At 37.1% G+C, this 72,089-nt stretch overlaps 3 protein-coding genes across 6 annotated transcripts in view; 2 read left to right on the top strand and 1 right to left on the bottom strand.

Moving 5' to 3' along the window:
- Positions 1 to 6,129: 6,129 nt before the first annotated feature.
- Positions 6,130 to 29,438, bottom strand: FRA1 (P-loop containing nucleoside triphosphate hydrolases superfamily protein). Of its 3 annotated transcripts, none has more exons than XM_088945234.1 (26): positions 28,593 to 29,438; positions 25,448 to 25,594; positions 25,198 to 25,347; positions 22,959 to 23,212; positions 19,991 to 20,178; positions 19,777 to 19,901; positions 19,225 to 19,261; positions 18,033 to 18,124; positions 17,166 to 17,279; positions 16,949 to 17,062; positions 16,131 to 16,224; positions 15,841 to 15,956; positions 14,840 to 14,938; positions 14,627 to 14,740; positions 14,422 to 14,538; positions 14,247 to 14,327; positions 11,114 to 11,185; positions 10,145 to 10,238; positions 10,040 to 10,071; positions 9,843 to 9,940; positions 9,646 to 9,744; positions 9,229 to 9,450; positions 8,598 to 8,760; positions 7,936 to 8,091; positions 7,528 to 7,841; positions 6,130 to 6,596 (listed from the first exon to the last, which is right to left on the bottom strand). In XM_088945234.1, the coding sequence occupies exons 1-25, from the start codon at positions 28,707 to 28,709 to the stop codon at positions 7,629 to 7,631; spliced, it is 3,108 nt and encodes a 1,035-aa protein (XP_088801360.1). In that variant the 5' UTR covers positions 28,710 to 29,438; the 3' UTR covers positions 6,130 to 6,596; positions 7,528 to 7,628. The 3 variants fall into 3 exon arrangements, with proteins under 3 accessions (XP_088801360.1, XP_088801359.1, XP_088801362.1); XM_088945233.1 differs by having other exon boundaries at positions 15,841 to 15,959; XM_088945236.1 differs by lacking the exon at positions 28,593 to 29,438 and adding an exon at positions 28,086 to 28,177 and having other exon boundaries at positions 15,841 to 15,959.
- Positions 29,439 to 50,957: 21,519 nt separating this feature from the next.
- LOC148850284 (SUMO-conjugating enzyme SCE1) lies at positions 50,958 to 62,865 on the top strand. Its single transcript, XM_088944677.1, has 5 exons — positions 50,958 to 51,260; positions 51,406 to 51,489; positions 62,004 to 62,156; positions 62,254 to 62,367; positions 62,472 to 62,865. The coding sequence occupies exons 1-5, from the start codon at positions 51,192 to 51,194 to the stop codon at positions 62,532 to 62,534; spliced, it is 483 nt and encodes a 160-aa protein (XP_088800803.1). The 5' UTR covers positions 50,958 to 51,191; the 3' UTR covers positions 62,535 to 62,865.
- A 5,683-nt stretch (positions 62,866 to 68,548) lies between these two features.
- The window catches only part of LOC148850285 (RNA-binding (RRM/RBD/RNP motifs) family protein), a 20,413-nt gene continuing 16,872 nt past the window's right edge, over positions 68,549 to 72,089 (top strand). Inside the window, exons 1-4 of one of the 2 annotated variants that reach the window (XM_088944678.1) lie at positions 68,549 to 69,250; positions 69,373 to 69,435; positions 71,678 to 71,762; positions 71,868 to 71,942. In XM_088944678.1, coding sequence (XP_088800804.1) covers positions 68,906 to 69,250; positions 69,373 to 69,435; positions 71,678 to 71,762; positions 71,868 to 71,942 — 568 coding nt within the window. In that variant the 5' untranslated portion in view covers positions 68,549 to 68,905. The remainder of the gene's footprint in view (positions 69,251 to 69,372; positions 69,436 to 71,677; positions 71,763 to 71,867; positions 71,943 to 72,089) is intronic. The other variant, XR_016099238.1, reaches the window with a different exon arrangement.

Raw genomic sequence — 72,089 nt, forward strand, 5'->3', positions numbered from 1 at the left:
ACGGAAAAATAAACTCACAGCATTGAGAATATTTCCTGCATACTGCATGTGAGGCGTTTTTGGGACGCGTTATGTGAAGGGCAGATATTAACTCAATAAAAAATAAACCCTCGTTTATTTCTGTGATATTAGTTGAGATAAATAAAGATTCAAAAGAATCTTTGATGATCTCATAATAAAGACAAGAGTGCTTGTAAATGGATTGCTTAGGGTGCTCTTTGTAGACTAGACATTTGGAGGTCTTGATTTTAGAAAGGCAGGTGAGGACCCTTAAGTAAATGATACGGGATATGTTCCCAACGATGCATGCTGAAATGTGCATGTGAGGCACATATGTGAACTCTAAAAATGTTGAAGTTGAATATTAATCTAATGATCAGAAATTCCAAAGAAAGATTTGTTTGTGTGCTATTTCCTCTTTGGAAATCTTTAGCTAGATATTCAATTAGTATGATAGGTGATTTAGCTTGTATTCTCTCTCGAAATTCTGATTTAGATGTCTATAGAGTTTAAATTGGATCAGGCATCAATCTGGGTTCTCGTTTGAGGGATCAAATTAATTTGAAAAATAAAAAGTTGTTGCTTCAGCATGCTATGTCTTGGGATAGACAAATTTTACGAATAAAATTTTGGTAATATAGCTGAAAATTTTTGTCAAACTCATTTGTTTTTTTATGGCAAGGAAAGGGACAAAACTGTTATAATTTAGTCTGCCTTGGAATTCTATTTGTCTGAGATCAGTCACATAGAGAGAGGTAGAAAGGTGGAAGAAAGAGAGAGAGAGAGAGAGAGAGAAAAGGAGAAAATGAGAAAGTCTGGTTCAAACTAGAAGTCAAAAAACCTAACTCCCATTTGGCCAAACATGTGCTTTTATTATTAAATTAATGGAAAAGACATATGTGCCCTTATTTAAGTAAGGAGCATTGGTTTTAACATAATATTACAAATCAGCAACCTTAATATAAGTATAAAGATAGAAATACCCCTACACTAGCACTCCCCCTCAAGCTGGTGATTATATATCATATAATCTCAACTTGTTACATATGTAGTCCACTCTTCCCCGACTCAAGCCTTTTGTAAATAAGTGTGCTCACCGGTTTCCTGTATTAACATATGTAGTGTCTAGCTCTTCATTCAGCACATTCTCCCTCACAAAGTGACAGTCAACCTCAATGTGCTTAGTTCTTTCCTGAAACACCGGATTAGAAGAAATATGAACTACAACCTTATTATCACAATAGAGCATCATTGGAGTATTGATGTTGTACCCTACTTCCTGTAGAAAGTTCCATAGCCACACTAATTCACAAGTAGACCTCCTCGAGTAAGTCACCATGCAAAAAGGCGTTCTTAATATCAAGTTGATATAGCAGCCAATCATACATAGCTGCAAGAGAGATCATAACACGAACTAACCCTATCTTAGCAACTGGTGAGAAGGTCTCTGTGTAGTCAATACCATAGGTTTGGGAGTACCCTTTTGCAATCAATCGCAACTTCAGGCATTCAACACTACCATCAGGCAAATACTTAACTGTATAAACACATTTACAACCAACAGCTTGCTTCCCAAGAGGAAGAACGGTGAGGTCCCAAGTATGATTATGATGAAAGACTGAAAGTTCTTCTTCCATTGCACGGCGCCACCCTAGAGAGGCAAGGGCTTCCTAGACATCCTTAGGGACAACAACTGATGATAACAAGGTGACAAACTGGCGATGGGAGGCGGAAAGGTGAGTAAGTGAAACATAATTAGAAATAAGATTAAGGGTGCAAGTGCGTTTACCTTTTCACAGGGCAATGGGGAGATCAAGCTCAGATGTTGAGTTTGGGTCTGGAGCCAGATCTGTCGACGGTGATGTAGCCGGAGGAGTAGTAGCTGATACGCGTAGGCGATGTGTATACACTTGACGAATAGGTGGGCAATCAACAGGTGGTGGCACCGAAGGCAAGGATTTGGTCATGACTAGAACAAGGGGAAGATGGTCGGCAACGGGAAGTGGAAGAGGAGGAGGTGACGAGGAGGAAGAAGCATCACCAGACCCCAAAAAGAACGGAGTAGACTCAAAGAAGGTGACATCAGCACACACAAAGGACCGTCAAGAACTAGGATGGTAGCACTTATACCCTTTCTGGGTCCGAGAATAGCCAAGGAAGATGCACTTGATAGAACGTGCATCAAACTTGTCATTCCCAGGACCCAGATTATGGACAAAGCAGACACACCCACATACCCTAGGCGTAAGAGGAAACAGAGACAAGGTGGGAAACAAGATCGTAAATGGAGAATGACCATCATGGATGAACATTGGCATCCGATTAATCAGAAAGCAAGAGGTAAGCACTGCATCACTCCAAAAGGGTTTGGGAACGTTCATGCGATGCATGAGGGATCATGTTGTTTCCAAGAGATGGCGATTCTTTCTCTCAGCCACCCCGTTTTGTTGTGGGCTGTAGGTACATGAGGTCTGATGTATAATGTCGTATTGGTCCAGGTATTCTTGAAATGATGAGGATAAATATTTACGGCCATTATCAGAACGGAAAACTTTAATGTGAATACCTAATTGATTACGAATCTCAGCATAAAATTTATGAAAAATGATAAACAATTCACTTCTTTCTTTCATTGGATAAAGCCACGTCATCCTTGAAAAGTCATCTACAAAAATGACAAAATATCTATATCCATTATATGACATTACTTTATAAGGACCCCAAACATCGGAGTGAATCAAAGAAAAATGACTCGACACACGGTTATCAACCTTAAAACTAAAGGGAACATGATGGTGTTTCCCAAACTAACACGACTCACAATCCAAAATAGAAAGTTAACTCAAAGACGAAACCAAAGACTTTAAAACTTTTAGCGACGGATGACCAAATCAGCAGTGCCACTAGAGAGGAGAAAGGGATGACTGGAGAGCTGTCAAAGTTCTTCCACCACTGTCAAGGTAACATAGTCCACCAGCTTCATGCCCTCCACCAATCTTCATCCCTGTCTTGAGATCCTGAAAAACACACATAGAATGATAAAAAGTAATGGAGCAGTTAAGTGATTTGGCCAGCTTACTAGCAGACATAAGATTAAAAGGAAATTTAGGAATATACAAAACTAAGGAGAGGGATACAGGGTCTAGGTCAACATTACCAACACCACAAATTGAGGATGTGGAATCATTAGCAAGGGTGACAGATTGTGATGTTGAGCAATGAGATAGGGAAGAAAACACACCTGGAGTTCCAGTCATGTGATCAGAGGCTCCAGAGTCAATGATCAAGTGATTGGGTGTGGATGCCAAACAAGCCATACCTAAGTGAGCAAAAGTCATCGTGTTCTGCTGTGATGTGGATTGGATAAACCTCTCATATTCATCATTGGGAACACTCACCATCTCCTTCATGGGACCATCTGTGGATGTAGGAGGTATCTGATCAGATGAACAATTCTCATGTCTAAAGTTGGAACTGGTGTCACTAGTCACGGCATGATTGGCCCAGGTTGAGGGTGGACCATGTAGATCATAACAATAATTAATGGTATGTCCATCCATACCACAATGAGTGCACCTCCTCCGGCCTGAGCCATGTCCTCTACCACAGGCTCCCCCTAAATCTTTGCCCCCAGTATGACCACCACCACGATTATAAGTAGGCCCACCATTGCCACTTCGGCCATACACCGGACCACTACTATCACCACGGCCAGACTGAGCTCCCCGAGCTCCACCTCTAGCACCACGGCCTCTCGACACAGCAAAGGTAGATCTATCTGAGATATTAGAGTTCTCAGTAGATCCAATAGAAGTCCTTCGGAGTCGAGCAAATACCTCTTCTAAAGAAGGGAGAGCTGATCCTCCTAGTATCTGAGCCCGTACTGGTTCATGTTCAAATTTCAGTCCCACCAAAAATTGAGTCACATCAAGTTGTTCTCTCTGTTGTTGCCGAATTTTGACATCAGAAGTGAGAGGGTGATAGACATTTAACTCATTACGTATGTTTCTCATACTGGCATAGTACTCCTCAAGACTCCGATTGCCCTGTTGTATATTAAAGTACTCATGATACAGCTGATACACTCTAGTTGTATTGTCCTGACCCGAATACAATTTCTTCGCATGGTCCCACACATCTTTGGCAGTGTCAAGAAAAATGAAGTTTACACTAATCCTGGGTTCCATACTATTCCATAACCATGTGATGATCTGAGCATCCTCTTGCTCCCAGTCATCATACTCATGAGAGTCAATGGATGGTTTCTCCTCTCTTATGTGTTTTACCTTCTTCTTTGCCTTCAGAAAGATTTCGACAGATTTAGCCCAAGGCACATAATTCTCTCCATCTAGTTTAATGGAAGTCATCTAAACATTCAGGTAGTCTGTAGGCACCATCACATTAGGTTTACAATCACTGTTATCTCCCATTCTGTTATCATCAATTCTGCACACTTGCTGAATTCTATTATCACTGAATTTTGCACACTGCACACGACTAGATCACACTCATCACACTGATTTCAACACTTATTATTGCTGAAAATTTTACTCTTTACACCACAAACCCTACTCCTATGGCTACCTGAAATCTCACCACTGTATGATCACAACTCTTCCTTCGAAATACACAAAAACAGCATAAACCCTAGCACGCTACTGTCTGAAACCCCAGCATATGATCTAAAACATACTTCTTATTTGATCCATAACAGAAATCATGCATAGAAATCTCTTACCTTATCACTGAAGGAACAACCACACGAGCAGAAAATCAGTCCACACAAGACAGCCATTGCACCACACAGATCGGCCCTCTTCTCTTCATCAATTAGGGGAGGGCAATCTTAGAAACCACAGCAACAGACCACAAAAGACACAACTTGAGGCATAGAAACCTCCAAGGGGAGAGGGCGATCACTCCTTTTCAGCCCTTTCCCTTATCTCCAGTTGAATGCAGGAAAATCAAGAAAAACCCTAGATTGGGTGCACAGAGAATAGAAATCTAGGCAGACAAAAATCTAGACAGATTCGAGTAGCTTTGATACCATGTTATGATTCGGTCTGCCTTGGAGTTCTATTTGTTTGAGATCAGTCACGTAGAGAGAGGTAGAAAGGTGGAAGAAAGAGAGAGAGAGAGAGAGAGAGAGAGAGAGAGAGAGAGAGAGAGAGAGAAGAAGGAGAAAGTTTGGTTCGAATTGAAAGTCAAAAAACCTAACTCCCATTCGGCCAGACATGTGCTTTTATTATTAAATTAATGGAAAAGACATATGTGACCTTATTTAAATAAGGAGCACTGGTTGTAACATAATATTACATATCAGCAACCTTAATATAAGTATAAAGATAGAAATACCCCTACGCTAACAAAAACCATTTGGGTAAAAGCCAAGGCTAACAAACTTTCCGTCAAGGAATTTTGTTTTAAGGAAGCCATGAATCGCATACATCGTATTTGTGATCAGCAACTCAAGTGGATTAAAATATCTTAGAAACTAAAGGTTCTTCCTAGATTTAGGTTGTTGTGGAGGATTGCTCGTGGTTTTGTGGATATTTGGGATACTTTGGTTCAAAAAGGTATTGTTTAAGATACTAATTATGTTTTTTTTGTAGGGTTCTAAATGAGTTCCTTTTTTTTCATATTTTTGGCGAATGTGTAAATCAGGGACTAGGGTGTTAACATAAGCCATAGAGTGGATTGTGGTTATGTTGTTTGTAGGGGTGATGGTGGAATGGTTGATAATAAAGTGGGATTTTTTTTTTTTGGCTGCGTTCTGATTTAGGTTGATTTTTTGCGACTATATGGTCAACATTTAAGCTCTGTTATGGTGTGGAGGAATCTGAGCAGTGGATTTTTAAAAGGCATTCCAGTCTTCATTTCAAAATATAACGTTTACCACCGGTTTTGCACTGTTTCTTGCTATCAGTAGTAGTTTGATTCTGTCCCAGGGCAGCCCCTATAATTTAGTACAAGCTTTCAAGATTTGCCCTCACGGATGTTACAGTTACATACACACGCTTAGTTAATTACTAAAAAATTCCTATTTACTCATAAAACCGCATTCATAAACTTTGTTTTTATGTTAAACGAAGAGCTAATCTGTTTACCTTCAAATCTACAAAGGAAATGACAAATGTAAAAGAATTTCCCTTCACTATAAATGAAATGTTACTGAATACAAACCTCTTCAAACAAAATCAGTATTGTGTTTATCCACAATAAACATGTAACAAGTTTTGCCATGCTAAAAAATGACAGAAAAATTACAAAGAACTTTTGATACACAATGCTGCAACACACAAGAATTTCCTCTCTTTCCTTGTAGTTGTTAAAAACAAAAAATCAAGACAATGACCTACTCCTGTACCATGCCCCCTTCCCCCAATATCATTCTTTACTTGAAACACCCTATTCTTCTGACCTCCATGACTACTTTTGTAAGCCCAACGGCAACATGAAAACCACTTTACAATATGCTTCCGGTGCAGCAAACACTGCCAAAATCCAAGATTGCAAAGAGTTTGCCCAGTTTCAGATTTGCTAATCTCAGACAAGACCTGAAAACATCCATTTCCCACCACCACTTTACAGCAATCCTGCATTCATGAAAAAATGTCATGTCAGGTTCATAGACAAATTACCTGACCATCATCTTATAGTCACCAAAGCCTTGTCCAGCTTACATGGAGATAGCTCTGAAAAACCTGTTTGGCCATTTTACTCTATCTAATTTCAGTTATTAAATCTTTCTTTAATACCTCAACCTATACCTTTTTATCCATTCCCTTGTCCTTTAAAATGAATCACTGTGATACCACTAATCTTCATATTCAAATTACCAATATCAGACTAAGTTCCACCAAAAAAGCATTCCTAATTGGCCATTCCCAGTCTTGGCACCTATCCATCCCCACATACTGGAAATATGTCTTTCAAATACAGAGACTTTAACTTCACTTGTACAGCCACAAAAGAGTTACTGATCAAACTTTGCTCCCATTTTAAATACAAAACATGTCAGAAAAAACAAATTTATCATCATTTTCAGTACAAAAATGTATCTTATCAATGCCAGAAAAACTGAACCAGAGTGCAAATTTACTTTGGTTCAGCATTTGCAATCTTACCAAATGTAGTGTAATGTTAAAAGAGTGGTTCAATCCTTTATAAACATGTATAAGAGTCATTTAGGTATATCTAGTAGGTAAGAAGAGAGCCAATTGATGTAAAAGATGGAAAAATAATGTGTGCCCAGCTATGATACCCAGTTACCTGTAAAAGGTGTTGTGCCTTGTCCTATACTTTAAATTTTTAGTGCAAAATTTGCATCTGATAGTGTACACACTGGTCTTGTCATATCTGGGTAACATAGGAGCACAGGCATTCATTTAACAATAAACTGAGCCATCTTACGTTTCCATTTGGTAATTCTTGAAATTTACTCACCTCAGGTCAGAATTAAAGAAGTTTCCAACTATGGAGACAACAAAGAAAATAAAAAAAGAACTTAAATTTCAGAAAGAATACCTCCACTTATTTCTGATTTCCCCTCCGTGCCATAATATTGCGTGGCATGTGGTGGATACAGCTGAATTTGCAGCAAAGAAAAACTGGCAATTTTAAAGATTTCACATTATATCTGCTAGAGCCTGTAGACGAGGTTTTGCCCTTACAATTGTCTCGTCACTGTGCCTGATCCACTCAGAGAGTCTCCATGGCTTTTGCCATTTCCACTTGAACTGTAACAACCATTGATGATGACTCCTCTTCCACCTCCAAAGCTTCCCAGATTGTCCTACAACTGCCAGCTTTTTCATTGACAACTGCCCAATTGGAACCATCTGCAAAAACAAGAAACAACAATTTCTTTTAAACCAAACAGAAAGTAAGAAACTAAAAATCCAATGCAAAGACGATTCGGAACAGGAGACTAACCTTTCGTGACTGATCAAGAAATGCTGCTGACTCTTTAACCGAGCCATTAGCAATACCTGGAGTATACTTGAGCTGTTTCTGTGCTGGAACTGACATAGGAGACAAAGGCACACTCGTATCATCAGCAAAGTGTTTCAATGATCCATGTGAGTTCCCCTGTTCATTTTAATCCAGAAAGTGTTAGGACAGTAACCACAATTATAGGATAAATTGATCTGAAGATTTTAAGCATGAGTTTGAAGAAACCATGATGAATTAGTCTTAAAATTTAAGCATGGTCTCAAGAGATCAAATGATTTTTCTTTTCTTTCCTTTCCTTGGTACATTTTTTTTTTGTTGAGAAACCATTCTTTTTTTTCCCAAAAAGAACGGGCATGTTTTGTTTTCTATTCTGTTGCTGATTTTGGTGAAAATAAGGCAAATTTTGTTTTGTCTAATCAAATTAGTTGTACAAGTAAAATGACAATACTTATCATATGAATGCCTTCTTTCTTAATCGTGGTTAATGCAACACACCCTATGATACATCCAGCTCAAATGTTAAGCAGTTTGAAAATTTTAATAACTGTTTATTCTATAGCCTAAGATACTAATGTATTTGTCTGTCACATGATGAAATAAAGAAAAAAAAGACAGGTCTCCATTATCAGATATAATCGCACCGAAGCTGACGTAGCCAATGCAATGGCAACAGCTTGTTCTCTCAGCTTTTGCTGCTTTTCAATTTCTTTTCTCTGTGCTTCACTCTGCCGTAGTAGGCCTACGAGTTCATTCAGTTGCTCTTTCATCTCCTTAAGTTCAATTTCCTTCTCCCACAACTGGCACCTGATGACACACAAACCAAAACATAAGAATTTGAACAGGGAGTAGGAAATTGGCATCAAACATACAGAAAAGAACTACCTTTTCACTGCTAATTTCAGTTACTGAAACTCATCTTTATTCATGCAAAATACCTAATATACATCCCATGTTCCCTTGTACCCAAAAAAGAATGCATCTTCCCCAAGTAATTAAGTCAAGAAATAATCCATTTCTTCTATTTTATTTTGTAATTTGATTTTTTTCATTTTATAATTTTGTATGATGGAATTTCCTATAAACATTATCAATTTTAATACATTTGGTAGAGTTTCTAATCATCCATCAGGTGCTGAGTGTACCTAGATCAGTATATCAGTTCCAGGTCAATTTCAATTTTGGGGACAATGGTATGACAATAATATTAAAGTCCAGAGGACCAACAAATTGAACTGAAGTAATTGAGATCAATACTAGATAAGAAATAAACACCTTGCATCTGCAGCTGCATTAAACATGTACTGAAGCAAGCTTTTTGCATCCCCCATTGTTCGCAATTGATTCCAACGTCCTCGGCTTGTAAATGCGCGCTCCCTCTCTTCTGCCTCTGAAAGTTGTGATGCCATTGCTACAAGTGTATTTGAAGAAATACCCAGCATGTTTTCAAGTGAAGAAATTCTTGCCATTCTTGCATTTGGTGACATGGAGGACACTCTGAGCAAACAGAAACAAGGAAAGACCCGTTCAAATGTACTGATAAAAAAAAAACCCATTTCAAATGAAACATTCTACTCCATTAAAGCAACTTGTCATTTTAGAAGTTCCACAGTATCTTCTCCATTAACTCCCACATAACGAAAAGAATAGATTTGAAGTAGATCTAAAAGATGATTTTCCTCGTCTGGATACCTTGAATATCCATTATTTCCTTTTGGAGGAGTGAGGCCCTTTGAAGCAAACCCATCAACTTGCTTCAATACAGCTAATTCTTCAGCTAGCGCAGCTCGCCTGGAGAGTAAATTACACAACTGAGACATTCAAAGGATGTTCAATTAAATTTACCAAATAGTGGAAATACTTAGGTAAGCTGAATTTTGAATACATACACTTGGCTCTGCTTTTCATATTCAAAACGAACTTCATGAACATTCACCATGACTTCTAGCTCATGCTCAAGCCACCGTTGTAAGGATTTTTCATTGCTCTAAGAAATGCAACTCAGGTTTACCATTGCTTATCAAGGCAAAGAATATGTAAAATATAACCAAGAAAGCTGAGAAATCCTTAAAAAAAAATGAATTACCTGCCCATTTGGCAGATTTCCATTGGCAGAACCTGGAAGGGACAGCAAATGATTAGGGAATTAGAACATAGAAGACAAAGCAAAACTCTAAGAAAAATTGTTTACCTGAACTCTCACGTCCTGAAGACTTGCGTGCTTCCAGCAATTCTTTTAGCCTCTTCGTGGCCATTGCAGCCTCTTCTGTCTTTCTTTGAAGAACCTATATGAGAGAAGAATATGGAAAACTCTGAGACACTAAATCTCTGAGAAGAAACATCTTAACGGTTGTAATATGGTATATAAAATCAAGATAAAGTGATTTTATATATCTGCACCGAAGAGTTCTGAACTGAATGAAAATTGCACGTCAATGCCATAGTCGTGGTCCCAATATACAAATATAATACCAATAACAAAGAAAAGACAACATTCTCCATTTTGTGAGGAAAAAGAAACACTAAACGAAATTCTAGACCATAAAAACATAAAAGGTCTTTAAATCCTAAAAGCATGTGCATATAAGAACACTCAGGTGTGAATGGTTGTGCATTTAAGGTTTAGGGGGATGGAGATTTGGAGAATTAGTTCAGAAATGAATGCTTAAAACAAGGATTATTGTAGCACCAGAAAAATGAACATGATGAATGATTGTCTGGACTAATACAGCAATCATGCTATCCAGTGTAAAACAACCTTATGAAAATTACAATAGCTCAATGACAACGGCGGTTCTTCGGAAATTAATATATAGATAAGAAGGCTCATTGGTTATAGGTGTATAGGCAGCCATACAAAACAAGCAGTAGGCAGGACTGAACTCTTTCGGGGGAATGTTGCGGGATGTCAATGTAATAACATGAAAACTAAGTGGATTTGTTTTGTGTGTTTCTTCTTTTCTTCTAGATGTGGGGAATCTCTCCCCCTTTGGGGATGCTTGGCATCTTGACATACCTGTCTTATTCATTAATAAAATCTTTCTGTTATTAATAAAAAACAGTTTGTCTTTATTGCTAAATTTTTTCATTATTTTATTCTCCAAGTGCTTGGAAAGAAGAACAAAGGAACAAAAACACACACACAACAGAGAAAGCGCACCATTTTCTGGCGTTGATTCAAAGCTTGCAGTTTATGCCGTTCATACTCATTTCTCCTTCCTTCTTTCCGCAACTGTTCAGAAAAATTATCATAAAAAATAAAATTAACAGAATTCTAGGAATAACATCATACATGAAATCAAGACATGCTCATGCCATGATTGCATAAGTAACATATATATTGCTAGTAAACTCATTTATAGAAGTCCAAAATGATCAGGAATCTTCAGTGTGGCAATATGATTGGAAGCCCTGCCCTAAAGCCCTCGTCATTTGTCCAATCTAAGCCTTTACCTGGGGACTAGTAAATTTATTAGTGGAATGGATTGTATTTCAATTCCAGTAACCAGTTTGTGGAAAGAAGCAAAACAAAGAAAAGACACTTAAAAGTTTTACCAGAGGCATTAGCTTAGGAACAAATCAGCTATTCAAGCCTATGCAGTAGTGCTTAGATGAGCCTGAACTAGGCAACTGTCTCATTTTTCAGGAAGCCAGCTATACAACTACACGCAGTTGGGTATCATTCAGTTAAGCAAATGCCGGATAACAGGAAACAATATTTCTCAAATGTCAAAAGAAATTGCTTTGGAACTACTACAATTTTAAAGCCCTTCCCAATGCTTTAAAGTTGTCAGGCTCTTTTCCAGATTTAAACCAAAAACTGGAGGAGTTGAAAGAAACAAAAAGGTTGAGACTAAAATATTTTGAAAGAGCATCCTTAATCTTCTATATTTTATGAAGAAAGCCTATCACCTACCAAGCATAATGTGAATCCAATTCCCACGACATTTTCCTAGTACCCCAAAGTATTCCTCTATTTATATAATCATTGGAAATGAAAGAAACCAGGTACACCTTCCTTAGGTGGGTGAATATTTCCTTTTGCCTTTTGAGCAGGTGGTGAGTTTCAAATATGACAAGTTTCCTAATATGCTCAAAGTTTTCCTCCATTAGAAGTTTACGATTTATTTTAAAATTGACGAGAATCGGACCGTTATGGGTACAACTGCATGAAGCTGGCTCTTCATCTTATGAACAGGAGCTGAGTTTTAAACATTATTACATTTCCCCAGTAACACAACATAGTTCTCTTCATCGGATACACCTCTCTTAAAGGGGGTCAAGCAATGATGAAGGTACCCTCCATCTTTGCAACAGATCATAAGTTTCAAATATCACTACTTTTAAGTAATGTTTTAAAATGCAGAGGCATGACATGAGACAACGTTCCACCATTCTAAGGCATGAGGTTTAAAACAAATGCAAGAGGCATAAGCCTCCCAAGAATGGATTTTTTTAATTAATAAATAATTAAAACAAATAAATAGATAGATAAATAAATATAGTTAATATCCCAAAAAAGGAAAAATTATGAGACAATAGAAAATTTCATATTTGCAATTCATAATGATAAAACCATTACATTTAAATGTAATGTTGAAATATCAACACATGAAGTATCACAATCCATATGAGCAACCATCAATACATAACTTACCAAATTGTAAATCTAAATTGAAGAATTAACACTTTGCATAAATTGCATAAACAAGTTTGTCATCTCATATTCAAATAAATGTATAGCATTGAAAGCAATCAAAGTAATAGTACCCACACTTCTATTTATAGTATTCTATTACAGATATAAACAAGGTTGAAGGGTTTTCCTCCCTTGTATTATGTTAATATGTAATGGGGAACATGATGAAATATCTCCCCCACTTTTAGTTATAATATTTTATTATAAATATTGGCTTAAAAGGTAAGAGCACATAAGGCATATGCCAAGTGTCTCCAGGCTAGAGGCATATGCCTCTGCTGTATGCCTCCAGGCATCTTCTTAGCTCCTTGCTTGGAGGTAATTCCTTCAGTGCCTTTTAAAACATGGATTTTGATTTTTGACCAACATCCTGAAACACTCCTCAATTTAAAGCAAGGATTTTCTACTTTAAGATTTAGAAATTGCCAGATATGTGCTCCTCATTTTTTTTTCATCATACCACTTTGGAGTTTGGTCTACGTGACATTTATTTAGAGCATAAACCTTTTAATTTCACAGAATCCACATGAAATGTGATGCTTTGTAGCATTCGATGAATTGCAGCCTTAAACATGAGGAGAAAACATCCAAGATGGGAGCCAAAGATTTATATTGACCCAGGAATTTCATTATAATGTATGCAATTTGCCTTTGAGAAACTCCACTAAGGTTGACCAAAGAAAAGCAGAAGTCCACAAGTCTTTGCATACATGATATTGGTATGGCTAAAAGCATGTTCAATGGGAGAAGACATGTTATTCTAGAATAAGAAGGCCAAAGATATCCTGTATCTCGAAAAGTAACTTCATTGGAAATGGAATTTAATTCTTATGAATTTCTGTCATTGAAAGCCCCAATTTCACACATAATTTTTCACATGAAATGTCATGGACAAAAAATTCTACATGTGGCTAGGGTCAAAAGTAGAACTACAACACTAGAAAGGCTTTTTCTTTTCTTTTCTTTTCTTTTTTTTTTTTTTGAGATAAAGCAAGGTATACTTGTACACTGGAAAGACTTTTAAATGTTCCTAAATTGCTAAAGTGCCTGGCAAAGACATGAGGTGACAACCTGGTCAAAATGGAAAATCTTGGGACAAGAGAATGACCTTTAAAGGACATGTGAAATAAAAGGAGCAATGTCAAAAGAGTGATATATGTATGCTAGACTGCTAGTGCCTGTTGGGATTGCCTTTAAGTTGTTACCATAGGAATCAATTCAACAAATACATTCATATAGGCTGTTTTACAACATAAATAACTGTATAATCTTCATCTTTTAAGTTATTGCAGAAGCAGGCCAATACTGAGGTTGACATGGACTTTTTAGAAGCATCCAAACTGTCAAAATTTAGGGACAGAGCAAAGTTTATAACTTATAAGTCATCTCCGAGCTTCCCCAAGTAGATAAGGAAACCAGTGTTTATGTGCATGATTAGACACAGCCATAACCAACACTGAGGCTCATCCAGGCATTTTGACAATATTGGCTAGTGCAAAGTTCAGTTATTCAACATCCCTAATGGTTGCTACTAATATTAATAATAATTGAGAAACATGGCTATGTAAATAGTAAAATAGTGATTTTTGAGTACCTGCAGCAGCTCCTTCTCACGAGAGGCCTTCCACTGTCGAAATTGTTCAGCCTCTTGTTTTATCTTATGTTGCAGTTGAACCTACAGTTTCAGGATCAATTAGCAGAGAATAAAATCATATGAAAAATTACACTAAATGAGAATAAGATGATTGGAGGCCAAAATAAGGGCCAACCTTCTGTGCCTTGATAAACTGTATTTCATCTTGTAGCCGCTTTGCTGCTTCATCACTTCTTTGCTTTTGCTTTAAAATCTGAACTTGACTTTCTTGTTTCTTTTTGAGATCCGAAATCTGAAGTACATAAATCATTAACTGTTTCAAATTTTTGGATGGTATCATGATAAGATTGTCAACAATCTTAGAGAAATCATACTGTGACCTGTGCCTCAAGTGCCTTCAATTTCTGTGCATGAACATCCTGCATTTTCTGTGTTTGTCCATCAGAAGTGGCAGCAAGGCTTTCGACTTCAGCTAGCAACCGGTCCCTTTCTTGCTGTGGTTGCATACAAGTAACAACAAAGCTATCATATTTTTTTATGAGAAGCAATAAGCACAGAAAACCAAGAATAGAATCCAAGCTATTATATGTAACCTGCACAGTTCTTTTCTCATCCTCAAGTTCCATGATCTTTTTACTAAAATGCTGCTTAAGTGTAGCAGTGTCAAATCCCTCAAACATTTTCATCTCGGACTGCAAAATTGAATTAAAAAAAAAAAAAAAAACTTAGAAAGATAGAAGCAGAATGCAAAGAGGAAAAAAAAAAGATTATGAATCTTGAAGGTTAAAAGTTATCAGTTTTTCTTAAAGAAAAACAGGATTGTAATTTGTAGATGCCTCTCAATCAGAAACAACACAAATTTACAGTAGCAGGACATGATAACAGAAGCATCTCATCACTTGTATCGACCAAAAAGCATCACATGACTTAAGTGTTATGGACATGCTTGAACAGATAGGCAGATAGGTAACAATGGCATGGAAACCACATGGAACTCTAAGAACCAAATAAGTCATGTAATATTGACATAAATGGAGGGATCCATATCAGAAGGACTGGTGGTATCTTAATTCAAAAATCTACAGGCTAAAACTTTTATGTCTCATATCTTCTAAAGTTGTTCACCATCAAATGTCACTCTTGTAGTTTTCTCACTCATAGATCATGGTACTGGCCTCTCAAGAAAATACCTTGTTATTGAACTAGAAAAAAAGAAGAAAAAAAAAACTCACCTAATAAAAAATAATAAAAGAAGAATGGAAATTCAAAATGTCAACAGTTAAATCAAAAAAGTAAATGAAGAATGTTTCACAGAAATTGTTTTTATGTTTCTGATATTATGCTCTTATTCATTTTTTTCCTCTTTTGCTACATAAACTTTGAATTCCCAACTACAAGATTAACTTGCCATTTTGAATTTAAGCATAAAGCATGTAACAGAAATAATAACAAGAACCTCCCTGAATCATAATATTTTTACAAGACTTAGCTATTGAGAAATGTTCCTTGAAAGATTTAGATGTATATCTACAACATTAAATTGCATGTAGCTTAGATAAAAAAATACGTATGTAGAAAAGCTTTTCAACATTACCTCCTTTTGCTCCAAGCGCTTATTTAATTCATTCAGCTCTTTGTCCATGGTATTTTGCAAAAGTGTATGCTCCCACTCTTTTGCTACTTCTTCATCAATTTCCTTGGAATTTTCACCTGCTGAAATTGGCATATAAAGGATTAAATAAACCACCAAAAATGAATGTTACAATAGACAAGACTTTAAAAGGATCAATAATAACTAAAAAAGTGCTCATTCTTCAGATTTCCAATGGATCTACATGGTTGGACCAGCTAGATTAGATTGAGATAACAGATTAAGTGGCATACATGCTGTGGTCTCAACCATTTGATAATCAGATGACTCCATATTCTGCAAACCCCTCTTTAGTCCATCGTATCTCACAAAACAGGTGTTACCATCCTGACATGTTAATACTAAATTAACATTCATGTAGAAAAACATAACTAAGTCCAAACTGATTGGAAGAAAATGGGGATATGTTAAATAAAGTTAACTTCCTAACATCACTAAAAAACTGGGAAATCAATAATGGTAACTGCTGATCAGAAAAATAAAGGGTCATTTACTAGAACATCCCTTATAGTTTCACAGATTTACTTAAACCTACCCTATAGTTTGTATTTTACTAAAACACCCCTTATATTTTGCAACATGTTTACTTAATCGGCCATTCATTAAAAACTATTTGTTTTGCCATCTGAAAATAGTATCATGATCACCTAAACTAAGTGGAAAATGTTCAAGGGCATGGACCCATGGTTGTTTATTCCAAAAATACCCCTAAACTGAGTGGAAAATGTTCAAGGGTATGGATCTATAGTTGTTTATTCCAGAAGTACCCCTGACAATTGACCAAATAGAGAAAAATAGAGTGGTTGTTTGTGTTTTATAAGGGGCAAAATTGGTATTTTTGTTTTTTGTTTCTTTTGATTAAATTGATTTGAATGGACGTTAGAGTTAAAACTGTCATTTTCCACTTTCATCTAATGGAAGGTCAATTAAGTAAATTGATTGCAAAATATAGGGGATGTTTTAGTAAAACACAAACTATAGGGTAGGTTTTAGTAAATTCATGAATAGGGGGTATTTTAGTAAATGACCCAAAAATAAACTGTTGTAATACTTGAATATCTCCTTCGCATTGCTCCACTAAAGCACATCTGCTGCGGTACTCATGAAGCTCCCTGCAAAGATCCTCGTTTGTGGACTCTAGCCAAGCAACTCTTTCCTTGAGAGCCTACACAACCAAAAATTACCAAGGAATTGCAGATTGTATTACTGTATTATAAGCATTGCCTAACAAAAGAAATACAAGTTTAATATTTATAGAGCCTAGATACCTGGACTTCATCAGATGAAGCTCCTCCCCCACGGGCACAAAGTAATTCAGCCTGCAGGTATTCAAGTTGCTGACGCATCCTTTGCATTTCACTGGAAATTGGATCTCGATTAACCTGTACAGCAAAGTAAGAAATGCCTATAAGGCATTTGGAATTTGCATAGAGCAGGCCAGATAACTCTCTATCTACATATAGAGTACTAAGAATACACACACACACAGCAGATCCAGAATTGTGCTCACTATCTACATATATATGGTAAATCTAGGTCATCTGTATGTGCTCACTTTCTCCAGTCCCCATAATTGTGTACCCACCATTTGTTGAGCCTTTTCCATGTGATATTAGTGGTTAAAAGCTCTAATCATTTTATTTGAAATTACCCCAAGAAAAGGGCTTAGTTTAGACAAATGGTAGCAAGGTTCAAAATTTCAATACAACACATCATACACCCTGTATCAGGCATATTGTATTGTATCATTAGCTGACCAAAACGCCTTTTTGAAGGCTTTTCCATAAACTTGGGTTTTTAAGTGTTAAATACCCTTAAAACCGACCCCCCCCCGTAAAAATATCAGAGTCAAAATAAATAATGTCTTAAAGTATCGAAACATCAATACTTTAAACCTTGAACGGTAGGTGCTGTTAAAACTAAAACTTGCATCTTATAGCTGGTGGAGAGGGAAGAGGGCAAAAGCCCTTTAGGGTACCAACCATTTTTTTTCTTTTTCTTTTTCTTTTTCATTTTCATTTTTTTTTATAAGTACCAAACATTTTTTTCCTCACATATAAGATACCTTGAAGACAGGTAATCCAAGAAATAGCCTGCCCATGATTTAGGAGAATACAGTCAAAAGAAAAACTTACAATAGGCTTATTCTGAATGTTGCGAGCACGGTTAGCATATTTGAGAGTGTTAAGAGTTTCCTCAGCATTAATATCAGCTGGACTGATGCAGGCTGGAAAAAGAACATATTGTAAGAATAAGACAAAAGCATGATAGATCATCTTTTTTCCCAAACCAACCTACAGCAAGCAAGTAACAATCTTTTGATGAAGAAGAGTAAACACATGGCTCTCAGAAGAACAATAAGAGAATAAAGAAAGAAACATCAAATGCAAAATGAACACCTCCCACCATAAGGGGCCACAAGTCCTTGCAGTTGATAAGTAAGATTCACAGGCAGGTGCCACAGCTGTGGCAGCTTTATCTCTAATTTCTGTCAAACTCTCCAAAGTGTTTTTAAGGAAAACTCAAAAATAGGTGGTCATGTTGCTCTAAAGAACATATGAGCCCCAATTGTCAGGTTGCATAAGGTCTATTTTATTTGAGTTTCTTTAACAGTTGGGCCATTTTTTTAAGTACATAGATGCTTTTCCTTGATGGTAGAACTTGTATAAAGTGCTCCTATTTTTATTCTAACTTGTAACAGGAAATTCATTCTATTTAGAATTAATAGCTATATCTATAAAGTCAATAAAATATATTAAATTTTCTGGTTTCTTCAAGAAATTCCTCATAATGTGGTGCCAACTCTGTAAAGACTAATTAATTCAGACTCCATAGAGGCCTTAAATTGCTTTTTTTTTATAATTAGGCCTTAAATTGCATATTGATGAGTGTATCATGTCAATTTGGAACTTGGATGTTCTTATTTGGATGGATCAAAGGATAGTAAACTGTAATTGGTTTTTTGTGGTGTGTGTGTGTGTGTGGGGGGGGGGGGGGGGGGGGGTAATGCTTCTCTTTTCTTACGGGGCATCAAACATGCAAATGTTAATTTTTTAACAGGCACATGTATATGGGGTACCAAAGTGATCCACTTTATGCCAGGGCCGGGGGGCTCAACTGTTGTTACATTTTATTGCATTGACACTGTCAGCATGGTTGTATAGTATTTTACTGTCTTCCAAGGCATCTTGGAGAGTAGTGTTCTACTCGTTATATACCTTCTCCATTAACAATTACTGTTGCTAGCACAACTAGCACATTAACATACCTTTTTTTTATCATTTAACCTACAGCACAATTTTAACAACAAAAATGGTGAGATAATACCTATCATAACAGTTCTGCTATTTCCGCCAAGTGAATCCTGCCAAAAAATGCATAACTGAAACTTAGAAATTTACCAAATAAAAAAAAAAAGTTGACAATTCAAACACTTCCTGAAGAAATAGAGGTATCTTTATCTCTATTAGTAAAGGCCAATAAATATCCTGTGCAAGTGTCAAACCTGATAAGTCAGGTTCCAAATTAATATTTTCACATTATGTGGAACCTAACAAGACCATCTCTAAGGCATACAATCTCAACATTTTGGATTACATTAGGGACAAACAGAGAGGACATAGCATACACTTTGAAGCCTTGACCCTAGTGGGTGTGATCACTAAGAGCTTCTTGAAAGGAACCTTCTTGTATATAGGGTATGCAACTTCATTTTTAAATGTCACATGAGGTGTCTGTGCATGTGTGGAAAGAGAGAAACAGGCAGAATCGGTGTAGACAACCCAAACAGTCAGGATGAGGCAGTAAGTATGTCAAAGTCAAACTATTGTCCATTGTGTGTGTAAACTGGCCATTTATAATTTTAAAACTATATTAAACCTGTAAGAGTCGAGTAAGTTTACTGTCCCTATAAGGAACATGCATGCCTTCCTTCCGTTTTTTCTCATCTCCAAGTGCACTTATAACATTGCCAAGTGCTAGAAGCCCCTTGTTAATGTGAACTCCTGTTAAAACAGAACCAAGAATATATAAGACACTTTTATGACCCAAAGAGCACGTTTAGATCTATTAAATCTTTCAAATATCCACTGACCTTCTTTAAAACGAAGACCATCAGAACCTGTCCTTTTAGCACGCTCTGATCCAGCAAGATCTACCAAATGGAGCTTTGCACATAAATACTCCTCAGCCAAATCTTCATTTGGGTTAGCATTGCCAGGTGAAGCCGGATGGACTTTGCGCATCTGCTCCAATGTGATTGTGAAGATAGCATGCGAACGACTTTTACAAAAATAGAATAGGGAAGCCAAGTAAAGTCAGAGTAGCAATTGAAGATTAAAGAGTGAGATTTCAGTCATAACATGAAATAGACATACGACATTAACATTCATCTCTTGAATTCACATCCCAAAACAAAGACCAGAAAAAAAAAAAAAGATATGCTTTAGCATCAATGGCATGATATCCAGGTAGAAAAAGGAGACCCAGTATTTCTGAACCAGACAAGGGCAGTAGTATTTCCCTGCCTCACATCACACCTAATTCCTATAGAAATATTATGAAATATGAACAGTATTTTTTATCAGCAAAATATGAACAGTATTCAATTTCATAAGCTGGGACCAACAATGGGTAGTGGCCTTTTTATTCAATTCCATAAGCTCTTTATTCTCCAAACCTAAACAATTAATTGCACTATTGCTTGGTGCAGTGGTAAAATATCAGGCTGACAAGACTGAGAATACAGGTTTGAGCTTGAGAGCAGCCACTTCATGCAAAAAATGCCAGAGGGTAGGTCCATATCCAGTCCACTGCTCCCAAGACCCCAGATTGCCAGGACAAAACACTGCATAATGGTCCTACATGACATCAAAGTGATTTGACTCTTTTATTGGAAATTGTACATCAGTTATCAGAGCCCCACATTCCAAGTAAAAGCACACTCCATCTCTGAAATTTGGCCATGTCAAACACTTTTTTTTTGAAAGGAAAGGTGTGATTGTATTGATCAAACAAAATATATACAAAAAAGGCCCTTTGTACATGGTTTCTGTACACAATGAACACAGGGCAGACTAAGTATTACAAAAAAGGTCAACAAACAGATTGGTATAGCTGAAGTCTCCAATGAACAACCTATGAGTGGAGAGCTAAGCCCTGCGTCAATCAAAAAGAGTTACTAATCACAGCTTCCACAGGGTTCTTTTTCACTTCAAAAATTCAAGAGTTTCTCTCTAGCCATATTGCCCAAAGAATGGCCAAGGAAACAGAAGACAACAGAACTTTGCCCTCTTGTTCATACCCTTGATATGCCATTCCAAGAATAGAGCAGACATCAAGCCAGAGGACACCATTGAGGTACCTGCTGGAAATGTTGCCATATTCTACTCAAGTGACTTCAGTGAAGAAAAAGGTGGCTAGAGTTCTCAGCTTCCTGCTCACAGAATGTGCAGAAAGTTATCAATGTGCCAAACACATATTGATACTCATGTATCAGACACAACTTAACAATTCCACACAGACATTTTAATTTATCAAAGCCCCGATTTCAACAATTATTTATGTACCATTGTGTGAGTATTTATGTCAATTCAATGTGTTTGACTCTTACATCTAAGTTAAACAGTAAGTAATTATTGCACCCTTGTTTACAATATATTTTTGTAAGCATGCATCAAACTGTACTGGAAGTTCAAATGGACAGGAAAAGGGATCCATTGAAGGAAAACAATAGCAACTTGAAGATAATCTAAAACCCAAATGTTATACAAGAATAAGAAACTTGGAAGCTTGGAGCATGGATAGGAGAGACAGTGATTTATCTATAAAAGGGGGCAGGTATATGCTGAGCACCTAAAATGGAAAAGCAATCAGAAAGAATGTTTGTGGAAGATGGAGCTGGACCACTCTTCCTAGGTTCTTAGGGTGGCAATTGTTGGAACCAGAGAGAGAGAAAGAGAGCTCCACCCCAACAAAGTTTAGCAACAAGTCCTTTAAGACTTGCACTCGATTGATAACTTAAAGGAAACTCAATTTATGTTTCAATGCCACTAAAGTCGTAGCTTTAAGAAAAATAAACAGAAGCAATGATCTACATGAATCCGTTAAAATTGCATATAGTCTTATCTATATTCATCAAGATTCAAAGAATGAGGCAACCTGCCTAAGGTTGGTGTTCCAAGAGTGCCCATAATTATTAAAAATTCCATCCCATGCAGTTTTGTTTCTTTCAGAATACAGTGCTTCAAAAAGCAGCAAGCATCACATAATATTTCATCCTTAGCCAGAAAGTCTTGCACATGACTAAGACTCAAAAATTTTTTAGGGCACCTTAGAACCAATCACTAGGTGAAGGTGCAACTGTGCAATGTAGTTGAACCAATCACTCAAAAATTTTATGGATTAATCCATAAAATATTGCTGACTTGAACAATATAATGCACTACAATAAATGAAATTACACAGCTTTTATGGTGAAAATTACAATTATTCAGAATTCAGATTTGTTGAATACATTTTTCAGTATCCACAGAAACTCAGGTTTCTGGTTAAAGAAGCTAGAGACTTTGGCTGAAAGCCTAAAATCTTTGTTCAGGTCTACACCTAGAACAGCTAACAGTCTAGCATGCTAGTGAAAATTTTATAAGGGGAATGCCTGGATCAGGGTTTGAATTGTAAAAACTCCCACTTCTGCTGTACTGTAATCAGCAAATTGCTGTTTTACTTTGTAGCTGTTGGCTACCCTAATTTGGATAGTTTATTGCATTTTATTTTGCTAAAAAATTTCTTGATGTTGATATATATATATATATATATAGAGAGAGAGAGAGAGAGAGTGTATATGTATCATTAATCAGACTTATCTGGTACCTGTACCACACAAGTAAGAAAGATGATTAAAAATTTATTTTCCTTGCATCAGAGTTCACTAATCAAATTCATTCCAAGAATGGGAAAACAGTCTCATCAAGGCATGTGATTTATTATTATTTAGAAGCAAAAAACAATTATAATAATTTTTTTGAGAAAAAATTACAACAAAAAAAGCAGTTTGTGTTAACCTGGACTGATTGTTCATGTTTGTACTCCCAGTTGCCCTACTCAATGATCCTTGCTCTAAGCAAGTAGCCATCTCTTTTAGTGTACTAACAGCAACTTCAGTTGACCCTGCCAGTGTAATAACTCCATTTGAATTCTCACGAATTTGTATGGGTGGTTTCCCAGGGACTGTTACTTTTGCAGCATGTCCATTAGCAGTTTCTGGTTTGCCCATAGATGTTGGATCCAGCAAGTCTCGCACTTCTTCTTTTAGAATCTTCAAATTCAAACCTTCTAGTTACTTTCTATAATAAAAGAAGACAGCATGATATAGAACAAATTCTCAAGCCAGTACAGGAATACAAGGGACATCTACATATAACTTAACATAGGTATCCTAGTGAATGAGAACATGAAGCATGATGGTAGATTTATTAAAGCAGAAATATATCAGTTTGGCAAAGAGGTTAAAGGAGCATAATAACACACACTATTATACATATAAAAGTAGAACTAGGGAACTTGTAATTAAGTCATCAAAAACATAAGAGCTCCAGACTTATTTAGCCATGTGTTGCAAGCCATCACACACAACAAGCATTAAAACAAAAATCACATGGAAGTCTCATACTTTCCATTTACAAGACAAGTGGCACAAGGGGCAGAATGAATCTAATAAAGATAATCCAATCTAAAGTTCTCATTCCAGCTTAGGTGATTTTACAAACCACATATAGTGGATTAGATTGTTTAGAGCATCTCTTCCTTTCTCGTGTCCTGAGCCAATTGGAGGACTACAAGATCTAGTAGGCACAGCATCGTAATTTATATTTGTCAGAATAGACCAATTCATATCATGCCGTGACTTGCACTTGTCTTGAACTTCATAGGATCCACATTCAATTGTTACCCAAACTGAATCCAAGTACAGCTAACCCAACACTGCCACCAAAACTTGACACAACTAATTTGGTACCAGTATGGAACGACTTGATAGGACTGCATAAGGGCAGGCTTCTTGTAACCAACAAGAGTTGTTAAGGGTCATTAGGTCTGGAAAAAAATAAATGTATATTAGATTCATAATGTGGTTACAAGTAGGAGTTATGAATCTCAGGATTTAAAATTTTCACCTCTGGCTTTTATTTTACAATCCAGGAACTTTGGGGGTGGGTGGAGTCATGAGGGACAGCAAGGGTAATATTTTTGGAGTTGAAGATTCAACAAGGGCAAAAGTATGTGTAGTGGGGAAAGGGTTAAAAGGAGCAAAGCTACTAAACTTCGGGAATTTCACCTCTGGCTTTTCTTTTGCAATCCAGGAGCTTCAGGGGTGGACAAAGTGCATTTAAAAAAAAAAAGAGGGGTGTGCAGAGTCATCAAGAACATCAAGGGTAATATTTTGGCTTTGTTTTCAGGTCCTATATGAGTTGGGGATTCAACAAGGGCAGAGGCATGTGCAGTGTGACAAGGATTAAAAAGAGAAAAGCTGCTAAACTTCAAGAACATAATCATAGAGGGGGACTCAAGTTGTAACAAGGTGGCTGCCAAAACAACCAAAAGGGATTGTCGAAGCATAGATATATGCTATGGGAAATTAAAGCTCTCGTGCAGGAATTGGGCCCAAAGGTTGAATGGGTTCACAAATCTGTAAACAGGCTAGCAGATGGCTTGGCAAAATAGTGGGTAGAGAGGGATTCCTTCAAAGCTAGCGAGCGTCCTTTCTACTTCACTTGCAATTGTACTTTTTCTCATCGTTCAATAAAATTTAATGGTCCAAGCGTCTTGATGTTATTGATTCCTTCAAAGTTTTGCTAGGTACTAGTTACTGGGTTATCTTTGTTCCATTTCAAGTCTTTGATTCTAGATTTCTTGGACAACTACCATAGTTCATATTATTTCTTTTGCACATTACGATTTCTTTCCATGGACACCTAACAATTCTTGGGGCCCATTATAGAAAAATCCTACCCATTCTATGTCACCATATGAGCTTGAAAATATATCCATCTTGATGCTTGTAAATTTATTCTTTCTGTGTTGTATAATGTATTTAAGTTATTTACCAATTATAAAAGTTACGGGCTATATCGATGCCAAAATGTGTCCTATGCTGAGAACCAAAAAAAAAAAAAATCAATAGGAGAGAATTATATAGCATTCTGCCTTGTTTATGATATGGATACTGCTACTTTGGTTGACAATAAATTTCTATCAACAAAGTTCATGAAGTCAGTAGCTGCAAAGAAAAAAGATTTCACAAACCTCAATGAAGGAGACATGTAATTGAAATTCAGCTTGATGCTTTGACATTTCTATCTTGCTGAACAGTGCATTCATAACTTGAGGGATTAATCCTGTTTGACAACCATCTCTAAAGCCAGTTCCCATAGTATATGTTTTTCCAGACCCCGTCTACAGCACATTGAAACAACAAATACTTAATGGGAAATTAAACCTCAGGCAGATTTTGTTTCATTTAATTTGTTTTCAAATGAAAAGTGGAAAGCTTTACCTGACCATAGGCAAGAACAGTGGCATTATATCCTTGGAACAAACCATCAACAAGTGGAGCAATGCACTCTTCAAACATTGCAGATGATGGAGAACCACTACTTCCATAGACATGATCAAAAGTGAATGAATGGGTGCCTATCTGGACCTGTCCCATGGTTACAATTAACAGCAAACGTTTCTTTTATCAGAATTCAGAAAACCCTCAGCATTTGCAATAAACTACTGCATTTCGAGTAAAAAAGACATCAAAACATCAGTCTTTTTGAAGGTTCATAAAACTAATATATATATATATATATATATATCCACCTATCTATTTCAAGATCACATTTTAGCCCAGATATGTAAATGTAGGGCCTTATCCAATGTTGGTCATGGCTATCCCAGGTCTTGGGAGGGGTGAACTGGATAAGATCTAATTCTAGCGTTTTTCTTGTACAAAGTTGTCATTCTCAGACTCAAACCTTATTTTACACTTGTCATCCAAAGAAGATGAAAAAAGTGGCCACTCTCATTTCCTGCATCTGAAAATTTCACATCCATGAGAAATCCACTCTCTGGGCTTCTATTTACCCATTAGGATAGAGAAATTGGCAAGGGCTAGATAGAGTGCACATGACAGTAAATCTAACCTTACATTTCAGAAGTCCTAAATTTTATTAAAGTTTTTCAGTTAGATAAACTAACTGGGTTAAGTCTAAAATCCTCTTCTGGGAAAGGAATGGCAAACTGGACCTAATTAACCACTTTTGATCACTGATGCAGGAGAAATATATCTATATGCAGCATGAAGAATAGGTGGAAAAAGTAAAGATGAAAAATTCGGTTAGAGGCACAATCAAAATTTCATGGTGAAGTATAACTGCCTCGAGGGTTTTGTGGAGATATCTTGAAGCAATTTTTTTCTGAAAAAACTAGATGGCGCTATCGGGGGAGAGCTGGAGGGGGTTGTAGAATCAATACCACTAGAAAATTCTCAGTAGAATGCTACTAAAATCTGCTGCTTCTTAAAAAAAAAAAAAAAAGAAGAAAAAAATCTAGGTACTACTGAACCAGCTCAGCTCAAGTCAAATCAGAATTAATCCCAAGACCCAATTATTTGGGAGCAGCTATAGGTATTATGGAACTAAAACAGAAAATAATTTTTTACTGGTAACACCCTCAGATTTATTGCTTAAAGAAATACGAGTCTACAATTGAACAATATGTGTCCAGCATTCCTGGTAATCTAGGCTGGTAAAATACATATAGCCCTCATTACACTATATTTATGTTTTTCAGTCTTATGGGGAAACAGCTCCCCAAAACAGAATGTTTCATTGTACTCCATATCTAAACAAAGGATCATCTAGGCAATTGATTGATCTTACTACCCATATAGAATTTCATGCCCAACATCCTTACTAGTTTCCTCACTTGACAGAAAGTATACCCAGTACTGCAAAGGTCTCATACTGCCATTTATGAACCAGCCCACTACCACCTTGGAATCTCCTTCTACCAGTTTACCACTACTATTCTATGGCTGAGAGATTTCCTTAATCTTAACCCTTGGAACAGTGCTAACAATTTTGTCCTTCTCCTATCCCAATTGGCCCTGAGAATATAGTCATTATCCATCCCCAATCATTCCTAAATACTCCTCCAATACCCTACTTACCTAGATTACCAAACTATGTCTATCAAAATTTAATTTCATGAGGTGTTGTGCCAAATGCATCCACCTAATACTGATATTATTTCTAGCAGTGGAAGAAGTTGAAATGTAAACAAAAGAAAATCAATTGCTCTTGCTTCTGTCTTCATTCACTAATTCAAACCAATACCTTTCACAACGCCCATACAACAAAGCAGCATAGAATTCTTACTTGACCAAGTGGCTAAGAAACTAATCCCCATCATCCGTCAAGATTAATTTAATTATAACACCAATAGCAATGAAATTATCCATATAGCCCACCACAATTTCTCTAATTAAATGTTTGGCAATGTTTTATAGCGATGGGGGATGAAATAGGTTTTCAGGGCTGTATGGACATCTATAATTTCAACAAGGTGGAGGCCCTAGATTCTCAACAAGGGTTCAGAACTGTTAGAGGGCTTTGATGTATTGTTTGTAAATTTGCAATGTGATAGCTAGGAACAGATAGCATGTTTGTCAAGGTTTCTAGTATGCCAAACAAGGAGGCCTGAAATTGATTCGGAAGAGAACTGCCAGAACCTACATGGAACACAAATTGTGGCTAGAAATAGCAGAAATCTGAACGCCAAAAATTCAAGCCAGGATCCACTGAAGAAGGAAAAGAAATATGAAAAGAGATACAAACAACCGGGAGGTAACAGAGTGCACTCAGATTGGAGGAGCCCTACTTATTTCCAATAGGATGCAAATGGACAATTGGACATTTCACAGAATGGAAACTATTAACTGATTAACCCAAAATATTTATAAAAAACGAAGGACAGTAACGCAACGAGTTTTGATTTTCCGATTCCTCCCCCCCCCCCCCCCCCCCCCAAAAAAAAAAAAGCACAAATACAACGTTCAAAAAGAAAAACAGAGAAGGAAATTTTATGAGTTTGCAAATTGATACATTGCGAAATTAAGAAAGAAAAAAAAAACCAGAAAACCGTACGAATTTTCAAACAGTTCCAGGCAAACATGCGCAGAGAGGAGGGAGTGGAAGGAACGAGGTTTAATTGCATCCCGCGAATCAGAGCATGCAATAACACAAGACGGGCTTAATTGGGTGTAAACATAGGATCATTGTAGCAAAGCAAGCAAGCAAGCATTCATGTACGGGGCACTAAAGCACGGGTGAGTCAAAAATTAGGACTGTCAGTTTGCTATAAGGGGAATGTAGTTTTCCAAGACAAGAAAAGAAAAAAAAAAATCAGAATTCTTAATGTCCTTATGCTTCCTCGGATCCAGATCTCCTTAAACATTGCTGATCCGCAGCGCCATGAGAAAGACACATATAAATTTCCAGAGACCAAACCATAAGCCAAGGATTTTATTATGCCTTCAATTCCTTGTGTCTTCCGAGGAATGCAACTCTCCCGATCTAACAAGGCTCCAACCGAGGGAAAGGAGAAAAGCAGAGTGTGAACACACACACACACATTCGAGCAAATGTGAGTACCTGGGGCTTGCCGGGAACGATGGTGACACAATCTTTACATCCTTGAAGCCGTTCATCACCGATGAGCGGACGGATGTGAACGGCGACCTTGACGCAGCAGTCCTCCGCAGTATCCATAGGTAGTACCACCAATGTACAACAGAGAGGGACAAGCAGAGAAAGAAAGGGAGTAGAGACTGAAACACTATAGTACTACGCCTAGAAAATAAGTCCCATTGTCCGGAAAATCAGAGATACAAGGAGAAGAAAACGATGCAGAGAGAAGTTAGGTGAGAGCGAGAGGGCGGTATGGAGCTCATCAAAAGTTAAAGTTAATGAGAGAGGAAGAAGAGGCGAGTAACTGCAACGACAACAACCACTATCATTTTCCTTGGTCTTCACTGCACACCCGTCAGCCAGCCTGACTTGGTGGCGCTGGTGGTAGTCTTCATTCTGGTGCTCAAACTTTTTCAACACTCTTTCCCAAAATGCCCTCTTACCTCTCAACTGCACTCTGCACTACCCAAGAAGCTCCTCCCTCCTCCCAATTAAAACAATTAAAAAATATTAAAGTGACCTCTGACCCTCCCATCCCCTCCCCTTCCCTCCTCCCTCCATTCCCCCATTATTACTGTAACACTGTTTTCACGCTTTTACTGCTCCCCCACCCCAACACATACCACCTTCCACTACCTCCATCCGTCTTCTCTCTCTCAATTTCTCAACTTTTACTGTAGAGATGATCAACATATACATGTGTAATTTATAGTACATAACAAAGCCTTTTTTTTATTGGCCAAAGTCCTTTTTTTAAGCACTTCCTTTCCGTTTCAAACTGGACTGGAATGCATTGTTATTGCTGTTGTCATTGTTTATGCAAAATGAAGAAAAAAAAATAGAACCTTTTAATGCAGCATTAAATAAAATAAATTAAAAAATGGGGGATGAAGTAAAAGACAAACCACATGGTTCGGAATCTAGTAACTTCCTGCCTCATTATAAGAATATAAATAAAATATGGCTTTGAATGGAAGTGTTGTACACTGTACAGGGAAGGGAGAGTGAAATGATGGTATTTGGTATATACGTACAATAGTGATGATGGTTGATGGATCATGAATTACAGAGTATGATGGCAGATTGCTGACTGCCATTTATGTACTCGTATATCGTAGTATTCTCAAGATACCGATTACGGAATGCGAATGCTTTAAACTTTAATAAAGAAGAAGAAATTAGTTACGGCAGGAGGGTGTCAATTGTGGTAAATATGTCAGATGGCAGGGATGGATTCCTAGGCATATAAACACCATGAGCTCCACTTTAAAAAGAAGACGCTCGCTAGTTGCCGGGATCCGGGGACTGGGGTTGGGATTGGGATTGGGGTGAGGGGCGGGGAGAGAGAGAGAGAGAGAGAGAGAGATGGGAGTGAGGGGAGGAGCGTCCCAGCAAGTTTGGATAGCGACGGGAGGTAGGGAAACTAGTAAAGCGAGAGGTCCGAAAAGCAAGCCCCACCCTTCGCCACAACAACAAACAGTCGGTGGGCTCCCCCCTCACATGCTCTCGTTTTTCAGTCTCTTCTTACCCAAGTGGACCCCCCCGCCCCCCCTCACATTCTCCTTCATCTTCACCACTCCCGATTCCGAGTCTTACCTCCTTCTTTGTAGCATTTCTGTGCCCCCGGAGCCCAATCCTCCACTGGGCACTGGACGCCTCCTTCAGTCTTCCTCTTCCTAGTATTTTTTTTTCTTAATTTTATAATAATCGACGGCTTTTATTATTTTTTTTCTGCAAGTGAAGTGCCACCGAGAAAAACTGAAAAAGAAAGGAGCAGTTATCCAATCTGGAGTAGCTCCTTTATTCCGTTGCTATCGCCGTGCATGTTCTATTACTTTTCATCTTTCTTTCTTTTCTTTTTTTTCGCTCTCTAAAATAAAAGGTCTCATGACTCATCACATTACCTGTCTCACATGCCTTCTGTTATTTAACTTAACCACACGGGATTGGCCTAACACACCCTCCAGCCTCGATGACCGCTGTTATCTGCCGTTAATGTGGACCATCTTTTCTCCGGCAGCAACGCCGTGAGTAACGGTTAATTTTGGGGCCTACCTAATTGAATCTGGCCATACACATGGTCCCACTCCTGGATTGCAATAATCTCTCTATGGTAGACCATCAAAAGATCACATGGTACCATCGGCCCGCCATCTTTGCTTAGGACCTCGCCTCGCGTTGGACCTGAAACTAAAAAAAAAATCAGTTGATGGCTTGATGCTTGGAAAGGAACGAATTGATCTTGGGATCTATGAGCATGAGCTTAACCAAGAGTTGGGGGTTGGGGCGTTGGGCCCATATATGATATCTTGGAAGTTTTTTCTACAAGCTGAGGCAGCTGCCACACAACAAGTCTACAACACAAAGCTCTCAGTTTTCCTTTTATCGTTTTGGTTCTTCCGCTATTATCAACTACAAAATATTTCTTTTTCCGACTTTTTATCTTTTGTCCTTTTTAATCCAGGGTAAAGACGACGCTTACTTATAAAGCTTATTTATTTTGGCAACAAGTGTGAAATATATATATATATATATATATAGATGATGGTATTCATTGATGTATGCCCCCACATGTCTCTCATGTTTCAACGTTTCCTTGTAATGCGTTAGCATGCAAGCTAAGCAAACCTCCACACCCCCACCCCGACTATTATCTCTTCCTGCTCTTCTTTATCTGGAAGGAAGAAAGTAAGAGAGAGAGAGGAGACAAAATGATATGAACCCCAATTTTCTTTTCTCCTACCAACCTCTTTCTCTTTGGGTTCTCCCAAGTCTACCGTTAGCGAGGATTCAAACCTTCTAACAATACAATTAAGATAGACCCATTTTCGAACAATTTATAGATATCGTGTGACATAGACTATAGCATTTAATTAAGGGACCAATAAGAAATGATTTAAACGCAATTATATATATCTAAACAGGATTCATGTAGCCAATCCGATATAATTAGGAAAAGAATTAAATGATGATGGTCTAATTAATTAAGAGAGCTATGTTGGTATAGACATATACAAAAACATGAAAAATCTCATATCTGTTGATCTTGCTCTTTAGTATGTTCAGGGGTCATCTGACATCTTCATCCCAACTTACCTACCAATAGAATAAAAATATTTTTCTAAGGATGATACTGCTTAATCACTTCATAGTGCGTGTTTGTTGTGTCATTTCATTGTTAGTTTGATGTCGCTTCATTTCAACATTAGACTTTTTTTCGGAAGGTCCTTTGGAAGCAAAAGAAATCTTAAACACTCAACGTGACTATGATTGGTGAAGTCTCAGAAAAGGTTATTAGAAATCACTTACAAATACATCAAGATATGTATTACAAGGTTTGTGATGAATATGCACAATACCCACTGAGATTAATTTGAGTGGGCGTTTGGAATAACCAATTTGATTTCTGAAGGAATATAATGGGTGCCACAGAAGAGCACTAATTCTAAAGAGAGGGTATATATATTGATCCTACTAGTAGGAAGGGAACACTTTCGGTTATTTACTTATTCCTTGAAAGTACTGCCTGAGTATTTTGTGGTAGCTTTATTTACAAGACTGGACGGTACGTAGAGCTCTCTCACCGATCTGAAATCTAAGATGATCATAATTGATCTACAATAATTGAAAGCAAATATAGATTGAATTGTAAAGAGAGAAAGGGAGGGAAAGGGAGAGAGAGAGACCCATGTGATGGCTGGTTGGAACAAATTTTTCATTTTTTATATATACAGAAAGCCAAATCACACCAGTATAAGTCAGCATCAGCCACAACTAACGCTAAATAAATACGACAGAAGCTGCAATTTAAAGCACCCTCAGTCGATCTAAACCGCTTTTTTGGTGCAACACCTTTGGATGAGACATGCATCCAACAAGAACGTCCCTGTAGATATATTAAACATCCAATCTTAGTAGTGGTTTTAAAACTTGGTTGACCATAGAACTCAATTGCATTGAAGGAAGCAGTAGCCCATTCATCATTTAATTTATGTGTCTGCGTAGTCTTATTTTGTTTTAACTGGTCCCTTGGAGAGGTAACCAACTGATATGATCAAAATGATTACAACTGCGGACCATAGCCATTAATATGTTTGACACGGCCGGAGCCTTCATTTAGCTAGCTACCTAGCTAGCATCTTCTAATTAATTTCAATTATATATACATAGAGGGTGGATGAACTGAACTTGTTGGCCGGCTGTGTTAGTAGCTAATGTAACCAATAATAATGCCCCATGTCCAGCGGTGGAGTTTGGCTTGGTGAGTGTAAGTCCATGTTCACACCATTGAAACAGCTTCTTGCAATTTTGTATTAGGAATATCTCTCCATTAAATATAAGTATGAAAATATTATCAATGTAAGGCTGTTCTAGCAAGCATTGCACTGACCAAAGCCGGACTCGTGGCTGAGGGGAATCATGGTTCTTTATGCCTTGAAAATTCCTACAACCCCATTGATATCCCATTTATATTTTTGCCCCCCACCCCCCCAAATTCTATGTTTATTAGAATTTAGCCTCCATACGAAAAAAATCCTGACTCACCCCTGGCCCATGTCAGCCATACATGCAAAGTGAGAGATTGAGTTGTTGTGAACCATATATATATATATAACTCTCATATTAGAGTGTTATTTATTTGTTACACCTTCCACAGCCATCAAATTCAAATTCAGCTAATCCAGACTTGGGATAATATGCTAAGCACCCTCTATTGATTTAAAGCCCCATTCTTCCTTTTAATCCATCCCCAAAGACAAAAGGTTTTCTCTCTCTTCTGTTATTCATAAAATCTCAGATGGAACAGGAAGATTGTTCTTAATTTAATTGCTTATTCCTCTACTATAGCTGGCTATGCATTGAAACCGACATGGGCGATTAATATGTATTGATCATCATTACTGGACAATCAACAAAAATAGTCCATTCATGAGAATGTAGAGCAGGAGAAGTCACATGTTGAAGATAATAATAATAAAAAAAAAAAATCATTTTCAATAGCCGGGATAAGCTTTTTTTTCAAAGAGTTCCAGGCAAGTGCTAGTTGTAATTAATTATTCCCCTCCTCCTTTCCATGAGCTTTCAACGACCCATGTGATCCCTTTATCTCACATGCATGCTCCCACCTCCTTTACATTCCATATTATTCCATCCTTCTTTTCATCCTCTTTCTGTCCCTTGTCATCCGATCATTCCACACAATTTAAGCTACTTCCTATTCCCTTCATTAAATCTATATTATAAAAGTACATATTTATAATGACTGAGTTAAAAACTCTTCATGTGGTCCAATGGAGATTGTAAGGTTTGCGCATAAACTCTTTTTTGTGATTTCATTTCATTCAGAGATTATTACAGACATGAAATGCAGTTTTCTTGATCAGTCCCCTCATTAAATAGAGGTAGCAAACATTTAAGAAAAGAGAGAATGAATGATCCCCCCTTCATACGTGGTTCAATTATCATTGTGGTCCTTTGCCATACCAAAGCAATTGAAACGCCACTTTATTTTTGTCCTCCATATGATATCATATGCGTCCTGGATAAAAACTGCACTACCTTTAGCCTTTTTCTCTTCCTTGTTTGGAGCTCAAGTATAAAGGAGAGGGGGGTAGCTAGCGGAGAAGAAAAGAAAATTAGTGGAGACATAGGCATGAGTAATACTTTAGCTGTACACCATGAAAGCATGCTCTTTGCCAAACAAAAGAGATTTCGCCTACAAAGGCTACAACCAGTCTACGGTACAATCTTCTTTGATGGTGATGAGTTGTCAATGTTGTGCTGTCTTTAAGGGTTTTGATTTTGATTCAATCTTCTTTATGTCGGATACCATCAACTGATTACGTATGATAATTTGCAAACAATTTTCATTTGGTGTAAAGGCCTAAGCTTATACAAATCTGCTTGGTGCATTGAGAGGCATCTCACTTAGCAGCTTCTGGTTTCGTGAGGTGGGCCTCACTCAGACAGCCAGCCCATAAGCAATGTTGTGTGAAAACCCCCAGAAAGCCCAAAATAACTTTCTTACAAGTTACAACCAAGATATGGCTTTCCGCTGAAGGCCTGAAGTTTCCTTTAATGGTTTCTCAAATCTCCAGCCATGCTAAATGGGCTCTCTCAAGTCTCAATAATTGGTAAAGGTTGAACCGCGCGAGGACTGGGGACCCTGGAACTATATACATGTCACAAGGCCACCTATCCTATGTTTCAAACGTCAGAGATCCAGAATCACCATCAGATAGACACCACTCATCACCTCAACCAAAATTTAAATGGGTGCTTCGGAGAAGTTTCTCCGTAAAGTCAAAAAGTAGTTTTACCATAACTTAAGTAATGCTGAATTTATTGCTGGGTAGTTGTTTTAGTAGTTCCTTTATTTTTCTCCTTTCTTGCGTGTCGATCTTTGTTGTGTCCTTTTTGTTCTTTCTTCTGTGGCTCTACTTCTAATGGATTGGAAACCCTTTTACCCAAAAAACAAGTAATGCTTACCAGTTGGTTAAGAGTCATCATTCCAAACTGTCTTGAAACATTTAGAGAGGTGGCAAGTTACAGAAGCCCCAGACGGCCAAAGGTTAATAAGGTAAGGAAACCAGCATAAAGTAAATCCAAACGGCCGGCGTAGTCACTTAAGTCATTAACCGAACCGAAGGGTGTATGACAAGCATTTTTTATACATACAAAATTTTCCCTCAACTTAATATCGGTTATAAATTTCTCATCCAAGGCTTGGGGAATGAATGTATATACAATCCAATAACAAATTCATCAATGTAAGAAGTAGAGACAAATAACATTCCAAAATCAATGTTTTACCTAACCTATAAACCAAACCTTAACCGGGCCAAAGGTTAATAAGCCTTGCTCGCTGAGTTGGCTTCCCCATCTGCATCCCTATCACAGCAATAATAAATTAATTATGAATTGAGACCCTTAAATTAAATAATATAGTAACTTTGATGGGTTATCTTAATAATCAATATAATGTTGATATTATTAGTATTAGGTTCAAAGAATTTCATGTTTTACCTCATAATCAAGGTTCAAAATATTGATACACCCAATAGGTAAGTAGAGACCTATCAGGTAATATTGATACTTTTTTTTATTATTTTTTTTTCAAATCTAGTTCAGACGGGTCAGTTTAAGGTCTGTCCATCCCTTGAACCGGTCAAGACCCCAAAACACCCCTTGTAGAAGTGTATCGAGAATTTCCTAATATGATATATATCAGTCGATACGGCCCAATATGTATCAAAATTTTGAACCTTGCTCATAATTCATTCATTGCCTATGTATGAATCCTTTAATGTCCCGTTCGCTTTTCGGTAAATTATTTACCCATGCTCTTTTATTTCCCATGTAAATAAGGCAATTACCATTTTAGCCATAAAATTCAATTATTAAAATGAGTATTTTTGTCCCATTCAAGTGTTGACAACTTTCCCCCACGTGAGAAAGTTATTTACCCACCTAGGAGATGGATATCACTTACCCGAGTAAGTGACACCCAGAAAAATATTTCTTAGTCTCCACATAAACGTGAAAAAATAACATGGATTTCTTAGTCAATGGGAATCAAAATCTCATTAACCAACTTTCCCCCCTCTCAAGATCCAAAAAAAGAACGCCCCCTAATTGTATCAATAGGTTTTGTTTGTTTACAATACAAATTTGGCACTTAGATTAACTTTTTTTTTATATTACATAGTACACATTACAAGGGACTAAGGGATTGGAGGCAGGTGGGCTGCACATGACATGCATTGGCATTACTACGAAAGAGCCTGCAATTATATAGAGATGAAATATGCCAAAGAAGTTGATTTAGAGAGAGGAAGACAAACATATAAGCTTGCTTCCATAGCCATTTGATACCATCTGAAGCTGAAGTGATTGAACTGCATAACTTATTGCTGTGCTTTTCGGTGGATGAAATAATAAACATATAAATTAAAAAATATGGGTATAATAATCTACTCGGCATGCCTCTCAATCCTTAAGGATCTCACAACCTACTTAAGATTTATTTACCAAAAGAACAAGTCAATAAGTCATATAGTTCAGCCTATTCAGCTACTTTGAAGTGGACTCTTAATCTTTTTTCTTGACTTCTTGTGTACATTTTCTTTGGTCTTCACCTAGAATATGTGTGAAACTGACCAAGCATATTCTTTTGTACTCGCAACCTTTCTCCATTTTTTATTTTTTATTTGATAGGTATAATCTAACTTCTTAAAGTGCGTTTGAAATAATAGAACAAGATATGAAATTTATATTACCCTTAGACTGTGTTTGGTTTGAAAGAAATGGTAAGGAAAGAAAGGGTACCTGATCTAAATGTATGGGATTACAAATAGACTGAGTGTAAATTCTGATTTACCCTTACTTTATATTTGATTTGTATTACTTGTTTGTGAAAAGTAAAATGGGAAGCAAAATGAAATAATTCCTGCTTAATTATATGAAAGAGAATTGAAATAGGAGGGTTATTTGTTTGGGAGTTTTGTAGCAAGCAAGATTATGTAATCCCTATTTTATATGAAAGAGAGTTGAGGTGAGAAGTGCAAATGAGATACAAAGTACAAAATTCCTTTCAAGTAGGAGTACAAGTCATAATTACAAACAAGCTGATTCAAAACTGAACTGGATACAAAATTTGTACCCAATTTAGGGCATTATAAACAAATAGAACATGATTGTGTGTGATCCGGTGCTTCCTATTGGCAAACAACTCGATTGCCAATCTGGTGAGGTCGTCTGGTCGAGGTGCAAGAAGAACAGATCAGAGTGTTTAGGTTGCCTGATCCAAGGTGGGCACTCCAATGCTTAAGTCAACGAAATTGTATTTGATTGTATGAGAACTAGAGAGCTAGAGAACTGTGAGAGCTAGATCGCACGTACCTTTTCTATGAAAGGGAATACCTTTATATGGACCATCAACAGTGAGCTTCACAAAACGCGTCCGAGATCTCCCGCCCGCCCATTTGGTTCGGAGGTGGTTTCACGCTCGGAAGTGGACTTCGTGTAAGCGGGTAGTGTCTATCTAATCGTGCCTGAAGCAGGCGGGGAGGTAATCAGCTTCTCCGACGTGGTGTCATGATCTTAGGGAAATTGGAGGCGACATCTCACTCAAAGAGGAGCTCGCCTGTCACATCATGCAAACCACTGAGTCACTACCAGGTCGGCGAAGGCAGGTCGCCTCTTATGCCGACCTGACATTGTCCGATCTAACTGCAGGTCGACCTGCCGAGGTGAGGCTGAGGAGTCTATGATAGGGGCGAGATGTCTGTCGTGCTTCCAAAGTCTATTTGCGTGGTGCTGAATTGGCGTTTGGCAATTTTATGGAGCCAAGTGTCACGATGTCACTGAAGGGCCAAATCCATCCTCATCATAACCTAAGGTTATGTTTGATTAAAAAAAAAAAGAGAGAAAGAGAGCCAAACACGTCCTAAAAATTGAAAGCATCAATACATATACGAGTGTATCACATGAAACTTATCTGTTTTTTGAACCCACCCACCGTAGGGTGGGGTTTCTGTGGAACCCTTCCTTATTTATCTAAATCCTGAAACCTTGTACTAGAATTATTAAGAGAAAAAGAGTAAGCATATAGTTGAAAACGTGCACACTATCTATAAACTTTGCATGCCTAATCATATTTTACTATTGCTAAAACAATTTCTGTTAACATTTGATAATAAAGCTTATCAGCTACTGTCATAATAAACGATACAACCATTTAAACCTTTAATGTGGAGCTTTCCCCTTTATTTCCTGTTGGAATAATTGGAGCATAACCCCTTTTATTACAAAGCGACCATACTCCTAACTGTTGGTCGATTGCAAAAAAAGCACACACTCCATCTATTGATTCTTTTCCTGTACCAAGGAACCATTTTCCACAGGATGTGACTACTTGATAAATAAAGGATATATGCCTCAAAGTGGCTTCTCTTTATTCTCCCTCCTCCTTCTTCAGAGTGTTTCCATTTCTTACTCACCCCATCCTCCATCAATGCGGTTGTTTGACAGATGATCATCTTATATAATACATTCATAATTTGTAGGTAAGAACTTTCTTCATTACCAAATTGGCTAAGACAAATCCGTTTACATAGTTCATATGTGGATGGAGATGGTTTATAAGTTATAACATAGTGGATCAATTTGCTTATTAAATAACATCCAACAGTTTCCAATTCCACATGCAAAGACTGGGATGATCTCCAGATCGAGTCAACAAAATGTGGTTGGGCTTATTAATTGTATTCAGCAGAAGATAGTTATTTATGTTCTCTTTGTAGATAAAAAATTTATTTGCAGGGAAAGTCTGAATCCTATATTCCTTTACAAATTTTGCATTGGTTCACTTTTATATTTGTTTGTTTGTATCTATGATTTGCACTGACGGTATAAAATTTGTATCTCAGAAACTAATGCAAATTTTGCATCTCCTTCCTCCCATATCAAATCTTTTTCATATAAAATTGGGAACACATCATCTTCACTCCCAAATAAAATAACTCTCTTCCTACCTCCATTCTATTTCATATAAGGTGGGAACCACATTGTTTTACTTTCTATTTCTATTTGACTTTTCACAAATAAAATCTGAAGCAAAAGTAAACCAGAATTCACACTCAGCCCATTACACCCCATGCATTTGCATCAATGCAATGCAAACAAACTAAGCCTATGACACTCTTTTAAATTTATATAGGGTTAATTACTTATATACCATTAACAGCTCACTCTTTTAAATTCAATGGGGGATGATATTTATAGGGGGAGCTAGGCATAAATACATTTAGGAAAACAATTTCCCACTAAAAATCATCCCTAACCATTTGTTATGTCACCAAACTCCTGCTTCTTTGATTCTCGTCCCCAAGTCAAACTCCTTATCTTAGTGAAACGCCAAAAGTGTCAAAATTGTTTTGAAATTTTTGGGTTATGGCGGCCAAACCAGGTACACAAATACTATAGTGGTGTTTCATATATTTCAGGATTTTTCAAACATGTGTCTATCCAATTAGTAAGTACATTTTGATTTACACAAAACATCTTCAATCTTGTAACCGGTCTGTGCATTCGGGGACTTTTTTTAGACACACATGTTATCGGCAGCTAAACCAGGTATATAGTGTATTAGTAGTGGTGTTTGCATCATTATTCTTGTCTTTTACATTTGATTTGTTAAATTTAACATTGGAAAGGTCAATAATGCACATATAAGTTGTTTTTAAAAGTTGGGGGTATATATAAGTAATTCTCAAATATATAGGGCATATATAAGTATCCCATTTATATAATACAATTTTCTTTTTGAGAAAAAAAAAAACATTTATTGTGACTTATTTATTGCAAGAACAGCATTCTATTTGCTATAAAGAACAACACTTAATTGATAAAAGATGAATAATTCTACTATCTTTTTCGGCAAGTGTTTGTATACAATTCTTCAAATGAGAAAATTTGGTTGTCCACATTATGCTATTCACATGATTCATGGAGTTCATATGAATTTAGGGCCCGTTTGGTTTATAGTCAGAATCGGAGTGGTCCATTCCCATTGTCTATTTGGTTCAAACAAGAATGGGGATGGGAATTAGAATCAGTAGGAATGAGATTTCATTTCAAAGGGAGGGGCAGAAAATGGCCATTCCCTCAAATGGGGGAATGCCATCCCAGCAAGAATGGGAATGGGATTCCAATTCCACCCAACCAAACAGTTGGAATTGGAATGACCCATTCCGATTCTGATTCCAGGCCCGTATTCCATTGAACCAAATGGGGCCTTACATGTCACACCAGGAGAGCCCTATGGACGTAGAATGCCAAACTTTTTCCCTTTCTAAATTGCTATTAAGAATGACAATTGCTATGAGTAATAATTGCTTAGGAGTCCAGACTTGCTGACCACAAAGCCTTGTGGGCAAGACCTTAGAGACACACATAGGGATGGCAATGTGGTGGGTTTGGGGAGATTTTTGTAAATTATAAACCCTCTTTGCCTCTCTAGACCTCCCAACTCTTACCCTACCTAAAATTTGTAGCAGGTTGGATTTTCATAATCCAAACCCTCACTGTACATGAACATGCAAAGCCTTCCTTGAGCCTGCTTTCCTGGCATTTGAGGGCGGGGTGAATTTGGTTCACAGGTTGGGTCCAGACCCCATATCTAATTTCCATCTTCATCACCACAAAACCTGCCAACCCTTCACATCGATGGCTCCTTTGATCCGAACACAGGTCATGCAGGATGAGGGTTCATCATCCAACATCGCCAACGCCAGCTCTCCATTGCAGAAGGCAAACCATGTTGAACCATTAACAGTTATGATGCAGAAGCTAGAGCTCTCCTAGGAGGTTTGCATGCAGCATTATCTCATGGTATAGATTATCTTTTTGGTATTTTTGGACAGTGCAGCCTTACTGGAGTTTGCAAACACAAACAACTCAACCCAATGGATAGATCAGCTCCACATATGTCATTTACGAAGACTAATATCTTCTTTTACTTTTATTCGGCTTGTACATATAAATAGGAACTACAATCAAGTGGCCCATCTTTTTGCATACATCTCATGTAAGGGCCATCTATCACTGCACTATAATATATCATGCACTTCTCATGTAAGATCATTCTAATTAATACAAGGTTGCTTATTTTTGTAAAAAAAAAATCCTATTATATATAAGCAATAAATAAATAAACTAATATGAACAAACATCAAAATTTCTAATTATTTGATTAAAACACATGAAAAACACAAATTATCAATTATCATTCATATAAAATTCAAAATATTATTATATATGAGGTTGGGGAGGACTGGGTTTAGCCTAATACCACGTTCTAATTGTACTTGTGCACATGATGTGGCTGGTATTTTGTGGTCAGCATATCCAAATTCATTGCTCAGGTTGAGATGACTTCTTCTTTATTTTAGCTGTCTCTATCAAGAATTAAAATATTTTATAAGATGGGATAGGTCTCTAGTGGTCACAACTGCAACAACTCTAGTGCAAACTTAGGTTTAAGAAATAGGCCATATTATGTAACAAGACTCAATTGTGAGGTGACTGGGACTTATACTTCATAGGTGCTAAGGTGACAGGCCACAATATGCCACTATAGGTCCTATGAAAATCTTATCTTAGAATTGCCAAGGGGGAGTGACATGGCAATTTGGCATCTAGTAGTCATAACTGTGGTGATTCTGATGTCAAACTTAGCTTTAAGAAATGTGCTAGATTATGCAACAAGACTCAATTGTGAGGTGGTGGGGACTTATACACAGGGGCTAAGGTGGCCGGCCACAATATGCCACCATAGGTCTCATGAAAATCCTATCTTGGAATTGCGAGGGAGGGAGGAGTGACCTGACAATTTGGCATCTAAAGAGGCTCATCCAAACATCTGTAGGGAGACACTTGCTGATTTATCTTTGTTGGGAGCATATAACTAGCCCTGACAATTTGGCATTTAAAGAGACTCATCCAAACATCTATAGGGAGACACACTTGCTGATTTATCTTTGTTGGGGGCATATAACTAGCCCTGACAATTTGGCATCTAAAGAGACTCATCCAAACATATATAGGGAGACAAACTTGTTGATTTCATCTTTGTTGGGACTTGGGGGCACATAACCAGATTTTTTGGTGTTTTCTTGAGTTTGTGCCATTTACAGAGATTTCTTGAGTTGTTTTTGTTCTGGTACTCTCAATTACTTGCTTTTGTCTTAACAAGTTTAGTCTGGTTTTGCAGTTGTATTTTTTACTTTCTTGTTATTGATTTTTTCTACACTGTAACATGAGCACTCATGAATGAATTTTCCTTTAGGCATAAAATAAGGTAGAAAATTAGGCAACATGGCATATTGATAGGCAGTTCACAATTGGCATTCTTGCACCTTTTTTTATGGTTTTGTAAGGAAAAGGGGAGAGGGGGCTGATATTTAGTGAAGAGACAAATAAGCTACTATTTATGGAAAAACATGGAGTGCTTTTGCATGCACTTGTTATCTTGTGATCACAGGTTTGCCCCCTCTATACAAACTGGGATGCCTCCAATTTACTCTACAAAGAAATAACTTCAAATTAAAGAAACCTTGTTTTGGAATCAACAAAATCCTGTCACATTGAAAGAAGTCCCCCTTGCACACCCCACCCCCCCCCCCCCCAAATGAAATATAAGTAGCATGAAAATTAAAAGGTCTACCATGTTAACAAAAATATGATGTTTGGAGAACAGTTAGAAGAAATTAAACAAGAAAAATAAATGAAATTATAAGCTTCATTTTTGTCTCTAAATAAAATAATAATGTAAATGAGTGAATAAGTGGATGATGTTAAGAGATTTAACAAAGGTTCTCAATAAAAGCATATCGAACTGGTCGAATTACTTCAAACCATGAAACAAATCCTTTTTTTTTACTACCAGGAGACCTTACCCACCAGCGAGTTGGCACCTAGCTAAATGAGTTAAAATTTGTATATATACACATGTAAAAAATGTTGGTTGATAGTTCGTTATAACTAATCTTGCCACGTTAAAGGCAAGTTGACAACTGGTGTGTACCACCGACATTGTAAACTTATATATGCATGTATATTCAATCGTTTTTCACAATAATATAGAGAATTATTCATTTGCTGAATTCAATTCGTCATTTGTCATGGTATCAAAGCCCATACGAGCGAAGCTTTAATCACCGCTTCTCATTGTCTTTTCATCGGAACTTGACTTTGCAAATCCTTATTTTGGTGGTTCTTGCCGATTCAGTCGCCACTGTTTGGTGGTTCTTGCCACTGCAATTTTTCTTAGCAGATTTTTCACATCCTTGCTCTATTTCTTCGTGACATTTTCTCTTTCCAATAGTTCACATCATGATAGATCATGATCAAAGCTCACCATATTTCCTTCATCCATCCGATAACCCAGGTACGATCTTGGTCTCATGTCCATTAATAGGAGAAAACTATTCCACATGGCAATGGGCTATGCAAAATGCCTTGAATGCCAAGAACAAATCTGGCTTCGTTGATGGGACATTTCCACGACCTACTCCTGCTTCAACAGAGAAACGGTCATGGTCTAAATGTAATTCTATGGTCATTTCTTGGATTTTTAATTCCCTTGCTCGAGAATTATATGAAAGTGCAGTATACGAGAGACATCTGGTGTGATTCTCAAGAATGGTTCGCTCAAAGCAACATGCCACGAATTTATGAGTTAAAATGAGATATTTCTCTCTTGCATCAAGGTAATCTCTCAATGGCTTCTTAATTCACAAGATTAAAAGGTCTTCAACTTGCAATTTTAGCATTGGTCCTTGAATGTACTTGCGGGGCTACTAAAGAAATACTCGCCGACCATGAAAGAGACAAGTTGAATCAATTCTTAATGGGGCTTCACGACAATTTCAACAATTCCAGTGTGAACCAAACTTATGCCTTAATCATCTAAGAAGAGAAGCATCAAGCGTTGCTTTTATAGAAAAGCTCTTTCACTCCAAAAGCAACTGCCTTCAAGACCTCTATTCAACGAACAATCAAAAATCAAAATACAAGTGTGACCATTGCAAGAAGTAAGGCCACACCAAAGATCGTTGCTATGAATTAATTAGCTACCTAGAAGGTTGGGAGAAGGGTAAATCAAACAAAAATAAGCTTTTGATCTCATTCACTATGACATATGGGGAGCATATCGTGTTCCTTTGATCCATGGCACCAGGTTCTTTCTTACCATTGTTGGTGATTTTAGCCATTGCACCTGGCTTTATCTCATGAAGCATAAATCAGAAACTTATCAATTACTTGTATAATTTTACAAGACGGTTCATGTCTAATTTGGCCAAAGAATCAAGGTTGTTCTGTCAGATAATAAAAAGGAATTTTTTTCTATCCCCTTACAACAATTTTTCTCTTCCAATGAAACCATTCAACAACACTCTTGTGTTGATTCCCCTCAACAAAATGGAATTTTTGAAAGGAAGCACTGTCACCATCTAGAGGTTGCTCAGGTACTTCGATTTCATGCTTCCTTACCTATTTTATTTTGGGGAGAGTGTGTACTAATTGCTGCATATATACTCAACTACCTTCCATCTAAACCCTTGAATGGCAAAACCCCTTTTGAGCCATTATTTGGTATACCAGTCACATATGACCATCAACATACATTTGGGTGTTTGTGTTATTCCCAATAACTTCTTATTTCCAGTGACAAGTTTGCCCTTAGAGCAGTCCGTTGCTTGTTTGTTGGTTACCCATATGGCCAAAAAGGATGTCGGGTATATAACTTGACTACAGAATGTCTATTTACTTCATATGATGTCACCTTTTATGAGAAGATATTTCCTTATGCCTCCCAAACAGCAAACTAGGAACCCAAACTTGGTCCTAATATTGTAGTCCCTCTTCCTCAACATGGCAATAGCCTTAATCCTTTTGTTCATGACAACAATGGGCCTGATTTCATTTCCACTCCTCATAGGGATAATGGGCTCAACCATGGGCCAGCTCAAGATGAGCCAAATTAACCTATTGAACATGAGCCTATCATTATTGAGATCGACACAATTGAGTCTAGGCCAACCACAACATCAAATCCATTAAATCACCAATCCACTTCTCTACCTAGACCTCAACGGATTCGACGCCCACCAGTTCATCTCCATGACTACATATGCCATGGACCTACTTCCATCTCTAGCCCGCAAGCCCATGTGGAACCTACCTCATATAGCTAGGCCTCTCGTGACCCAAATTGGTGTCATGCCATGTAAGAAGAAATTACTGCTTTGGAACAAAATAATACATTGTCTATTGTTGACCTCCCACCTGGCAAGCACCCAATTGGTTGTAGAAGGGTATACAAAATTAAGTATAAAGCTGATGGCACAATCAAACACTATAAGGCGTGCCTTGTAGCCAAAGGCTACACGCAAATTGGAGGCTATGATTATCATGATACTTATGCACCCGTGGAAAAACTTGTCACTCTTCGGTGCATACTATCTATAGCTATCGTACAAGGATGGGAACTACACCAACTTGATGTTCACAATGCATTTCTGCATAGAGACTTATCCGAAGAAGTTTATATGACCATTCCTCCGAGATTTCCCAAACAAGAGAAAAACAAAGTCTGCAAGCTACAAAAATCATTATATGGCCTAAAGCAGGCTTCTCGTTGCTGGTTTGAAAAGTTTGCATTTGCCCTTAAAGGAATTAGATTTGTACAGTCTATTGCTGATTTCCCTCTTTTTACATCAACTCAGGGAAACTCCTTTGTGGCCATTATTGTCTATGTTGATGACTTGGTCATTACTAGTAATGATCCTTTACTAATTCAAGCTCTCAATTCATATCTTGATGGATGTTTTTGACTTAAAGACCTAGGCCATCTTCATTATTTCCTTGGAATAGAGATCACAAGGACTTCTAGAATATGTGTTAATCAATACAAGTATGATGCTAATATCATAGTTGAAACAGGCATAATTGAATGCAAACTAGTCCCCCACCCTATGGAACAAGTCACTTCATTGATGACTCAAGCCCACCACTTGCTAATGCCACTCGATATAGAAGACTTGTTGGTCGATTTTTTTATTTGACTACCACTCGGCTTGAATTAAGCTACCCTGTTCATGTTCTCACTCGACACCTTAGTGCTCGACGTGAAGAAGATATGTAGGCCGCCAAATGAGTCATTTGATATATAAAGGGGCCCCCTCATCATGCTATATTTTTTCTATTCAAAATGATCTTACATTAAGGGCCTATTGTGATTTCGATTGGGTCTCATGCCCCACCACAAGAAGATCAACAATTGGCTATGTCACTATGCTGGATCACTCACTCATTTCATGGAAAACAAAGAAACAAGTTACTGTTGCTCGGTCTTCTGCAGAGGCAGAATACCACGCCATGGCCCTTACCACCAGTGAAGTCTTATGGTTATGGCATGTTCTTCATGACCTTTGTCTACCTTGCTCTCAACCAGTTCATCTATTCTATGACAACCAAGTAGTAACAATTCACATTGACATCAACCTGGTATTTCATGAACGCACCAAGCACATCGACATCGACTGCCATTTTGTTCGTGAGAATGTTCAATCCAAGGCTATAGAACCCTGTCATGTCCCTACCATGTCATAACCTGTTGATCTGTTAACTAAAGCCCTTGGGGCTGACCAATTCTTTTTTCTTTTGAGCAAGTTGGACATTACCCATGCTCCAACTTGAAGGGGGGTGGTGTTAGTTGATAGTTCGTTATAACTAATATTGCCATGTGGAAGGCAAGTTGACAACTGGTGTGTATTGTCGACATTGTAAAAATATATATACATGTGTATTCAACCATTTTTTGCAATAACAGAGAGAATTATTCATTTTCTAAATTCAGTTCTTCATTTGTCACAAAAAAAGGGAAAAGGAGAAGGTAATGATCAACTTGGATGAATATAAATGCATTGTACATTATTGACTATATAAACTTACTAGCGGGGGCCCATGTAATGCACAAGATTTGTTAAATTAAATATAAACAATAGAAACATGTAAGAATATACAATTATTTTATATAATAATTAATAATCATTTATATTTTATATACTACTTTTAATATTTTTTTATAATAAAAATTAATAATAATTAATTTTAGATAGGGTTGTTTGTCAAACTTAGGGATGACAATTTTCCCCATTTCCTTGATCCCCATGGGGATTTGCCCTAAATGGGGTAGGGAAGGTGATGATTTTCCTCCCATAGGGACAAAGATGGAAAATTTTTCATCCCTGTTGGTGAGGACAATGCGGGGATGAGGAGAGCACTCCCTACACCTGCGGGGACCTTGATCCCCACCCCATAGGATTCCCACTAATATAAATGTATATATACGCATATGTTTATATATGTATCTATGTATATATGTATATATGTATACATGCGTCTATATGTTAATAATTTTAAAAATATGGTTGAACATGTTCAAATTTTTCTAATAGGATTGTAAATTTTAATTATTTTGTTTTTTATTTTTAAATAAAATAAAAATAAAAACATAATGGTTGACATTATAAAGAATCACGGGGAGTGGAGATCCCCATGGAGACGGGGATGGGGAGAGGCTCCTCGTCCCTACCCCACCCCGTTGCCATTCTTAATTAAGCTAATGAAACTGACCAAGCTAACTTCTAGTATTTCTAGTCGTCTTTGATTCAACAACTTCACAACCCAATTGGGTTGGATCAGTTTCACTTTGGCCATTTGTAAACTGACTAAAATCGAATGACCTAATTTTAAATATATTTTTTAATACAAGAAAGTGGAAAATTCTAATATTTCTTAGGCTAAAATATTTTATATCATAAATTTAATTTTTAAATAATTCCATTATAATTTTTTTAAAACTTTAACTTAATTTTTAAATTTAATTTTTTAAGTTTAAATATTTTGAACCGACCGACCCAACTGAAAATTGACCCAAACCGATATAACCTAAATGACCAACTCCCCAACTTGACCAGGTCAATTTGGTTGGCCAAACAACCTACAACTAAATCGAACCAACCCGTGAACAATAGTTTAATAATCAATATTATTAAAATTTTATAGCGAAAATAAACACTAAATTAAATTTAAAAAGCTAAATAATAGTAGTTTAAACTCCAATAATTATTGAAAATTTTCTATTAAACAATAAAATAAAAATTGATTTATACATAATTATTGAAAATATGTTTATCACAAAAACAATAATTAATTACTGAAGTACACTAAATATTAATTTTAGTATATATAGATTAAGCTTTTAAAATTATTATTAATAAACAACTTGTTTTTGAAAGTTATTTTCTATATTATTAATTGGTATAAATGAAATTATTTATTTATAATATTATTTATTTATTGAAATAATATCATTATTTAAAATTTTAAATATTAATTACATGTTGAATTTAATAATCCATAAAATTATAGTACTATTAATATATAATTTTGTTATTTTAACTATTTAAAATCTAGTTATGTTAAATATTTTGTTATTTAACTAAACACTTAAAATCTTAATCTATTTATTATACTTGAAAGCTATTCAATAACTATTGAAAATATATTATTAATTGATTTAAAATATTAATTTTAATAAATTTTTATGTAAAATATTTAGTTATTGAAATGTTTAAATAATATTTCATTTTAATGTTATATTTTTATTATTTGAATAACATTTAGATTGAATAATCTAGAAAATCTTAATTTATATTGTTTGTACATAATTTCGTGATAAATTTTGTAAAAATATATAATTATTAATAATATGAATATTATTAAATATATTATAACTATTTTTTATCTTTTTAATAAATACTTTAAAGTTATTATATAATTTTGTTAGAATATTTAAATAATTCTTAATTTTTTTTTTTAATTCAAACTTTCTTTAGGTAGATGTAGATAAAAAGTAGGGGAGAATATAAATAAGAATTTGAGATAAATTTATGAGAAAAACTCTCTACTAAATTAGAGATTACTTGGGAGGAAGTTGGGGATAGTGAGGGAGTTTGTTTATGAGAAATTTTAGGATATTAAATTATTTAGTTCATTGGAATGAGAGATATACTAATGTTGAATCATCAATGTTTTTCACATTTTTTTGTTGATAATTTTGTACATGTGGCAATTGCAATGAACATAAGAGTTCTCGGTTGCATTTAGTTAGGTCCTTGTTAGGACAATAGAGCTGTAAATGAAACGTACTATCAAACATGGTTTATTCAAAAGTGTTTCTGTTTTAAGTAGAGAAAACAATAGTTTTTTTTTTTACTTTTTATTTTTTATTTTTGGTAAATTACACTATGAAAAGCATGTTTTCTATATTTTTATTTCGAAAGGTGATGCTTCTGGATTCTTTTTATTTGGGTAAGTGGTTTCTCGAAATCAGGTGTGGGACGTTTATCGTTGCTATTGAAAATTTGAAACTAACACGCAAAAAGAGTTCCAGGATGGAGAGTGAAGAACCAGGACTCATCAAGTCATCAGTCCAGTCCGGCCCATACCCTTGTTAGTTCGTCCCCAGCTTTACATGGGCCCAGGTTGGGCTGGGCTTTCAGGCCTAAAACTTTAAACATATTAAGTCAAACATATAATATTTTATATTAGGTGAATATATATGTATGAGCATATGTTTTAATTTATATAATATATTATATTATAAAATTTATATAGCTAAAAATAAAACTGATCATCCCTTCACATGACCAATTCCAATGAAACTTGTTTTGAACCTCGCTCTATCCACTCTCGGTCCAGAATAACTGGGGAAACTGCGTCCTACAGTTATACTTGCCACCTGTGGGGAAGTGGCGAATAAAAAGTGTCCAAGAATCCTCTGTACAAATGGGAGGATAGGGGGCCAATTACGAAATGCCATGTCAACTGATACTGGAGCTGGTGAGACCGGATTTGCTCCTCACACCTGGCGCCTCGCAGGCGCCTTACACGCTCCACGGTCGGTGGGAAAATTCAGCTTCATTAATGAGACTGATAGGGCATTGTAGTAATTATAACAGTCAGAATCTTAACAAAAAACTGAAAAGTGATTCTCATTCTTGACCTTCCGATTGGTAGCAGGACTTCGCGGTTATAAGAAGATTCGCGCTTGTACTTTCGAGGAGATCAGATTGGCGCCCCACAAGCGGCCTCTCAGCAGTCAGCAAGTCCCACCCGCATATTGAGAACAACTCCCATGATAAATACGGAAGATATTCCTAATACACGCTGAGATGTATATGTAAGGCGTCAATACGATCTCAGTTTCGAGCGGCACCGGACAGTCCGTTTGTGTTGTGTTCCAGAAATCGTAATTCGTAAAGCCGCACAAGGGTCGCAAACCGTCCGTCACATCTAGGGACAGATGGTATGGTAGCGTGATTCTCACGCTCAAGATGCGATTGACTTTTTGATCAGAAATCAATGAAAAAATATATTATAATTAGGTTCCTTTCATATAATAATAATCCAAGATGTATGATAATGTTCGTTTGCGGTGGGCCCGTGGGCGTGGCCATTGCTTTGTAATTTCGCGGGGAAGGAAATAAACCCGATTTTACACTGCACTCCACCTCATAATTCTGAATTCCATAGGCCTATATCAAATAGTAAAATCAAGATGAATAGATAAGAGAGGTGGGAAATCACCAAATTGTGGAAGGGCAGATAAAACTTAAAGTGGGAATGGGAGCCAGGAGGTTTTAAGCATTCACCATCCATCGAGAGCACGCAGAAGTCCGAGCGAGCGAGGTAGAGACCCGATTTTTACACTGCACTCCACCTCATAATTCTGAATTCCATAGGCCTATATCAAATAGTAAAATCAAGATGAATAGATAAGAGAGGTGGGAAATCACCAAATTGTGGAAGGGCAGATAAAACTTAAAGTGGGAATGGGAGCCAGGAGGTTTTAAGCATTCACCATCCATCGAGAGCACGCAGAAGTCCGAGCGAGCGAGGTAGAGACTGAGAAGTAAATATAGCGCCAACATGTCGGGAGGTATAGCGCGTGGCCGTCTCGCCGAGGAGCGAAAAGCCTGGCGTAAGAATCATCCTCATGTCCGTATATCTCTCTCTCATCAAGGACCTCTGTTCTTTTTTTTTTTTTTAATTTAATTGTATCGTATGCATTTCTTTTGAATATTTTGGATTTTCTTTACTGATTTTGTTTGTTCATTGTTTTTGTTTATGAATTTCTTTCTAGGGTTTCGTTGCCAAGCCAGAGACTTTACCAGATGGTACTGTTAATTTGATGGTATGGAATTGCACAATCCCTGGTAAGCCTGGGGTAAGTTGTCATCCCTCTCTATTTCTCTTGTCTCCTGGAGCTTCCATTTATTTAACTTTTTAAGGTGCTGTTTCATTATCGTTGATTTCACTTTTTTTCAACCTGTCTATACATATCTCTTTTACTTGTTTTACGATTGCCTGAATTGCTTTTCTGTTGAGTTGTTACTGATGTTCCCTTAGGGCCTGCGAGCTTGAGCCATTCGTTTTTTTTTTGGGGGGGTGGTGGTGGTGGTTGGAGTTGGGTGGACAGTATCTGCCACATCATGAAGGATATATAGAGTTGAATGTACCGGTTTCAATGACATGCCAAAAACTTTTTAAATTAAATACTAGGGAGTGTTTTGTTGGATTTTTTGCCCCCTTTAAGGTTGTGGGTTCCTGTTATGGTTAGACAATGCAAGGAAGCATTTTCCACTCCTTTGACAAGATTGGGTTTCCAACTCATGCCATTTTTTGTCACCCTTGTGTTGCACTGTTGCCTTGCTTACGTCCAGTATGGTGTACAAAATTATGATAGTTCAACTCTTGCCTTCATTAGATTAGGAAATCCCATATTCTATCAAAATCATGATAATTGGTGGGAAAAAATCATCATGACTATCAAATTTATGTGCAAAAAAAGCAGTTTGAGTGAGAATCAGTAGCCACTAATTAGAGTTTGAACTATGAAGAAAGAGCAGAATCAGTAGCCACTAATTAGATAAACAAAGAGATGTATGATATGCTTATTTACTCGAGTTCCTTCCTTGTTTTCCATTATGTTGAGGGACAACTGACTATTTATAGGGGGTGCAACTTGGGCTGGGCAAACCTAAATCCAGCCCAACCCAACCCCAAAATTTGGTTGGCTTGGTTGAATTGGGTTAGAGTTAGGTCAGAAAATGCCAATCTGATATAAAGTTGGGATGGATTAGGGTTGTGAACTTTGAGTTGCAGTCAGAAGTCAGAACAGGGTGGGTGAAGGTTAGGTTGAGATTTTGACACATCAGCCTGGGCTTGGGTTGATGATCTCACCTCAACCCAAGCCAACATGGCCCTGTTTGCACCTCTAACTAATAACTATTTTTTATAACCTTTCTATATATGCTATGTAGGACATACTAATTTTCAATCTTTAAGAATTCTAAGTTTCAATAAATTAAGAAGGGTGTCTGTCTTATGTTTGGACCATATAAGACAAACCTCTCCTGGTTAGACTGCATAAAATGAACTCAAGATATTAAGGTGTTACTATGGACCTGAAAAGCGGTTCATAGTATTTCCAGGAGGTGGATAATAAAAAATCATTTAATGGTGTCAGGTGGGTTTTGTGTTGAACCCTTTATTTTTGCTAATAGAAAACTGTTTCTTATCTCCGAATGTATTTGAATTGAGTAATGTGTATTTTAACTGTAAGGGTCCTACATGTCATTCTTTGTATTGTCATCTTTGCACCCACCTGTTTTGTTTGTTTGTGTGTATATGTGTGTCCGTGCCCCTTATAAATATGTGAACATGCCAATTCTATTGGTGGAACTGAAAATTTTTGGAAAAGCATAACATGTTGAACTTTTGCATGGAGCCCAAGATGGAACAAGGCAAGTACAGTCCATTATGCAGAGATTTAGGCTCCATTTGGATAAGCTTTTGCTTTTGATCTTTAGGCTGTGAAAGACAAAATTGAACCAAAGTGTTTGATAAGAATTGATCTTAAAAACATTATAGTCCAAAGCCAAAATACTTTTAAGTCCCAAAGCACAATGCCTAAAATTGGGGATTTGTGCTTTTGGGATTTTAAAGCACATACCTTGAAGCTTATTCAAATGCAACCTTAGTTGTTTCATGATTTGGGAGTATGAATAGTTAGACTTCTAACTTGTTGATTATGACTCCTGAGAGTGTACTCCATGAAATGAGTCTGTTGGGGAAAAGTGCATATTTATCATTTATGGGTTTATTTGGTTTCTCAATAGGCCTGGTGACATCTACTTGGGGTTAATTTAACAATGGATATGGCAGTAACAGAATGGAATGGCAGAACAGGATTCTTATGGACGATACCATATAGTTTGGACAAGTTTAGATGACAATGCCTACTGTGAAATACCTGATTTCAGATCAGACCAATGGCCAAGGGAATTTGTTGATTTTCTGAATATGGTTTTAAGAGTTTAGGTTTTGGCACAAAGAAGTAGTTTACAGCAAGAAGGTGCAGATCTTTAGTCTATTTGATGAAACATTTATCAACATGAGGATGAGGCGGATAAGGAATATATAGACCTGAATTTTTCCCTTCGGAAAATGATGAAGACAACCACTTGAAAAATCTTCATAATCTCTGGGGTATAATAGTTAATAACTTCTGCTTATCATTGATCATGATGTAACTTGGAGGGGAACCCATGGAATTTCTAAGTGGATTGCTTGGTGCTCCTTTTGATGTGATTTTTTTTTATAACCGATCAGAGGAGATTTATTAAAATGAATAAAAGAAGACGTAAAAGAAAAGGCGAGTCCATAACTCAATTGAACCTTGTCAAAAGAACAAGTAAAAGCTAGTCCCAACATTTCTAATGTTGGTGATAAAAATTGTCCGTTCAGTCCACACCTATACAAAAAATGTTGATTTACTCAACCCTTAGCAAGGGCATCAGATAATATTTACTGATATGAGGACCCAAGCAAAAGAAGGTTTTGAAATTTAAGGCTAATGATCCTGCTTCCTAATCTGGTTATGATATTATCAACATCTTTATTAATCTCCTTTCTCAATTATCACTTATTTGGGAGGCAACTCTAGAGTAGGCAACAGCGTATTGCATTGCCTGAACATGCCTAGTTGGGTATCTAAGTGCCATGTAGGCACTAGTGAGGCAGTCATTTTTTGAAAATACAGCCTATAACTTATTGGACATGATACCATGTTGACGTGTACAGCATTTACATTTTTTTATTTATCTTCTCTTGAAAAAATACTAACAGAAAGCTAATAAAGTTTTAATATTGCCCATAAAAAATAATGAATTTAAATACCAAGATATGATAAAATCAAGGTTAAAAAAACCGACACGTATCGGCCGATACGTATCGTATTGGAAGCTTCCCAATACGCCCCTACAGAGGGTGTATCAGGGTTTTGACTGGTTCAGGGGGTGGACGGACCTTAAACTGGCCCCTCTGAACCGGATTTGGAAAAAAACTAATAAAACAACTGATACGCCTCTACCGGCGTATCGGGCGTATCGATATTTTGAACCATGGCTAAAATATCACTTTTAATTATAAAATTTAAATATTCCATAAACAACATAACCTATTACATATAATCGGACTTATTTTATTTATCAAAGAAATTACACATAATTGAACTATAAGAATCTTTTTTTGGAAAAAAGGCAAAGAATATTTGATTTATAAGAAACAACTAACAAAAAGTATGGAACCTGCATTCAAAAAGTTGTGTACAATGGGATGTAGAAATAATACTCTCAGCACCATTTATTATGATCTCTGAACACATTTTCAAAGACCAATAGTGGACTGTATGAGACCCCAATGAAATCTTTTTTGTATTTAAGTTGTGTGATTTTCTTTCTCTTCAAATATTCCATAGGATCGCTGCTGGAATAATGATCCTGCCACCTTGCAATATATGAACATGTAGTTTGCCAACTCCCTTGCTACCCCACACATCACAGATTGATCATTGTCAATCTGTAATCCTCTTCTGATTAGGCTATCTCTTGTTAGGCACTTTCCTTAGACTGTTCTCTATACTAGGAAAGAAATCTTTGAGGGGGCGTGAGAGGCCCATACTCTGTAGCATGGGAAGTCATTGAATGCTATATGATTGATCCATCTGAAAAAGGATCTTGAGGAAAAGACCCCAGGCTGTCCCATTCTCATATTCTGGTATCACTGAGCTGTCATTGGCTGGTTAACAGTTCATCCTCTCCGTCATGCTGTCTATTTCCCAATATTCAGTTTTCTTCTCAGTCTGGGGTTCGATAAGTCTGTCCACTATGAATCTCCAAGCAATTAGCAACCAGAGAAGTCCTGTTTCTAGCTACCAGGAACAGTACAGGGATTCCTCCATCAGAGGGTGGTTGCTCACCAAGTGTTCCTCCAAAACCTCACCCTAAAATCATTACCTAGGCTGTATCTTATCCCCTTCGTAAATTCAAGTAACTTCTTTCAATATCTTTCCATGCTGAGCAGTCATGTGAGAAATTTAGTTAATGTTATGATGAGAAAATATAAGAAATTTAAAATCACGAATTAGTACAAAGGAATGTTACTAAAGAAACAAGTTCATGTAGCTATTTGTTATACACACACACACACACATGCCTCTTCATTCTTTGTCCTTTCGGCCTGCGTCCACTTCATTTTTCTGTTTGGAAGGTGTTGGGTTACTTCTAAAGACCTGTCCATGCTGATTGCATCCTGGCCAGTGAGAGGCTTTAAACCTGTCTGTTGGAGCATATGGAAAGAGCACAACAAACCAGTGATTTAAAAGGCACGCCTAGGCGCACAGGCGAGGCGCATTTTAGGGTATGCGCCTTGCCTAGGTCCTAGGCGACGCGCACGCCCTCGCATTGCACCTCAGCCCAGGCATGCACCTTTTGAAAATTTGACGCTTTTTTTTCTTTTTTTTGAACATAGCGGCTGGAGCCCCCGGACCCCCGTGCCACGCCCCTCGAGGCAAGCCTAAACAAGTCCATGTTAGGTGTTAAATTCTTAGTTCTCACACAAAAAATAATGAATTTATAATTCTAATTGCTATTTTAAGAAAATATTTTAGTCAGAGAACCCCCTATTTGCTAATGTTGTTGATTCATTCATCCTAATAAAATATTTTCTAAGAAAAACAATTAAAATTATGAATTTATTATTTTTTGTATGAGAACTAAGAATTTAACACCTAACATGGACTTGTTTGGGCTTGCCTCGAGGGGTGTGGCACAAAGGCGGCTCGTAGAATCAGGAATGTAATATGTTTTACATTACATTAGCTACTTGAAGTAATGCGATTGAGTGAAAAAAATAGATTAGAGATTTTACATGCTTGAAAATGTTTTATATGTTTGATTTTAGTTTTAAATTCTCATTTGAATATGCTTTACATCTTATGCTTATGTATTTTAATTTTAGACAATAGGCTTTCTAAAACATTTATTTTAAAATTTAAGTTTATTTTTTATTAATATTATGTTTAATATTTTTTTTTATTTTTTGGCATTTTTTTGAATTTTCTGACATTTTTTTGAATTTTTGTGCCTTGCTTCAAAAATGTGCACGCTTCGCTTTGCGCCTCAGGCACAAATTGTCCTCTGTGCCTTTTTTGCGCCTTGCGCTTTTAAATCACTGCAGCAAACACATTTTTGGAGGAAAGATATGCTCAGTAACCATGGCTGTTGGGAAGATTAAGGGACTGTTGTTCTGGATGTACACTCTTTAAGAATTCCATGATTCCAGATGTGAACATGTCTGTAGGAAATGGGAGCAGATAATTTCTGATCCTAATTTCGTTTTATGGAGTCATTTCTTGTTCTCGTGTATACCTGAATTCAGAAATCAGAATATTTTTCTGATGCTAATAGGTATTTTTTTAGGGAGGTCTTTCTATGACCTCTCTAGGTGTATGTTTTTCAATAGTAAAATTACCTTACCTCTTTTTCAAAAAAAAAAAAACCATGTTCTTGTGTGTAGCTTGTGGATGATGTTCTGTATGGATTCCTTTTTAGTCTCATGTACTTTGTGAAGTCCTTTCTTGTAGTTCTGCAGTTTTGATGAAATCAGTGAAATTGGGTTTTTAACCTTCAATACCACTAAGCTTATAAATGTGACAAAGAAATCAATTAAAGGCAATTAGCTAATGTTGGTCCCAGCTACCTGGGGTCTTGGGAGTGGTTAACAAAGAAATCAATTAATGGTGATGAGGTACACATCTCTCAACAAAAAATAAAAAACAGAGTTTCTCATTTTAAGGAATATCGAGGCAGAGAGTGTATAAATCTCAAATGGAAACCAATTTCATGATGTTATATGTCTATTGACTATGGTGACACATTATTTGTTGATATTATCTTTGGACACCATAATTCTACTCAAAAAGCATTATTACTGAAAAAACTATATCTTTGGACATCATAATTCTACTCAAAAAGCATTACAACTGAAAAAAACTATATCTTGCAAATAAATTTTCTTATTGGATCGGAGTCATTGGCTAATTTTTGTTTATTTTGCTACATTGATATTCATTTTGTGGTGCATACAAATAGTAGGATGGTGAATGTATTCCTATTATTATGACCTGTTCTATTGGGCTTTGGTAGTGTTTGTGAACACTTAAAAGAAGTACTTCTTTTAACACATGGGACCACACATTAAGTGGTTTTTAAGTACTTATGGGTGTTTTGTAAAAAAGAGGGTAAGTACTTATTATTAAAAAAGTAACATGGATGTTTTTTTTTCAGCACTTTTTGAAGAAGTGCTTCATTTGAATGGGACAAGCCCGTCCCTGTTTTTTTTCTTTAATGACAAAACTACCCCCACTCGAGTTTATCATCTTCTTCCATTCGAAACCCTACAACAACAGGTAGCGGCGGTGTTTGGTTGCAGGTCCACCGGCAACATTCCACGGTGAGCAAAAGCCAGCCGGCGGAGTTGGGTGTATAGTTAATACAGTCGTTCTTACAGGTCCACTGCTTTTCCCTTCCTACAGCCATTCTTATAGGTCCTGTAAGTGGTGAACAGATCAACACTAACACAAGCTGAAAAATTCAAAACACTATTGAAACCAGAAAGTTTCCTTGAACCCAACTGCAAAAAAAAAAAAGAAAAGAAAATAAAGAAAATCTGAAGCTACAATTTATGGGAAAGAAACTGAGAGATTGGGAGAGAATTACCCTGAAAATGCTCATTTTCAGATGAGAGGAGGTACGACAACAACCAACACCATTCTCAGTATAGGAAGGGAAAAGCGGTGGAGGTTCTTACAATACATGTAAGAATGACTGTAGGAAGGGGCTCCAATACCAACATTAGAAAATGGGGAAATGGGCAGGTCAGGTTCATGGTCCTCTACAAAACCCTTGTCAAAATTCTTTGATTGCTCACAAAAACAACAATTTTTTTTTTTTTAAGATATTCTCTACTAAAGCTTCCATGGTCTTGGGTTTGAACACCGAGACTTGTAAGATATCAACCGGAGACAACAAAATCCTCCATTTTCCTCTAAAAATACGAAAATGATTCTGGTTGAACGACAACAAAATCCATGGTTCTGGGTTTGAGCACCGGGAGTTGGACCTTGTAAGGTATCAGTTGGAAGCAACGGAATCCTCCCAGGCATGAAGTTGGAGGCAAACCAGATGCTAAGAGATATCAAACAGACTAGCTGGGGATAAAGCTAGAAGACAACGGAAGAAGGAAAGGGAGTCAAGAGAGACTCGGGAGGCGGAAATGGGAATCCAAGAATTTGTGAAGGTTGTTAATCGGAGGAGTCTTTCTGTTGTCCAATCTACAGTTCCGGCGGTTCCGACAGTTCCAGTGAAGAAAATGAGAGGGAGAGGGAGAGATCCGAGTAATCTACAGTGGAGGGTAAAATTGTTATTTGTGTCAATATAGGCACTTATGGGGAAAGTAGCTTACCAAACATCCCCACCCAATAAGTGCTTAAAAACATAATAAGTGACTTAAAAGTGGGATACCAAACAGCCTTAAGTGGTGGTTAAAATAAATACTTCTAAGAAGTACTTGTGTTGTTAAAATAGTAGCAAGTACTTCTTTTAACAAGTACTTAATCATCAAACAGGGCCTTTGTCTAACTGCTTGAGTTACCGACTTTTGGGTCCAATCTACACTTGCATGACTGAGGATCCTCTCTTGATTAACTTTTGTATGTTGATGAAATAGCAGTCTGAGCCCCAGGTCTAAGTTGTGCTTGGTCAGCATTAGACCTGTTCATGGGCCAGGCCGGCCGGGCTTTTACTCTTCATTAATGAAAATATGTTAGGCCCGAGCCCGGCTCGACCAATGGGCCTACAACTTGGGTCTGAGCCCGGCCCTGATAAAAAGCCCAAAGCCCGAGCCCGAGCCCGAAGCCCGACCTAATAAAAAAAAATTAGAAATTTTCCCTATTCAATAATCAATATAAATTAGAATTTATTTACATTAAAAAAAGAATATAAATTCAAATTTTATTTACATTAAAAAAAGAATATAAAGAAGGGAAAAAGGATGTGGAGAAGAAGGGTTCAGTTGGAAAAATAAGGGAAAGAGGTGAAAAAAAGAGGGGTATTCGACTAGGGTTTTTAGGTTTATTTATAGGTTAGGTTGGGCTATTTTGGCAAATCCCCAACCCGGCTCGAATTTATTGCAGGCCGGGCTTTTTGGCCCGAGGTTAAGCCCGCGAGCCCATATACTTGTTCAAGCTCGTCCGGGGGCCGAGCCGGCCCTTGAACAGGTCTAGTCAGCATGCATCATATGTTTTTTTGTTTGTTTTAAGCTTTAACATAGTTGTAAACAAGGTTCAAAATATCGATACGCCTGATATGCCCATTAGTTTTTTTTTTTTTTTCAAATCCGGTTCAGAGGGGCCGATTTAAGGTCCCCCCCCCCTGAACTGGTCAAAACCTTGATACACCCTCTGTAGTGGCGTATCGGGAAGCTTCTGATACAATACGTATCAGCCGATACGGGCCAATACGTGTTATTTTTTTAGCCTTGGTTGTAAATAAAAATCTATATAAATATATCGGTGGCACTAGAGAAAGCAGTTCTGCTGATAAATTTGTTTCAAATATGAAGGTTCCACTTGTTGGAGCAAAGGTAAGCCAATGTTTAGGAAACCGGATCGGGCTGGCCAGTTGGGCTGGTTGAGTCGTAACCCGGGCTCTTGGCTGGTTTGGTTAGGGATGTCAACGGGTCGGAACCAAGTAGAACCAGTCCTGGAACCAATAGGAGAACTCGTGGACCCAGAACTGACCCAGACCCTATAGGGTCTATAATTCTGGACCCAGAACCAAACCAATTGGTTCTTGGGACAATCGGGTCCAACTTGATGGACCCGATTTTGATATGTGTGCTAATAATACCCTTGCTAAAAATGCAATAAAACCCCTATAAAAACCTAAAATACAATGAAAACCCTGCTAAAAAAATAAAAAAAAAAAACTGTTGAAAAGGAAACTGATAAAAAAACAATAATAATGTATACCGTGTGTGTATATATATTTATATTTATATATATAGGGGCTGGGTCAGGTCAAGTCCATATCAGTTTGGGACAAGGTGGACCCGGTTCCGACCCGATAGTAATCGGGTTTTTAAAGAACCGGAACAGACCCATCGGGACAAGTTCTGGAACCAGATCCACCCTAATTGGTCCGGTTCCATCGTGTCAGACCCGGCCCATTGACAGCCCTAGGTTTGGTCTTACCCCAATAACTGCTTTTATTAGAAAAACAGTGAAAACCGACTAACCGATCCATTTAACCAGAAAACTGGTGAATCGGTCTCGGTTTAATGAAACCACCCCAGGTCTTTAACCTTTTTTTAATTTCTTTTAACCAAATGAAATTTTAAAATGTATTTAACAAGATTTGAACCCATGGCCTCTTATTTTCATATATCGCTTAATTACCATTAGTCCACCTCTTGTGTTAATTAATGATTCTTTATTATACATATTACTTTATTTTGCATGTATTTTAAAGAAAATGTAAATTAAGAGACTTGAACCTTATTTGTTTTAAAAATTAAGGAAGCACCATATTTAAGTATATTAAAAGTTGTAAAATATATTATATAATATTTATATGACTTGTATATATATATATATATATATATATATATTGTATGTATGTATGTATATGCATATGCCATGTCATCATGGTTCGACCTCGGTTGAACCTCTGACCCACCTCTCCCTTCTCTGGTTCTATGTCCGGTACAGTTCTCTGAACGTTGAGGTAAGCTGCTGTAACCCAAAGTTGTTTTTTTGCCCAAATCATGGTTGGGCAAACAAGCAAATGTTGTTATTATGCAAGATGCAATATTTTTTTTTTCAATCTTCACATGAGGCTGTTTTTGTTGTACCTTTGCTGGTTTGCTCTTAAATAACATTACTGGTTCAGGATATTTTTGTTAGCTCAATGAGTTAGATATTGGAGCCATTCTTCCATTTCTTTTCTTCAATGAACGGAATGGGTTGCTTGATGGTTCCCTGGGTAAATATCTAAATTTGGCTAAAATCTGCCTGAAGTGTCATTCTCTTATCTGTCTTAGTGGGTGAACGTTGTTCCCATTCTTTCATTTTTTTTACCTGAAGACAATGCGGTCTCTTTTTGTATTCTCTCATGGAAGGCATATATAATAAGACATGTTTGAGGATACACATTTTTAATGGATATATTTATCACTATGCCTCATTCAATTTATTTTTTCCTTCCATAATTATATCTGTAAATGCCTTTTTCCTTTGGTTTTGTGTGGCATCAACAACACTGCTTTACTGAATGCCAGACCGACTGGGAAGGTGGCTACTTTCCAATTACGCTTCATTTTAGTGAAGACTACCCTAGTAAACCACCAAAGTGCAAGTTCCCTCAAGGTTTCTTTCACCCAAACGTCTACCCTTCTGGAACTGTTTGCCTATCAATTCTCAACGAAGACAGTGTAAGTAACCAAAGTCTCACGTATTTACCATTGTTTATTTATATGGTAGGAAGCAATCAACTTGTCATTTGCTGACACATTTATGTATTGTGTCTAGGGGTGGAGACCAGCTATCACAGTGAAGCAAATTCTTGTGGGCATACAAGATTTGCTGGACCAGCCAAATCCTGCTGATCCTGCCCAAACAGATGGATATCACCTCTTCATCCAGGTATTTTACACCAAATTCAAAATTCTTTCCTCTTGCTTCAATTTCTGTTAAAACTACGTGAGAGAACTACTCCTTTCGCTAATCGACTCTGGTTATATTTGCAGGAACCAGTTGAGTACAAGAGAAGGGTCCGACAACAGGCAAAGCAGTATCCACCTCTTGTCTAGTGCCGTTGCAGCTGACTTTTGCTCATTAAAGATTATCTACATTCTGTCGGTTGCGTGTAATGTATGTGAAGGCTGCATTATAGACTTTGTTTTTGGGTATATGAAAAGCTCATTGGTAGTGGACAAACTATATTGACATTAGGGTAAAGAAAAAGGTTTAATTGGTGTTCATTTTAGAAGGGAGACCAAATCTCCTGTTCTCCCATTGTTATTGTGGTTTGTGAACTCTTCTATCTCTTGTGGTCTGAAAAAAAAACTCCCGTCTCTCATGATTACCACGGTTGATCTCTAACAGTTAACCCTTTCATGAAAGATGATTTATTCTATCAAACCCCAATGTCTTTGACTGTTTATAGAACTGCTGCACTATTTAACAGGTAGGACATCAAAACCTTGTATACCCTTGCACGTTATGACTTAAAACTCTTTTGTCATTTGGAGTTATATTTTTCTCCTTCCAAGCTCTCTGATGGACACGTAACTAGCTTTAAGGCTCCAATTTTTTTCAACTTGATAGCCAACCCATGAAGTTGGAAGGAGAGAGTTTTTTTAACCTTCTTTTGATTGATGATTATATTTTTTTCAGTTTTTACCACCCCTCCCTCCAAAAAAAAAAAAAAAGGAATGGCAGTAGTCGACTACTCGCATGGGAATTGCCATGCTAAATTGCTAATAGCTGGTTTGTTGACAATAAAAGTACAAATATACTAAATCCTGTTTTAATTCAACCATTTTTTTTCTAGCATTTTCTTTAGTTAATCCAAATTATCCAATCGAACCATGAATTGTTATGTTTTGTTGACTGTTGTGCTTAAAGGGGGTTACACAATGGTAAGATCACATTACAACCCCCGAGACCGGGAGTGAGTTTTGAACATGTCAGTATTTTTATCATTTTTATAAAATGATAAAAATAAAGTAATTTTTTTTTTTTGAAAAATATCAGGAGTAATGGCACTATTAATCTTTTTCCTCTGCCTCTGTATCATCCGAATACACTGCATGCAAGAGTCGGATTAGGGCATGGGTGGCATTCTCCTTTGCGGTTGTTGTTCTGGTCTTGAGAGCTCTCATTAGGGGTTTAATTGCTCCCGAGGAGGTAATTAGATCCTTGTTTTCGTTGCATAAGGAGAGATTCAGAATCGTGGTGACACCGTTCTCTTGAAGTTGAGCATCGGAAGAGGAGATAAGAGAGATAAGAGGTCTTACAACCCCAACACGAGCAATCTTGAGGTGGTTTAGCAAGCCCAATTCGAGATTGGAGGCAAGTTGATGAATAAAATCATCAGAATTCTCAAAAGCGCAAGCCACCAGGAGGCGATAGCTATGCGCGGAGGTGGTCAGGAATTCACCTGATTGTTGCAGTCATTGGAAGCTAAAGATGAATCATCGATGCTCAGATCACCAAAGCTCCGTCAGGTAAGTAAAATTTGAGGGAACTCCGGCCTCCATCACCAGAGCTCAACTACTTCATCAAATGTTCGGTCGGCTACAGAGAATTCAAGAATCGGGATTCCTTCTACGTAAAATGAAGTTGAAGATTCTTTAGAGCGACCTATTCAAGCAAAGGCTCTTCTATCGCCCAGCAGTTGGAAAGGGAGATAATTGAGTGCGAGAGAGTAAAGACCGAAGGGGGAATTGTTCATCGTCTTCCTCTGCCTTTGTATTCATCCGAATACACTGGATTTAAAGCCTCGGTGAATCCATTTTATGTTTTGCGCGGATAAGAGAAGGAAGGGATGGGTGGCCTCTATATTCATCCGAATCACTCTGATCGCCGTCACATTTTGGCTTGTATCGCACTAGCTTTGCCATCGCATCTTGGCTTGTCACCGGTTTATCACACACTAGCATTGCACCTAGCACAGCGTGTATTGTTCAACCATCTGTTAAAAACAATCATAGAGGCAGAGGAAGAGGAAGACGATGAAGCCATTGCCCTTCCTTGATATTTTTCAAAAAAAATTACCTTATTTTAATTATTTTATAAAAATATTATGTTTTATTGATATTCAAGATAAAAAAAGTTGCCTTGCCCGCTAAAAACCCTTTAATTAAACACTAATTTGATGTGACATTTTATCTTTTTCATCAAGCACTGGTATTCAAAAATGACTGGAGGGTCTCGGGGTTGACGTAGATGTGGGTTGCAGGAAATGTGATCTCCACCCATCCTCAATCCATAACCATGATCCCTCTCAACCCTGGTACTGTGTACAGGTGGGGATTCGATGGAACCCAAGCCTCCGCTACAATCAGTCAGGTGGCACTTTGCCAAATCTTATTATGATTTGAATAGAGCATCATATATGGTCATGTAGGGGCATTACTGCAATTTGCCAATGTTAATCGGAATTATGGTACGGCTCTAGCATGCAATTTCCCCGTCCTGTTTACTGGAATAAGCTTTAAGGCTTTGCTTTAACATAGAACCAAAAAAGGAAGAATGGATGCCCAATATACACTGAAATGCTAAATATGTGGGAGTTAAAGGCTGTTTAATGGATTTAAATATTATTGTTTATTCTCATACATATATACATGCATACATTATATATATAGATGCAGTTTTTTATTTTATTAAAAAAATAGAATATTCATATAAAACCTCTTTATTTTTGGTAAAAGATTCATAGAAACTGTGGATACCAAAAATATATTGATGTTTTTAACCTCGTCCAAGATCCAATCAATTCAAAAGATATCCTTCAAATCACTGGAACAAATAAAGGCAAAAAAACCAATGAAACTTGCAAAGATTTAAAGAATCGAAACCATGAACTAACGTCTGGACTTCATGTGCATGGTTGGCTAACCAATCTACAGCCTGATTCGCCTCACAGTAGACATGTTTGTAGGTGATTCCCTTCTCATAGCTCTCCTTCAACTCCCAGCAATCATGGATGACGTTTCACAGGTTCCATTGGCAAGGCATCACACGATTAAGGCATGAGATCATAATCTTAGAGTCCCCTTCTACAATGATAGGATAATTCTTGAAATTCAATGCCAAATTGTGGGCTTCCCAAGCAGCCCAGACTTCAGCTTTATTAATAGAAGAAAGGTCCAGTTTATAGAATTCGGATTATCCACACGCTTTGGTTGTTCAACTGGTTGTGGGATCAATGATGAGGTTTCACGCCAGTAATAAGTTCATGGACCTCATTGTGAAAGGTGCAAGCCCCATGTATTTTATTACTGGCGTGGAACCTCATCATTGGTTCCACAGCCCGCTAAACAGTCAAAGCATTCAGCTAAACCATGCTCTAGTTTATAGGCTTTGAAATCCAACACCTCACCAAGATGGTTCCTAGCTAACATAGCAATGGTGTATATACCCCCTTCTAAATGCAATGCATCAAATCATCCAAACCTTGGATAGCTAGATTAATAATCGACCAACAATTCTTCACAAAAGTGCAACCTCTAAAAATATGATTCACATCCTCTTCCTCCCCACAAATATTACAGTCTCTCTAAATCTTTGAAGAGACTTTGTGGGAAGTCTATTGTTCAGTAAAAGGTACATGAAACTTGTAGTTTTGGAGAGCATTTGAGATTCCAAACAATATTATTCCAATTGTAACCACTCGTGGAATTTGATAAATGGTTACACTTCAAACTGTATGCAGATTTGGAAGAAAACTTGCCATTAGAATTAAACCACCAAATCAACTTATCTTCTTTTTTGGTTTGATGGGATGAATGTAGCCTTGATTTTCAACCAAACATTGTTTTGAACAAGACTACAGATTTTCTCCCTCCTCCACACCTTCCTTTCTTGATCAATAACATCACTAATTAAGAGCTCCTCATTAACAATAGTTTCTTGTGGCATCAATTTGGCTATTACCTTTTCTCTAATCCATCTTTCCAAGAAGTTCACCGATCTACCATTGCTAATCTCCCAACCAATTCCTTTGTTTAGGAGTTCTCTACCCTTTAATATCCCTCTCTAAGCCTATGAAACACCTTTTTTTTTTTATTTTAGCTTCCAAAAAATTCAAAAGATATATAATACTGCAAAAAATAAATTTGAAAAAAAAGGCATCATCACAAATTCTCCAAGATAGGTATAAAATTTGGGCCTAAGTGTTTACAAAATTATGAATGACCTCGATGCTCAACTGCAATTGAATCCATGGGTCGAAAGTCGGATCGAGTGATCTGGTCTAGAGGTGTAAATCGGGATGTGCCACTTGTAGCCTGGCATGGCACAATGGCATGCGGGCCATGCCAGGTCCGACGGAACGGTCCAAGTCATTCTGGGCCTGCAATTCTAGGTCCATGGGCTGGTATGTCATGGCATGATTGCTACAGGGGCTCCCCAATGACTAGTTTCAACTTTTGGGTTTTTTTTTTACAAAAACACCCTTAATAGCTATATAGGGGGTATTTATGTATTTTGGTTTTGGGGGGAGAAATAATGACATAAATGCCCATAGTAGTTATATAACAACTAGTTTAGGGGGCATTTTGGGTAAAGTGATAAATAATTTTACAATAACCAAAATACCCCTCCCAACAACTAAAGGATGGCTAGTTTTATGGTATTTTAGGCAATTGAATTATTTTTAATTCCTATAAATAACCCTATCCTCCACCATTCTCATCACACCAATTTAACAATTCTCTTAATTCCTTCTTTAGTTTGCATACTCTCTCAAGTCTCAATCTCTCAATCTCTCATATATTATCTGATTCTCCAATTCTCAACTTTATTGAAATTTCAGCAATAAGGCTTGCTCAATTGCTTAAGTATCTCATCTCTCAAGTTAGCAATTTGGGAGGCTTGGACTCTTGGAGTTGAAAGGCTTTAACCGTTGAAATTAAATTGAGATTCCGAACCGGTAATCCAAGTAAGTGCAATTAAATTAAATTTATTTTTAAATTGAAAAAAGGCCGACTCCTCACAAAACCAATTCCCCAACATGTTCAACGTCGACGATATTCAGTCATAGCATGGTAGTATTAGTACCAATATGGATGCTATTGATATTGGTGGAACTTCCACCCCTAGTATTGATACTAGGGGAAAGAAAAATAAGGCCACTAAGTTTATTAGCTCAGTTTGGAAAATATTTAAAATAGATGAAATTCAGGGGAAGGGAAAAAGAGTTGTTTGCCAAAAATGTAGGAAAGACTTTAGCTATTGTAGGAAGGGTGGTATTGGCCATTTGGACAGACATTTGCTCACCCATGAGAAAGAAGAAAAAGAAGAAGGGGGAGAAACAACATAAACACAAATTGGGTGGGGGTTGGTATTTTTAAATATTCTAAAAAAAAAGAGACAAGAATTAATAAAATACATTGTACATGCTGAACAACCATTTATGTTAGTTGACGATACTAAACTTGAAAAATGATTACATAATTCTATAAGCCCACAATTTTAAAAAGCTTTTAGGAATACTATTAGATTAGATGCTTTAAAATTTTTTTATTCATATAGACAAAATTTAATTTATATGTTATAAAATCTTAATTCTAAAGTTGCAATTATTTATGATATTTGGAATTCTAAATTTAACATAAGTTATATTTGTCTTACTGGTCATTTTATTGATGAAAATTGACTTTTAAATAAAATAATTTTAAGTTTTATTAGGCTTGAATAGCCACATATTGGCCCAACTATTGTTGCAAGTATTTTAAATACTTTACATACTTATAAAATTGACAATAAATTATTTTTTATTAGTTTTGATAATGTTAGTAATAATGATTTAGCAATAAACATTTTAAAATCCCAATTAAAACTATGTTTAAATGATAAACTGTTTCGTATCAAATGTATATGTTATATCTTAAATTTATGTATTCAGGATGATTTAAGTATTATTTCTACTCATACTTCTAAAATTAGAAATTATATTATATGTATTAAAAATTATAGAACAAGAAAACAGAAATTTAAATATTTATATAAAAATTTTTATTTATGATTTACAATATATATTTTATGTAAAAATTATGATTTACAATATAAATATTTTATATTAGATATTAAATATAGATGAAATTCTACCTTCTGGGCCGTGGGCCGTGGGCCGTGCCGTGCCAATCCCAAATTATCCTGGGGAGAGCGGCACGGCCCCTGACGGCCTGCGGGCCGGCACGGCAAATCTAAGCTGGCCCCTCGAGGCTCGAGGGTAGAAGCTGGAAAGAAAAGTACAGGTTTCTTCTCCCTCGTTTTCGCTCTCAGACACACCGGAGTCTCCATAAGACCAATAGTAACATCGGCTGATTGGCGGGAGCCTGGAGGCCGTCAAATCCGGTTCGCTTGCAATACCATTTGCTTGCTTTCTCAGAACCAGAAAGAACTCAGGTCTAGGGCTTGGTGTCGCCCCAAAATTCACATTCCATCTTCCATGGACGACATGGCTGCGTACTATCCTCCACCGGCGGGACTCCCCAACCCTCACTACCCTTATTATCCGGCACCACCACCTTTCGGGGCGCCACCGCCGGCGGCCCCACCAGCAGCACCGCCTCCATTGCCTCAACAATACCACCACCTCCATCACCAACAGCAACCCCCCTTCGCTTCGTATCCGCCGGGCCTTCCTCCACAACCACACTCACAAGATGAGGTCCGAACCCTGTTCATTGCAGGGCTCCCTGGAGACGTCAAGCCTCGAGAGATTTATAATCTCTTCCGCGAGTTCCCTGGTTACCAATCTTCCCAGCTCCGTAGCTCTACCCAAAGCTCACAGGTACTGGAATACTCCCTTTACCTTTCTCTATTTCTTTCCTTCTGCGGTGCCTCTGGTCGAAGTGTATCGTTTTTTGCGTTCACACGTCCTCTAATGTGCTCATCTTGGGTCTTTTTTAACAGGCATTTGCTTTTGCTGTCTTCTCTGATCAACAGTCTGCACTAGTAGCAATGCATGCCCTCAATGTAAGAGCACTTTGTATTTGTCTATAGTTCTTGGAAATCATATGCAATTCTGCATTTTGATCTTTATAAATCAAATTACTTAATTTTGTTGATCAATTTGTATCCAGCCTCTATTTCCCACACTTTGGAGTAGATGCATGGAGAACTTTCTTTTTCTTATGTTCTCCCGTCAGAGCTATGAGTATGCAAACTTACTATAAAAAAGGCTTAAATGTTGTTATGTTGATATGTGCTATATTATTTTACTATCAACAAAATTTACTTGCCAGTGGCTGTTTGTTTATATTCTGATGTTCAAACCAAATGCTGGTTCCTTTGTTTTTTCCATTTAACTCATTTCTTAATTATGCTTCTGGATATGTTGAAAAATGAACCCATATCATCCTTCTTAAGCCCTTCAGACTCTCCTTTTGGTTTTGGGTGGAACCTAGGTCTGAGAAGGGAAACTAGGGATAAAGATTTGGGCCACATCATGTCTTTGTTATCTATCTTTGAAAATGCTTTCTTGGACCCTAATAAGGAGGATACCAGATTTTGGGTTCCTTCATCATCAGGTGTTTTTTCTTGTGCTTTGTTTTTTGAGACACTAACTCAGCCTTCTGATCCTATTGGGTTGCCTTTCCCGGTTAAAGAAATTTGGAGTAGGCCCATTCCTCCTCGGGTTGGTAGTTTTTGTTGGGAAACTTTCCTGGAAGGAATTAACACAAATGACATACTTCAGAAAAAGAGACCCAATTCTTGTTTACTTCCTAATATGTGTACTCTATGTAAAGCTGATGGGGAAACTGGTTACCATCTTATGGTTACTTGTTCGGTTGCTAAATCAGTATGGGAGTGGGTTTTTTCCCTTTTTGGATGTGTTGGGATTCTCCTTGGGAACGTCCAAAGCTTGTTCTCTTCTTTTTTCAGATGACCGAAGAAGAGAGGGAAGATTATTTGGAGAAGCATTAGGGCAGCAGTGTGTTGGACCCTATGGGAAGAAGGAAATTCACGGATATTTTCAGACAAGGAAAAAACCCTTGAAGACTTATTAGATCTAATACTATTAAGGGTGGCACATTGGCTGAAAACTATGGAGCTGTTCTCAGATTATTCTGTGGCTGATTTGGTAAGAAGTTGAAAAGAGATAGCTTCCTCTGCCCTATGTAAGAGGACTTGTAGTCCTTCTTGGTCCTCTCCTCCCTCTGGGTTCATAAAACTGAATTTTGATGGTAGCTGCTTAAGGAACCCAGGGCCTTCTGGGATTGGGGGAGTGTTCAGGAATGAGGGTGGGGCTATCATTGCTATGTTCTCAGGCCCAATTGGGGAAGGAGACTCTCTTAGGTCTGAGATTCTTGCAGCCCTGGAAGGTATCCAAAGAGTAAGGGAGTTGAACATCAGATGTTTGGTCCTTGAAGGTGATTCGGAAGTGGTGATTAAGTTGTTAAAAGAAGAAGACAGCGGTTTGTGGAGTTATAATAATGAGAAGAAAAAATTCAAATGGCTGAGTAGGGATATTGTGGGGCATTACAGCTGGGTGAAGAGGACTGTTAATTCATTTGCTGATGGGTTAGCCAAGCAAAGGGTGAATAGGGAATCTATTTTTTGGGCTAACTTTTGATTTTCTTCCATTGTATTCTGTTGGTGGGGAGTTGAGACATTTTACCTCCCCTTTTGTACCTTAAGCTTCACATAGTTTCATATCATTAATAAAGTTTATTGTTACTGATAAAAAAAATGTTACATGGATTCTTTGAAATCCCAAATGAATTTTCTGATGACATGTTTTAACACTGATATGGAAATCATACTTCAGGGACTCTTGTCATTCATGAGCCAGTGGTGTGTGACTTTAAATTCTGGGATTTTAGGCTAATATTTTGGGAATAGATGGCAGAATTGTAATTCTTGATAAGTTTAATATAGTCAATGATATATTACTTTGATTGTGTAGTGTTTCTTGCATTGACTTATTTTCTCTTTTTTCATCAATGATTACTCATCAGTGATCACCTATCATTGAAGACTTATCCAACTATATGGGGTTAGCTACATGAATTCTGTTTTGCCAGTCCATTCTATTTAACTGCGAAAAAACAAACTAAAGTATATCCTTTGAGTCTGGCATTGTTGAATCTGGTACCCTGAATCAGTGTCAGATTCTGACACTCCTAAACCACATCCATGTAACATTAGTCTTCGCTAGCCCTTTTCTCTTTCTTCATTACCTGTGTTGAAATCCCTTGAATCTAAACATTTGCAGGGACTGGTGTTTGATCTTGAGAAGAATTCAACTGTGTACATTGATCTTGCAAAATCTAATTCCAGGTCTAAGCGCTCCAGAACAGGTCCCTAATTTTGTATCAAGTTGGAACTCTTCTGTTAATAATTGATCATATTCCAAATTTGTTCATTGGAGATGTTCTGATGCCTTGTTCATTTGTGACAACTAGATGATGGACAACCTGGTTCTTTTGATAAGAAAGTTAGAGGTTCTACTGCATCTTCAAGAGGAACTTCTGATTTTGGTAAGATAATCTCCCATCACTGTGTAGAAATTGAGGTACTATTGCTCTTGGTGTTTTTTTCCTGACATTTATTTATTCTTTTTATTTTCCCCTAGTTTTCTTTGCCTTATTTTCCCAACCTTTAGAACTCACTTATTTCACCTGACT

This window comes from Nelumbo lutea, chromosome 5 (assembly GCF_056320005.1).
Source record: "Nelumbo lutea isolate HS-2025 chromosome 5, American lotus-T2T, whole genome shotgun sequence".
In the NCBI taxonomy this organism is placed as follows: Eukaryota; Viridiplantae; Streptophyta; class Magnoliopsida; order Proteales; family Nelumbonaceae; genus Nelumbo; species Nelumbo lutea.

Coding starts and splice junctions, on each gene's coding strand:
- LOC148850284 (XM_088944677.1), top strand. CDS start 51,192: ATGTCGGGAGGTATAGCGCGTGGCCGTCTCGCCGAGGAGCGAAAAGCC. Junction 51,261..51,405: donor GGCGTAAGAATCATCCTCAT/GTCCGTATATCT, acceptor ATTTCTTTCTAG/GGTTTCGTTGCCAAGCCAGA. Junction 51,490..62,003: donor CAATCCCTGGTAAGCCTGGG/GTAAGTTGTCAT, acceptor ACTGAATGCCAG/ACCGACTGGGAAGGTGGCTA.
- FRA1 (XM_088945233.1), bottom strand. CDS start 28,709: ATGGATACTGCGGAGGACTGCTGCGTCAAGGTCGCCGTTCACATCCGT. Junction 25,348..25,447: donor CTGTTCTTGCCTATGGTCAG/GTAAAGCTTTCC, acceptor AATGTGCTGTAG/ACGGGGTCTGGAAAAACATA. Junction 11,186..14,246: donor GTGAGAAGGAGCTGCTGCAG/GTACTCAAAAAT, acceptor TTTTCTGAACAG/TTGCGGAAAGAAGGAAGGAG.